Source organism: Passer montanus, unplaced genomic scaffold, assembly GCF_014805655.1.
Source record: "Passer montanus isolate IOZ18808 unplaced genomic scaffold, ASM1480565v1 scaffold24, whole genome shotgun sequence".
Taxonomy (NCBI): Eukaryota; Metazoa; Chordata; class Aves; order Passeriformes; family Passeridae; genus Passer; species Passer montanus.
Genome location: NW_024367037.1, coordinates 10,267,485 through 10,339,573, shown reverse-complemented (window position 1 = coordinate 10,339,573; position 72,089 = coordinate 10,267,485). Strand labels below are relative to the sequence as shown.

General features: G+C 36.6%; 2 protein-coding genes across 2 annotated transcripts in view; both read right to left on the bottom strand.

Annotated features, from left to right (window-relative positions):
- The window catches only part of LOC120502996 (protein-glutamine gamma-glutamyltransferase 5-like), a 12,254-nt gene extending 3,727 nt beyond the window's left edge, over positions 1 to 8,527 (bottom strand). Inside the window, exons 1-11 of the mRNA XM_039711071.1 lie at positions 8,362 to 8,527; positions 7,802 to 8,044; positions 6,785 to 6,903; positions 6,148 to 6,276; positions 5,733 to 5,910; positions 4,653 to 4,785; positions 3,843 to 3,946; positions 3,498 to 3,740; positions 1,847 to 2,173; positions 825 to 982; positions 359 to 492 (exon numbers count right to left, since the gene is read on the bottom strand). Coding sequence (XP_039567005.1) covers positions 359 to 492; positions 825 to 982; positions 1,847 to 2,173; positions 3,498 to 3,740; positions 3,843 to 3,946; positions 4,653 to 4,785; positions 5,733 to 5,910; positions 6,148 to 6,276; positions 6,785 to 6,903; positions 7,802 to 8,000 — 1,724 coding nt within the window. The 5' untranslated portion in view covers positions 8,001 to 8,044; positions 8,362 to 8,527. The remainder of the gene's footprint in view (positions 1 to 358; positions 493 to 824; positions 983 to 1,846; positions 2,174 to 3,497; positions 3,741 to 3,842; positions 3,947 to 4,652; positions 4,786 to 5,732; positions 5,911 to 6,147; positions 6,277 to 6,784; positions 6,904 to 7,801; positions 8,045 to 8,361) is intronic.
- Positions 8,528 to 33,520: 24,993 nt separating this feature from the next.
- TMX3 (thioredoxin related transmembrane protein 3) lies at positions 33,521 to 60,738 on the bottom strand. Its single transcript, XM_039711058.1, has 16 exons — positions 60,291 to 60,738; positions 60,030 to 60,084; positions 55,498 to 55,537; positions 54,263 to 54,386; positions 51,311 to 51,356; positions 50,711 to 50,791; positions 49,750 to 49,849; positions 49,421 to 49,498; positions 47,196 to 47,262; positions 45,113 to 45,211; positions 42,818 to 42,875; positions 42,066 to 42,119; positions 41,696 to 41,752; positions 38,194 to 38,323; positions 35,943 to 36,011; positions 33,521 to 34,596 (listed from the first exon to the last, which is right to left on the bottom strand). Exons 1-16 carry the CDS (start codon positions 60,388 to 60,390, stop codon positions 34,330 to 34,332), a joined length of 1,425 nt encoding a protein of 474 aa, XP_039566992.1. The 5' UTR covers positions 60,391 to 60,738; the 3' UTR covers positions 33,521 to 34,329.
- Positions 60,739 to 72,089: the final 11,351 nt, after the last annotated feature.

Sequence of the window (72,089 nt, the reverse complement as noted above, 5' to 3'; positions counted from 1 at the left end):
GGTTAGTGCCAGTTCATGAATATTAAGAGGAATGTTATTATAAATTCAATAGGATTATAAGGGACAGGGGATCCAGCTAGTACTTCTCATAAAGAGAAGTGTACAGACAGATATTTGATGCACCCACTTAAATCTTGAGAAAAATGAAGCAGCAGCATTCCTTGCCAGCTTTAAATGATCAGTTTCAAGGGGAGTGAGGCTTCTAATGGAGTCTCAAACTAATAAGAGGCAAAATATCCTGTCCATGTGCTAAACACCACAAATATCAGAACTATTTTCTCTCTCAAAACCTGTTCTGAACTTGCACACAGTAGTCAACCTCCAATATTATCCCCACTTCAAGAACTGATGAACTTACTCAATGGTCATCGGCTCCTTGAATAAACCACAGCCTTCTAATGTCATTACACAATTCTTCATATCCTCCTGGAGAGGGTTGCAGAAGGAGATCTCTGCAGTACATGGTACTTTCAGTCTGGGTTGGCTCAGTAACTAGTTAGAAAAGAAACCAACATATTTTATGTTTTTTAATCCTTACAAAATTGACAATGAGGCAAATAAATGGAAAGGAAAAAAATTAAAAGGATTATTAATACTCATTTCTTTCTGACTTGCTTCTATGAACTGTATACATTACTAAGTTGACTGTTTTGCTTTAAAAGTCACACCATTCTCACTAAATCAAAAAAAAAAAAACCCAAACAATAAGATAAAAGAAGAATGTAAAATATTTCAAGTTTATTGGCATTGTACTTAGGAAGTGGCCAATAAGAGATCCCAGGTCTGTTCCTTAGATCCCAAATTCCATAATTAAAACTACTTACCTTTACGATAACAGGTGGTCTGTTGACCACAATATCCCTGCTCACCATCAGAATTTCTCCACACTCTGGGTCTGAGACAGCAACCACTTTCATAATGTTATGATCACAGAGATAAGGTCCATATTGATTATATGATATACACAGCGGAATTTTTTTCACTGTAAAACAAATTTATTTATTTTGTTTTTCTGCTTTTTTTATAATATTTCCCCTTTCCTTCCTCCTAAAGTTTAACTCACACCTACAATGGCTTAATTAAATATTAAATTATCATGACATCTTTGAAAATAGACAGAATTTTTCCTGACTTAGGGTGATGCATTGCTATTTTCAACAATCAGTTTCAGTGTTTTCAATTCATCTATCAGTGAATTTGCAAGATTAGTTGGTGATGATGATAATGATAATTATTAAGAAAAATTTGGAATCTTTCCTCCCAGTGTAATTCCTAAAACAATAATTCAAATATAGACAAATTAAAGACTCATAAAACAGAATTTTAATATCAGCCTGAAATTTTGTCTTATCTGTTATAATGAAAGAGATCTTGTTTCTTCCAGAAAAATACATTACCTATGGAAACAGGCATTTATGTTCTGCTACACATTTGCACTTCCCAGCATATGGTATGCCTAGGTGCTCTAAGCAAGTGTTTTACACTGGGTGATCTGGGTGATATCTTCTGGCCAAAGGAAACATTGCTTTTCTATTACACAATTTCAGCTTTATCCTTGTATTGCGTATAGAGTCCAGAATCAAAATTTTAATGAAACAAGTTTTTAAACTATCATAAGAATCTCTAAACCTTGAGAAATTAAGGAAAGACTACAATTTACTTGTCACCATACATGTAGTATTGACATGGTGTTTATTTTTGAGTGATAACCCTAAAGGGAATTCAGCCGTCGATATTTAACACTGTACACATCTCACTTCCCACCACTATTAGGAAGTCTCCACAAATCCTAAAAACCAACTAGCTCCCAAAAAGAACAGAGTAGTAGACAATTTCACCCTCTTACCTTCCCTTGGACCCAATGTGACATTCACACAGTCTTTCCAAAATTGATCCATTGGACAACCACTGTAGGTTATAATTTGTGCACACAGATTAAACTTCAGGGTTTTGTTCTCATTACGCAAATTTTCAAGCAGCCAGTTCAGTTGGACATCTTCACCATACATTGGGCAGTTGGCCATCTTTAACCTCATGTTAATTCCGGAGTCACTCAGAAATGGGTTTTTCAGAGACGATAACTCTCTGTCGATATGACAGTTGGAAGCATTGCAATACCCTGGGTGAATCCTTCTGTAAGCCCGGTAATAGGCTTCTTTGTTTTTCACAGAACCTGTTGAAGAAGATATATGATAATGAATTTGCTGGAGGCACAAGAACCCTATTATTATTCTACCCAAATAATAAAGATAATTAAATTTATTGCTTCTTTTTCCTGAAACCCAAAGTAGCAGGTTGTTGTAGAACAAATGCACCAGATAATGAAATACGAGAGACAGCAGACTGAATGCACAGAAGAAAATGAACACCTCAGGGAAAAAAAAATTATAAACCTTATTTTACTTTTATGTAGTTAAATATAAAAATGGTCATGTAAATCTCAAAATGTATAGTTAGTGTAAAACTCAAAATGTAACTCTATAACTCTTTAAAAGGCTAAGGGTGAATATGAGATGCTACCATTCTCTCAAAAGACAAAAGAAACTATCAATTGTTTTCTAACCAACCAAAAATAAACCAAAAATCCCCACAGAGCTTGCAAATGTACAATCAGCTGTGATCTACTGCTCATTCCTTTATGCAGTCATGCTGGCTGAATTCCTTCCATCTACTGGAATATGAAAATCAGTAATCCATGGCCCAAAGTAAGAACAGCAGAATATGCTAATAATACATGAATTTAGTAAGTAGGCATATTTTCTGACAGACCTAGTACAAGGAGAAACAAGTAAGGTGTTAATCCTAGGTTTAGAAGAATAAGTGGGTTTTTTTAGATTATCTCAAGTCTGCTAATATTTTAAACTACTTTAAAGGTGAGACCAAAGAACACATGTCCTGTGAGGAGCATCTAAGAACTTTGGCTTTGTCTAGTTTGGAGAAAAGGAGGCTGAGCAGTGACCTCATTGTTCTTTCTAGCTTCCTGAGAAGAGGAAGTGGAAGGGGAGGTGCTGAGCTCTTTTTCCTGGTGTCCAGTGACAGGAAGCATGGGAACAGTTCAAAGCTGTGCCGTGGAAGGTTTAGTCTAGACATTAGGAACAATTTCTTTATTATGAGTCTGGTCAAACAGTAGAACAGACTTCCTAGACAGGTGGTTGATGGGCCATGGTTGTCAGTGCCTTAAAAAGAGGTATTTAATAGTATGTTTCAACTTTCACTAGTCCTGACATGTGAGGCAGTTGGACGAGATGGTCATTGTTGGTCCTTCCAGCTGAAATACACTATCCTAATTAGTATGTACTTTGTTTGAATAATCTAAATATATTTAGAAGTTTTAAAATCAAGGTCTTTGAAGAGAAAAGCATCTGCCTCTTTCTCTAAAATTAAAAGACAATTTCTGATTGTTTTGCATATTTAAACACAGGAGAGATTACTTTGATACTTTTATATGATTAGGCTGTAAAATTTCCTCCAACCCATTAAATATGTTTTCATCTTACCTAGTTCATACTTGTAAGCTCCAGTGATATCTTCAAATTGCTCACTGCCAACACTCTTGGTGATTAGACGTTGTCCACATGGCCATGTGTCACAGAAAAATTTTGTTCTTTTGGCATTGTTTTGGGAAAGCCAGCCAACATAGTTTGAATTTACTCGAGAAAACATATGATGACCATCATAATCCAAGTCCAGTTCCCCTTCCCTGATGCTTCGAACCCATGTAGGACCACTGCAAGCTGAACCTAAACCAGAGAACAAAAATGTTATAACACATCGTAACCTGTGTAGTAGGGAAATTCAGCAATGTAATCTGAGGAAAATTATTCCAACTATAGTAAAATTACCTCTGCCTGTTTCCAGAGGTGTTGGATCCAGACACTGCCAGTCACCACAGCACTGGTTTATATCTCTGCGAGCCATCCAAGATTCATTCCAGCAGTGGTATCGCCTGTAGAATGAAGGAATAATCAATTAAAGATGTCTCTTGGATTACCAAGTTTAACACCTATGACAGAGGAAAACCATGTTAGCAATAATTTTTTGATCAACTGAAGATTTTGTATGTCTAAACACTGTTAATGAAGTTTGTGACACGAGTGCTTTTGTTCGCTTTTTATCGCTCAGGCTCGAAATTTGTTCCAAAACCCCACAGACCTGATTGCAAAACATGTTTCTTTTAGTAGATAACATGACAACACAGTTCTCCTCTTTAAGTTTAACAGGAATTGAAAGGTTTATAAGAATAAAACAATCCATTACAAGGAACTTCAAGAGGACAACACAGGTATCAACCAAGTGATTATGACTGAAGATAAAAGTCCATATTAGTGATAAACTTTCCCTAGCGTTTCATTATCTACTTCACACCTTTACAGCTACTAAGTTTGATGGGCTTATTTTTTTCACTTGAGAAGGATAAGCAGGCAGCATGGATTCTCACAAGAGGTTTTACTCTTTTCTTTTTTGAAAATCTACATTGAGTAGATTGAAAATCTACTATCTCTTTAGTAATGTCATAGTTTTGAAATGCATTATTAAGAAACTGAAGAGCATTACCCCAATAAAAAAAAAGATACACCAAAGAGAAACACTGATCTGATAAATTTATACAGGTTTTCTTATCATGCAATTTTTAAAAGGGCAAAACTATTTACCATAGTTTGTCTTTGCCACACAGGTTTTTACCAGTAGAGTCAAAAATCTCATTGATACCAAGGGGATTCTCAATTGAGCAAGGAAAACAGAAGCTTGTGACAACACGGCTTGGAATTCCCAAACACCTCATCACTGTAAGAAAAAAATATGAATGAATCGTTACAAATCACAATTAGGCAAATCCTTCACTTATTCTATACATAATTATCTTATATTTTAATTTGCAGTTATATAAATACAATGGATAGGAAGAAATATTTGGGATGCAGTATCTTCAAAATTATTTTTGGTTCTTGAAAAGCAGTTTGAAAAAAAGCCTAGCAGAAAAGAATGTTTTTTTACTCTTCTACCTTAAAAAAATAAAAACCAAAAACATCCACAAAAACAGATGGTTTAAGTTCAGAAATCATTAACCTGATTCTGCACTAATAAAACATTTTATTTTAATATATAAATAATGTGATACATACAGATTCACCTACAGGACTTCAATTTAAATTTTTTCATTCAATGTAGATGCAGGTTCAGTAGATAAATGGTATAAAGCTGGAACTCAGATCTTTTGTCTGTAGAGTTTAGTGCACTATTATCTAATCTTTTGCATTAAAAGGAGAATATAGCCTAATGCTCTTGTGTTTTGAGGGAGACATTACTATAGATCTTCCTGTTCATAATTTAATGTTTTTTCTTATCCTTCAAACATCACCCAAAACATAAATTTTAGCTCCACAATGGGGTTGTGGAGGTTGTGTTGGTTCCTTCCAACCCCAACTGCTCTATGATTCAATGATGCTGCACTTGCTCTGTGTTTTAATAAAAGTTTCAGTATTGATAACTGCATAGTATAAAGGTGACAGAGAAGATGGAACTACTTTTCTTGCTCTTCAACCTGTATAGGAGAGCAAAATGTTGATAATAAACACTATATCAGGAACATGAGAAAAATACTCAATTTCTTTTCTAGTAAAATGCTTATGAGTGAAATTATTCAAGTAGTTTTAAGAGTCAGAGGTTTTTGATCCTTGTTTTCTCTCTTCTTTTCTCTATGAACTAGGTAAAGGCAAACTGAAATACCATACCTGTGCACATTACTGAAGCAAGAGATCCACAGTACCCATATCTGACCGGCCTGCATCTGCCACTGTACCACTGCTGTAGAATAGGGACACTTCCATTCCAGCAAAATGGCTTTGTTCCTTTCAGGTAATCATTGCTTTCTGGAATCTTCATGATACTGTTAGTGGTATGGCTACTTATCTAGAAAGATAAAAGAAAACCAATCTTTTCAAATAGCCAACCATATCCTCACATTCCAATCATGTCTCAAAATTATCAGAGATTATCATTAAAAGTTTAATTTTCCAGGGAATCTGAGCACAGGAAGGATTTCCCCTGCTCACCTGCTGTGTTAGATTATCGTGGAGTTTGTCCTTCTACAATACAATGAAGTGTGACCTGATCTATTCACAAGTCTCACACTCCCACAGATCTTACCATGTGATTAACCACCATGCTGACATGCACAGGGTCATTGCGCCAACAGTGGTCACGATCAGAGCCATGGTGATAACTCGCACCCATATCCAAGATCTTCAAGCAGATATCCAGAATCCCATCTTCAAACTGAGGAAAAAGACAATAACATAGGCATCATGGTATGCTGATGTTGCTAAAGTACCTTTCTTATCAATAATCTAATCTTCTTTCTATATGAGTTGTCTTTCACCTCTCCTGCCCTTGTTTTCCTTTTTTTCTTTTTTTTCTTTCTTTTGTTAAATCAAGCACAGCTCCTAGTAGTCCACATGGTATTGCCTATCTGCCTGAAGGAAAACCAAAGGCAAAAACATGTAATTTTTACTTATTTTTAACCAATGGAATAATTTTCCTTCTGAAGCACAGTGTTTACTTCACCTGTTCCCAGAACATTTTGCAATTTCCCTCGTTTTACTTTCTTCCAGTTATTTGGGCTACAGTGCAATTCTCAGACATTTTCATTTGTGTATGCATAGTCTGAACTGATCCTAAAAACCTTTGCACTACAAATAGAGCATACATTTCTGAAAAAAGTACAAACACTTCATTTATCAGTATATGGATGTCATCTATTTCTGAACAAGTGTGAGAAAAATACCTGTCCAAAGTGCCATGGTCGAGAGGTTATGTGTTTGTGGACTCCTTCATACAATATTCCATGTTCATTCAGAACATATTCTTCTCTATGGGCCTGATTGTCCAAATACACAGGGTCATCTAGAAAAGATGAAGACCTTCATTCAGACAAAATGCATCTTTCTAGTACTTCTGTGTTTCTGCATCACTGGATCCCTCTTTCCTTTCCTACCAGTTTTTGATGCATACGTTTATGTTGAAGGTTGTGGGCTCTTTAAGCACTCACAGACAATTCATTCCTACTTACAGCTAGATAATATCTTTATTAAGTCTCTCCCTGCTGTAGAACACATTAATGGAAGAGCTTGCAATTTATCTTCACACTAAGCTGTTCTACAAGTCAAACACTCAGCAAGAGAGTTGTGTATCTGATTTAGATCAAATCAGCACAGACAATGTGAATATTTGTCATGTAATGATTTTGGCGAGGTCCTACAGACTCCAGAATTGCTTGAGCCAGATCTACAGAATTTAATTTGGATTAGTAGTGCATTATTTTATGATGACAACACAGTATTCACAGAATTACTAAATGATTGAAGTTGGAAGGGGCCTCTGGAGGTCCAGCCAGTTTCCCAGGCCACATCCAGATGTCTCTTGAATATCTCGAAGGATGCAGACTCCACAGCCTCTCTGGGCAACCTGTGCTAGTGCTTAGTCACTCTCACAGCAAAAATGTGTTTCCTGATGAACAGAGGAAACTTTCCAATGCTTTCTATCCTGTCAAGACTCTGTAATAGTTGTGGGGAAAAAATTATACTCCACTCCTTCTACCACTAAAAAACAAATCAAAACAATGGCTGAGACAGTCTTGAACTTGGAGGGAAAAGATTAAAAAGAACAGAATTACATCTCTCCTTGATTCTCATTGTTTCTACTACATCCTTTACTCACCAGCTAAATAATAAATAACTTCAGCAGTTTTAGTCCTCATTAGCTATTTTTCTTAAAACAATCTGATTGCCATTAGAGTTCTTACCTGCACACCAAGGGTTAAAAAGGACATAAAAATCTCCAAGACACCGCTGATATGTGTGACCACAAGATGTGATTTGCATATTGAGAATATAACGGCCAATGCAGACATTGGAAGGAGGAAACACGCTGATACTGATGCATTTTGGCTGATGAACTTTGTAGGAGGCACTCCAGCAGGTTTGATCCAGACATCTGCCCATTGGGAAGGTGCATTTTGTCTCATTTGATTCACAGGGTCTGATGCCTTTTCAGGAAAATAAAAACCACTTCCATCAGACTAAACAAAGTACATGTAAAAGGCTAGTAATTTGCTTAGGCATCATTTGCAAGGCGAAGCTCCCAAGGGTGGATTTCTTTTTCACTTGTCACTTCTCTAGCAGAGTGAGAAAACTTTACATATTAGAAGAACTATCTGATTTAGGGGAAGGTAGCCTCTTCACATGGAACATGAGAAGGATATGGGAAAATGAAGACTATGAAAGAAGTCTTCTGAAGTCTATGGGAAATATTATTAATCAACAAAGGACTAGCAAAGTCTACAGAGTGTTTGGGAGTAACTACCTGTTTCCACGGTGAAAGCAGCCTGGTCCACGGAGTCATCCCAGTCTCGATTTTGGAAGCGAGCATATAAGCTAAAGGCTTGCCCTCTCCTTATTATCTGTCTGTCAGTTCCGAAGAAATGGGTATTATGTATTTGACAGTTGGAAGGACAGTTCAAGTCGACTTCTCCCAGCTCAATAACTGCAGCACAGAGAAAGGAGCACAAAGAAAAAGCCCCATGTAATTAAGTTCCCAGCTTCAACTGTGGTGAAGATGAGGTGAAAGAGGAGACAACGATGAAAGACGGAGATAACTCTTTCAAAATTCATTAAAGACTTTGTTCAAAATTCAGCAAGACTGAAATTGAGACATATATCCATAAAAGTTCCTTTACAAGTTCACCGTGTTCCTAGCTTGCAGATGGAAACTTGTCTAACTCTTTGATTTTTGTAGCTGTGCTACAAGTTTCACTTCTTTTATATAGTGCCTGATTGTATTTTAAATACCTGATGCTGAAGGCCGATATTAGTATCTCTACTTGAAAAGCTGACTTTGCATTGTAATATTCTCTCCACTCATTACAGCATGCTATCTAAAGAAGTTACAGTTTTGCACATGCTATCATTTGAGATGTCTGGGTTTGTTTTATAATATAAATAAAAAAATTAAATAGAATAAATAAAAAACTTGATAACATGTATGTATTTGAAAGCTTAAGTGGAACTCCAAATTATTTATGCAAAGAAATAGATATATATAGCTATCCAAAACTTAAAATAATTTTGAATATGCATGCAGATGTCACAGTCTGCACTCCCAAAGTATTAAAAAGTTTGCAGATATCATTGAGGAACTTCATGGAGAAGGAAATACTCACAAATTGTGACATTTTAAAATGCTGACAATCTATCCCAGGTGCTGTGATTAGCTTGACAAAAATCTTGGCTGATTCCCCCTTAGGCATCCTGCCTGCATATCAGTCATTTCATAGGAGTAATTATGACACCGGTGCCAGAAGGATGGGTGGCAACATTCATCTTTACTTATTTGCATACAACTTTTTTATTTTCCAAAGTTCTTCATTCTAATTGAAGATGATGGGAGCCACAGATTCTCAGCAGTTTTGGAAATTTGGTTTACTGATGTACAAAGTCTTGTATATTATCATAATTTTAAAGGGTTAAGTTTGGTTCTGCTAAGCTACAGAAAAATCTAACAATGCAGCTTCTCTAACTACGTGGGTACCTACAGAATTAATATTTAAGGGAAAATAATTTTTCACATCCAAAACCAAGGGTGTATCCACTCAAGGGGAGACTCATAGCTAAGACTTTGGGATCAGGACATTTTTAACACAAACCAGTGGAGCTTCTCAGGATGAAAATTAAATAATAATTTAAATTAATTGGGGGTGGGAGGGGAGGTGGAATAAGTAGGGAAGAGGCAAAAAAAAGCAAGTTTTTCTGATTTGTTTTCCTTGAATAAAAATAATCTTATTTCTCATCTAGCTATTTAAACTTGGTAATGCATTGGTCGTTCAAATCTTCAACAGAGATCAGCAACAAATGCAGAGCTGGGTGCAACTCATGATAAAAATATGCACACAATCAACAATAACCAAAAAATACAGGAGTGCATTACATCATTATTGCTCATGAATACAACATACCTGCTGACAAGAACGAGCAACAAAATTGAACTGAAAATCTCATATCTTAATGAGAGTTGCCAACCATAACACAAAGTATTCTGGTCAAACCGAAAGTGCTTATAGCACACATGGCAAATTCCTGTGGTCAAGAACCCTGAAAGAACCTGATCCTCTCCTGGTCTCTGAAGGTGTTTATAAACCAAGACAACTACACTTCATCCACTCAGTAATCCAGCTGAACTGGAACATCAGGGAGCTGAGGTATTACATTTCCCAGGGAAGTTCTCTAAAGTCAGCCCACAGTTTGCTTATCAGATTTAAGTATTGCAACTGGATCACAAAGGAGCTAATGATTATTTTCTTAAGCAAAGACATCTCAGAAAAAATAAGAAAGGCAATTCAGTTTCACATTTTGTACTGGTTTTCTGCCTCTGGTAGAAACCTGACCATCAATTCCAGTCACAGGGTTTTCTCTATCAATTCATATTTTCCTTCATTCAAGACAGAATACTTCAGGTATTCATTGGAAAATAATTGCTTCTAGCAATTAATTCACTGTGAAACTAAGGATGAGTTTCAGCTGTAATCAGGCACATGGATTTACCTTTCTCAGACCATTTAAGCACAATAATCATAACTAAGCAATATGAATCTCTAAGCATATCCTCTTCTGCTTTTTATGCTAAATTGCTATAGCTATATGAGAATACTGAAAGCTAGCACTCTGTAAGTTATGCTGGAAATATTTTTTTTTCTTTTCCATGCTATTTCCTATTTTCAGAATTGGCTGTATTTTCACTAAATCTTTTCCATAGCTCTTTTTTTTCTTCATAGTAGTTTTTTTTCAAAAGTTGTTTTTTTCCCCTTTCTCACTAGTTCCACAAAGAACATCCAAACATACATGTAATCCCTATACAAAAATTTGTTCAATTTTTTAGGTCTGTACACATGATCATTTAATTATTTCTGTTTTCAGTCCTGGTTTAAGGGATATTAAAGTTTCAAGACACTTACCTTCCATTTTTCTTCTACATGTACTGGTATCTGAAGCACAGTACTGGTGGATATACCAAGCTCCTCAGCGAGACGCACTGCAAGGTCTGGCTGATCTCTGCCAACCAACCTAATTTCCTCTCAGTAACACTTATATTCAGAACTAAGAGGCCGTCACACGTGTTGCATCAACAAAATACCAGTTTTAAAAGAGGCCCCACCCATGTGTCTACTGATGCTCATAAATGATTCATTTTAACTTCCAGCATTATTAGGGAGAGTCCTGCGGCTGAAGGGAGGGAAGAGATCTTGGTAACCTCACCTGTAGAACAGTGCTCTCAGTGTCCCACAGCTTGCCCTGTCTCAAAAATACTTTAAAGTCAGGATGAATATAAACACATTTCAGAGTAAGCCATTATTTGTAGCCATCCAAAGTTGCCAGAAATACCAGCACCTACTGTTCCCTTCTGGCTAGACATCTTCAGACAGCTATGGAAAACAATAAGGAACACTAGACTAAAGCTGAATTTACACTCTCAGAATATGATAAGCAGCGGACATTTTTAGTGTAATGTAAGGAAAAAGCCCAACTTTCAGACAGTCTTCACAGCACTCCCTCCAAGGGGAGGTCAGAACAAAATGATCAGTTACAAACTTTTCCAAATAAATTGTAAAATATGCAGAGAGCATTGAAGTTGACAATAAAATTTAACCTAAAAATTACATAAGTTTTTTATATGATGTATTTCCTAGCCCACAGTTTTGCAGCTTCTTAGTTTACTCCTCCTCCTTTTCCCTGAAATTTTGAAAACATTTCCAACAATATCTGTGAACAAAAACCACGTTAATGCTTTAATACAAAATTTGTGCTATTTTATTTAGGTTCCAGGCATATTCAATAAAATAAAACAAAACAACCACAACAGTGTTCTCTTTGTACTCTCAGTGATGAGTAGTTTAGCCTGCAAATAGGAAACATGGATTGAAATTTCTTCTGGGAAAACCAGAACAAACATGTGCTACTAGTTTCCTCCTATCCTTCTTATGCCTCTATGCCAAGATTTACTCCATAAGCTTTCCTTTAAATCCCTCATAGTTATTCTTTGGATAAGGTTTTAAAAAAACCTAACCCTAAAATAAAACAAAAAATAACCCCAAACCAAGAAAAACTAAACACAAAAATCATTCATTGATATAGAAAGATTCAGAAAAAATGACTGAAGTTTAGTGATTTGCATAAATGCCTGGATTCTAGACAGTGCTTTAAGAAATCATGAAATTAAAAAGCTTAACAAACAGTGAAATAACTTAGTAAGCATAACCTAACAGCTCAGGTATTGTGAAATAACTTCAGAGAAACTAAAGCAAAGAAAAACATCAGCACATCGACAGTGGGTTTGGAAAAGAGCAGTTAAAAAAGTTTGTATGACTGATGCATATGAAAGCAAATGTAATTTTCAATGTGTTCATGTTTTGAAAATTATAAATGTTTGGCTAGTCAGTAGACAGACATGAAAAGTCTGAATCCTAAGTAGTTCATTCACCTCTCATGTGTTGGAAAGCTTTCTTTTTCTTAGTATTTACCATTTGACTATTGAAAAAAGAAAAATTAAAACCACCACTTTTTCATAAAAAATAATTTATCAGTCATACGCTCATAATCAACTTTCAATCAGCCTGCAAAATGGGAATGGTAGTGGTCAAGTTAGCCACCAGAGACCTGCCTACAAACAGATGCACATACTTGCATCCAGAGAATAGAACAGAAAAGTACCAAAGTTGTTCACAGTTCCAAGAATATATTAAAATCTCCTCAAATACATCTAGTTCAGTCTTCCGACTGAAATGTCTTGGTAAATGAAAGCCTGTGACAAATAAAAGAAAACAAATAGCAAGCATCAGTAAGTGGCTGCACCTGTGGGTTCAAAGAGACTTAATTAAGCATTTAAAATAATAAAGACCTGAATCAGGAGAAGAACACTTTCTGTATGGATATGAGTCACTGGCTTTAGTAAGTATGCTTGCTTAGATCCTTGAAGTTGCTTTGGTGCCTATCTGTCTCTGCAGGATCATTATATAGATGCCCAGCCCCAAAGCAAAACCTCCCAGATACCCAAGGTCCTGCCTATCGGTGTCTGCAGAGCCATCCAATTGCTGCTGCCAGCTCACAGCTCTCAGACTGGTTGGTCCTCTCACTCAAGCCCAAGCCTCGTGCACCTAAAGTAAGAATATTTAACAAGGCAGAAAATCATAGCATTCTGGCTCTCTTGATGCACTCAGTCTTACTTCTTTTGCCTACTAAGCCCTGCATCATATTCATTGCATTCAGGTCATCCATGCAGCAGGGCCACCACAGGATAAAAGAGCCATGGGAAACTGAGCACAAACAGGAAACACAGATATGGTTCAAAGAAAGGTTTTGCCTCTCAGTTTATGGCCTCTCTGATGTGTCTGGACTGTTGACTTCCAAGGCTGACATCAGTCCAAAGTGTCCCCTCCTGGACAGAAACAGTTCCCCTCCCTGCTTGACAGTGAGGTTACCAAGCTGAGGCTGATGATCCCTTGGTCCTAGCTGAGGGTGCTTTCCACTCCACCTCCATCTTTTTCCCTCACACTTTACTCAGCATTCACACAAGATGTCCTCAACGTTACTACAGTATCTTACACATGCAGACTTCTCTGACATGTACAAAGCAGATTATATGCCTGATGGAAGCCTGAAAATTCCGCAAGATAGCATAATTATGAAGATTTAGGCACTTCCAGAATTTAAGCCATTTAAGTTGTTAAGTTTCTTTAATGACCTTGACGTTGGCCTTACAACAGTAAGACTACACTTACCTTTTACAGTGGCTTGGTCTTTTTTTTAAAATATTACTTATGTTGCAATAAACTGACACACAATGAGCATTTACAAAGTCATGTGATGGGACTGCTAAGGGTCCAAAACCCCCATAGCTTTCAATTACCCATTAAGCCACCAGGAAAGGGTGAGGACTGAACAACAGGGCATTGCAATCACAGAAAGAATACCTCTGAATGGCACTGATGCAGTTCCACTGCATCACTAATATATTTGTGAACAGCAGAGAGGTTGCAGTAATCAAGCAGCCAAGCAAGAAATCCTTTCAAGAAAAAGGTACACAAAATGACAGATCAACAGGGGAAAAAGGAAGGAATCAGAAATTATGTGAACTGAGATTAAAGTGTTTTGGTGAAAGTGACATCTACTGGAAAGCTGGGGTAATTGCAGTTGTTGAAAAACTTTTTTCCAACTTATACATGTTTCAACAACCAGCCCTAAAGTTCATTTTTTTGTACTTGGTCATATAATTGCATTCCTTTGATCACTGGACCTGGAATTGATCTTATAGCACTGACTGACAGTTTAAAAAGATACCTGTCAAGGTAGTGTGTTTGAAATCATTAAGTGGCATCACATCTGCTCCTGAAAGTTCAGGAATATTCATGTCTAACAAGGAAAGGGGATAAAGAAGAAAAAATCAGATGTCACAGGTAAACTCTAAAATAAGCACATTTGTTAGGAATCCACATCTTACATCTAGAACTTCCATATTACAAGGACTACAGGCTGGCAAATTAATATGAACTCTGTCACAGAACACACCCAGAGTTTCTTAAAATTCATAAATTAATTTGCAATGAAATTGCCTTTCATTAAAGAGCCTGAAAGCACTAGCAGGTACTCTGTTAAGTGTAAGCAAGCATTACAACATCATATTTACAGGTGAATTAGGACAAAGAAATGCTTCAAATGAAATCTTAAACAAGAAGTCTGTGTGTTTTAAGAAGTACATGGCAGCTTTGTCTTTCTAGAAGCTGGAGGAAATTAGTAGCATTAAATAATTATAGGTGGTTTCTGACACCACGAAACCACCAGTCCTCATACAAAGAAACCAAAACTCCTTCAAGGAAGCTCCCATCCCATTCAAGCTGGACCATCACTTGGAGTCCTAGTGGAGTTACTTGCTTTCTTGTCTCAACCTCTTTACTGGCTTTCCCTTAACTGTGTAAGCCACTATTTTGCTCCATGCAGTAGGATGTTTTTTCAAAATCTCCGGTGCAGATGAGGAACACACATGCACACCTATAATGTTGCAGTATATGCAGAATTCAGAAAGGTCAATTACAGGACATGTACCTCATGACAGCAGGCAACATAATTTGTGCTTAAGGCGTATTGTCAACATATTTAGAATAGAACCTAGGTAAAATGCTAATCCATGTACCTTAGTAACAACAGTGACCAGGTTAACTGAATAGAATATAACCATAAACAAACATAAGTTTCAATTAGTAAATTATAATAAAAAGAAAAAAATTATTTGTTTACAAAAAAACCCCAACAAACAACAAACAAATCCAGAAAACCAAGGACCCAGCCCCTTTTCACAAATTAAGCTAGAACTTATAGCTGAGTAATTTGCCAGGTAACCTACTCTAAGTACTGTAAGTTCACTTTCAGAAGAGGTTGTTCCCAACTATATTTCAAAACGGAACTGGAATGAGCTAGCACTACTGTAAATTCAAACCTCAGCTCACTGAACAGTAACTTTCCCACACAGAGAAACCTATAAATCACCCAGCCTGTGATTATAACCCACCAGTCTAACTGCCCCAACAATCCAGTAGATACCATGGATCTGCTACCTGTACAGGCAATGCTAATTGGAAGAGACAGTCTGAGCAGTGGGAGTTGAAAGAATAAAACGAGGTGACATTTACCAAGTTGGCTCATAGAAGATTTGAGGCTCTCTGGAAGAATGCAAATTGGCTCCTATTCTGTTAATTTAAAGCTTTAATTTTTAATTAATCTTGTTTGTTTAAAAATATTGATTTTCTCTTCTAATGTTTTTTTAGTAGATGTTTGTTTAAAATTTAGTTATATAGGAGTAGAGTTCAGCATCTTGGGGCACAGGTCCAAAATACAGATATACATCCCAGTAAAAAAAGTGAGTCCTAATTACTGTTATTTGCAATATAAAGAGCTCTTGATTTCAGCTGGGAACTACTTCATGTTAAAAACACAGATGAGGAAATACTTTTATTCTGACAAACTGAGTTCAACACCTGAATGATGTAACTTTCTCAAGATTTCTAAAATTTTCCACACACTGCTTATTTTAAACTTAAAAATATGTAGTTATCATCTGGTTTTATTTTAAGCAGTTGGGAGTAGAAGATAAAATAGAGTTAAAATTGAAAAGAACTGACTCAAAATTATTGTCCCTTTCAGATCTCTGCAGTAGACATCTTACACATATACACAATAATGTTTATAAATAAGACAGTAATGTGTATGAAGAGAAGGTAGAAGCCTTGTATCAGAAATGCAAACCCTAATTTTTATTGGTTTTTTTTAACATGTACAGGCACACTTTCTACAATGAGAAACAGCATATTAACTCATTTGTAGGCTCTGGTGCCACTTTGGGGTTGCTTGCCCTGCTTGTTCAGGACTAATTAGACAGCAGGTTGGGGCAGACAAACCAACACATTTGCTGGAATACCAATCAATGGCATTGCTCTAATGGTATTTGCCTCAGCTTTCAGAGTCTTCCCAATAGTAGGGGATTAGCAATTGATTTTAGTGAAACATGGGGCTCTGTTTTCAGCAGTATAAACACAGCACAAGACACAGAATAAAAAGTGTCATAGGATAAGGAGCTGGAAGTGCTGGTTCAGATGGAGACAGGCACTAGCACAAAGCAAAGCAAGAGCTATTGTTCCCCCTTGATGGAAGAACTTTTATATATATTTTTAGCTGTGTTATAGGTTCCTCTCCACTTCTGAATCCTCATCCAACTCAAACTCTGTTCCTGCAACAGATTTTCACTTCTAATTCATTACTTTGTCATAAGGGACAGACAGGGCACGTCAACCACTAATAGCAATATCTGAAAGGAGGTCAAAACATAAATCAGGACTGGCATGGACACAGCTGATGTCTCTCAATATAAAGCAGCAAATACTTCCAGCTCCTGTACAAGCATGGCATACAAACATAGTCTTAGAATGATGCAGTAAAGACTTCCAACTCTTTTACAAATCCAGCCATACAGACACAGATATAAACACCAACACCTTTCTTTGAAGGCCCTTTTCTCCCTTTACTAGAAGTTCCTGAGTCAGTAGGCTTTCTTTTACTGCAATAAACATTATTGGCCCGCTTTGAGGTGTCTGCCTTTTGGCAAGAAGATCCTTGATGTCATATGTGGTGACACATAAAGCACCATAACATAGAGTGGCTACAATTAGATTTTTTAACATGACCATTTCCTAGCATTTTACCTTTTCTACAAGAGTTTCTGGTACACACCTAATTTTATATTAAATAAGTTTTACTAAAACACCCATTAATATGTTATATTAGACTATACAGGTGCAAGATACAAGAAGTCTTACACGATTATTTTAAGAAAGGTTTAAGATTAAGAAACTACTTTAGCTTAATTTAGATTCAATATACAGATGTTAATCAGTAAGCTGTCATACACACAGTGCAGGTGTTTTGGCAAAACTTTGTGTAGTTCTTGATTCAGCATTAATTTATACCATCAATAGACATTACAGAATTCACAGGAAGACAGCTGTTTTGGTTGTTTAGTTAGAGATTTTTAGCAAGATGCAGTGTGTAATGTTATTATGCTCACTGGACTGAATTTTAAGTAAGTTAATAAACTGGGTTTAGAGAAGTGTAAGGTGTTAGTTACATCTTGCCATGCTTTGTTTTGTCCTGAAAATTGGCATGGACAATTTGTTTTCACAACTTTTAATGAAATTCCTTCTCACATTGAAAAACATAGCATAGGACTGAATACGTATTCTTTTATACCAAGATGACCAGTAATTCAGAAATTACTGGCTGTGTACTGTTCCCCTCTGTACATAGGCAACTTTTCCTAATGCATCTGAGCAAAATTTCATGATGATGAAAGTAGAGGAATGACAACTTAATTGCATCATAAAAATAAGCAAGGAGACACCTACACACCCAGATATCACATACTTCAAGCAGCACTTTCCAGTTTTTCTAGTCAGCTTTTAAATATGACTGCATTTTAAGGATGTACTAAAATGCTTTGGGCAAGTTTGCTACCTACAAGCATGGATTCTCTGTTTGCTGAAGTTACAGCAGCCACAATCTCAATTTGCTGCATTTTCAACTAATACAGCTGCATTCAGTAATGTCTTGGTCTAATCATGAGCTCAATTATGTTTCAAAGCTTTTTTTTAACATCAAGTTTCTCAGTTTCTGTGCAAAGAAACTGAATACTCACAAGTTCTATGTCAAATAATTTTACTACACTAAGAAATCAATAAGAATATTGGGTCTATTTTTTGCTAGTTTGAAACACCACACATTAGACAGCGCCATCCTACCAGCCCATACAATAATCTGAAATGAGTTCTTTTTCATAAGCATACATCCAGCTGAGCAGTAATTACAGTGAAATGTCCTGTCATCTTTCCAAAGAATAGTAATTAGGGATATGAGCCTGGATGTCTTGTATGGTTATGGAAACATTTTTTCTTCTCAGTTAATGATCAGCCAAATAGTAAATCATTAAAAGGAAAATGACAAAGGGTGTGGATAGTGACTGTCATCAACCTGGTTCACCAGCCCCAAACTTTGTCATCATCCTTCGGAAGAGAAAGCCTGATGATGCCAAAGTTTCAATTCTTTGTGCTTCTTTAGAGAAGAAAACAAGTATAGCTAATTAATCTTGTTACCTTTTTATTGGTAACAAGTCTCTTCCTCTTTACTGATCTGGGAAAACATCTTTATATTAGACAAACTATCCCTGTTATGGGGGGTGAAAGGAGTCAAAACCATCTCACAGAAAATGTAGCAGTGTATCTATTACTGCTACAATAATTTAAAACACCACCTAAGAGCTCAGGCATATTCCTCACTGAAACTAACTTAGAATGACCATCACCTTCCACTTTCAGATCAATTTTTACTGCTCACGTACTGATTGACAGGAGGAATGGAAAAGACCGCCCAGGCTGTCTCACACCTCCATTTTTTTGAGAACAAGAATAATTTCTGTTACATGCACAGGTAACAAAGTACCTAATGGACATGAAATCTGGAGCTGGTTTTGGTTTAATGTCATGGTGTCAAATAAATATTTAACTATTACCGACTCTTGGTACTATAATTTTTTTTTTTTATTATTATTTTAAATTAACATTACCAATTGCAACTAGTACCTTCTTTGCATTTTTTTGAGTGATGCACACCAGTGTGTTATATGACCAACACACCAGTAACCGTAACATTTTCTTGGGACTTAGGAGAAGGAGACTCCAGATAAACAGGAAAAGCTGCTACAAACCTAACAGTGTAGGTGTGACTTTAGCTCTTATCTTTCAAATTATGTGTGACCTAATCCTAAAGCCCTTCCGGCAAAGTTTTATCCTCTCCACAATTTCAGTGAAAAATCATATTGTTAATCAAATAGGCACCTTTGTTTTGTTTTTTTTTCCTTTCTAATCTCAAGTATGGCAAACTTAGGTGAATTTCCCCTCAATGGGTAAGAACATTCCAATTAATTTTATTTTTTTTTAATCTACTACTAATTGTGAACTTGTTCAGAATTGTGAGACCTTCAGGCCAGCTGTTGGCCACCACAATAATGATGTTGCTTTGATTTTGGAGGAAGGAATGCGACAGTTGAGAAAAAATAAATTTTAGAACATAAGACACATCAGCACAGAAAGAAAACAAAAATTGTCACGATGACAGCAAAGCAGAATTGAGAGATTGTTTAATAAAGAACGCTTCCCTCTTTTCTAAATACTCTGATCAATCTTTTATTTTTTCCCCCAAAAAAGTAAATGTCATCAAATCTACTCAAAACTATTCCCCTTGCAATATTTGTTTTTCTTCTGCCAAACAATAATGCGTTTCAGGTTTTGCATTTCTTAAGCCAATATACTGCATACAAACCACAGGCATGTTAAGACATAAAGACACACATTGCATTTCATAACCTCACCGTGATGAAACTGGTTTGTACATATTCCTGGAGTATTTTGTTGCTCACATTGAAGAAATTCCCAAGTGTGATGGCTGCTATTCACACTCGTGATATAAAAAAATATAAAACTGATAACAGACCACAACAATATAAACACAACCCCAGTAAAGTATGATAATAGATAGGACACAGGACAAGTACAATAATGGTTTAGGACATTATGCAAGATTTACAACAATGTAGTTACAATCTGCATTAAGCACCACAAGCAAGCTAATAACACACAGCCCATGGTTTAATCCCAACACAATAACCAGAGATATATATTTTTTCAGATGTTTGATGACACACAGAACTGTAATTACAGGGATGTTCCCATTTAGCTGCATGTAAGGAATGGCAAACACATTATAAAAGCCTCGTGCACAGAAGGAACAGGCTGGCAGCACCTCAAGAGCACGTCTATCTAACATTTGTCATTTACCGCCGTCAACAAATCACTCTTGCAGAACAGGTTACACATTTGTACTGAAATTCCACTGCTTTCATTATGACATCAAAGAGCTTCCAATCTAGGAAAACATTAGGGCTGTTCTCGATCTCAGAGCTTGTTTGCCATTCTGGCAGTATTTTTCTTTAACTGTTTCTTCCAATGGACATATATGCATTATAATGCATATTATATTAGGACACATATACAATTTACCAGTCTTTTCTAATGCATGCTGTTGCCCAATTTTCTCCTTTTTATATTAAAAATTCCAGTAGATTTTCCACATTGAGAAAGAGATTTATTTACTTTTAAATAAGTAAATCCAATACATCCTTTGAAGTCTGCCTATACCCCTGACCAAAATATATTCTTCACATGGTTCTTCCCATACATATTCAATTAGTTTTTATGAGTTGGTGAAAATCATGACAAATTTATGAACCATACTCATTTGTTTATAAGTCATCTATACTTTATTTTTCAAGACATTTATAATCTGCTGAAAATTAGATAATTCTTTCCTGCATTTCAGTGTTTATTGATACAAATTTTTCTTGTTCATATATCAATCCTTGTTTATCTAATGAAAAATCTGTATTTAAATCTGTATCCTGCTACTGAATTGACATTTCAAAAGTATCTGTTCTGACAATCCATCAGTATGATATAAAATTACACAAGTTTCCTATATCTGGCAAGTTAACTTTCTGAGACACTCAATTTACAGTCTTTCAAGTTCATTTAAAGATATATTTAGAGCAAAAAGAGTAGGTAAAAACGACAGAAAAAATAGCATTATTTCTTACTACACATATTGACCTGAATGACTTTTCCTTCAGACAAATTTAAATAGATTAAGAATGTTATAAAAAAAAACCTCGTCCATAAAACAGAAAAAATTTCATTCTTATTTTAAAAAATGAGTGCTTGTTATACTCTAAGTTGGAATATAACTTCTCATTTTTATTAAGAATCGCTATAAAACACAACTTAAGAAGTAACCCAAACACAAGTGGAATAAAATGCTTTTTTTTAAAATGTCATGCTAAAATACAAACTATTTGTTATATCAGAAGTGCAAATATGTAGCCAAGTAAGGCATATATAGACAATTTTAAATAATTTATGACTTATTGACCCACCATTAATTAGTTACTTAACTATTACAAAAGAAATAGGCAAGTGTAATCATATCTCATCTAGTGCACAGCTCAGTCCTCTAGGGATTTTTTTCTTTTTTTTCCTATTAGTGCAACAGGCACAGAAAATAAGCATTAAATTAGAAAATATTGGGGGTCACACAGAGAGTAAAATTTTTTATTGTCTTTCCAGGAGTTCCTGCATAAAAATCATACAGAGCTTATGGTCAGATTGCCAATGTAGCTAACATTTATATATTATGAGTGTGATGCAGACCTAAGACGTGTTTATGAAGAGCATTCAGGCACCTACGTGGATGAGGCTGTTGGCTTCCTTTAAACTGGCATTCCATTCTTTTGGTGAAGAACTTCCTAAATATCTTACACACTGAGCTATTGAGTACTCAAAAAAAGAACTCACACTCTACCATTCTGAAGTACATTTGAAAAAAAACGAAGTTGGTAGATGGCTCTAAAAGTTGCATTTTAGAAGAAAATATAGTGTAAGAGTCCCAGAAATTCAGTTCTGTGACAATTCTGTAGTGCACCACATGAGAGATGTTTCTAGATCAGGACACAGTATCTTCATATTAGAAATGCCTACATTCACGAACTGCAGTTGAGTGGAATTTGTATGAGGAGAAAGATACTAAAATTAACAAACATCTAAATATAATCCACTTTATTTTCTGCCTCTGTCCCAAATGCAGACTACTGAAGAGTATCCCAGCATGGAGAAATATAGCATATTCGTGGATGAGTCACAACAGTAAAACCAAATGCGTGGAGTTATAGTAGTCATGCTTCAGGAAAAAAGAAAAATAGGGTTGAATTCATTCTTTTTTTCTTTGCTTTGGAAATAGCATCATCATTGACATTTTGTAAGCCCACTTGGAACAGCACAGCAAAGTAATTTTCAAATTTTCACCATTTTACGTGCATAACATTTCTACATTTCTTGAAATCCCAATTAAATTCCATGGTCTGTTCTCACAAGCAGTTGTCCAGTACTGTCTAAATTCTTGTTAAAAAAATGTGAAGTGTTAACTACAGAGATATTCCCATGGCATTCTAAAAGTATTTTTGGGGGGAGGGAAATCTATATTTGCCCTATTAATCTCCCTAGTAACAGAATCATTTGCTGTCAGAAAATTGAATTATACAAATGACTGATGGTTATAATATTTTTTTTCTTTTTATTCACTAGTGTGATTTTTTTCCTGAATCTCAGAACACTTTAAGGATAGATAATTAAACAATGTTTTATTATTGCCCTCATATGAATATATTAAACTGGAAAGACATAGATATTAAGTTAAATAGATATAATTTTTACCTGTGTAACAGTAACACATCTGATCCAGGTATAAAATTTTATTTTATAAATTATGAATTTACTTTGAAGTTTTATATTTTGTCTCTCATTGGGATTTTCGGTTTTAAAGGCAGTTCAATTGTTTCTGTGCTTCCACTGTTCACATATAAAGACATTTCATAGCAAATATGTAGCTATATGGAGTCTATATAATTATAAATTTAGATTATTTACCATTATACAGCAACTTACTCTAAAAAAGCATTAAGGTGGTGATTGTTAAATGGAATGCAAAAGCAATGAGAGTAAAGTATATTAGTTTAGAATTCTGTTTCAACCAGTTGTGTTTTTGAAAGTTGAAAGGGAGAGGTTATTTTGCTTTGAAGAATCTGTAGATAAACGTCTGTTGAAGTCACATATTACCTTAGTCTTTTATCTCCCAGGATCATAGTTCAAATATTTCAAGGAACCACAGTTTACCAGACCTCCACTACAGTGCTGCAGAACCAAGTTAATACAAGTTTTTTCTGGGAGAATTGGGGTGTGGCACAGCCCAAACAACACCATAAAAAATTGAACATTTCAGGTCATTGCAGCAGACGCAGATACTAGAAATTACATTAACTAATGTAATGTAACTAACTCCAAGAGTTAATGAATACAGGCAAATTAACTTTTGTGATGTTTGAGGGTTGCATTCTACAAGACAGCGTTTGCTGAATCATCATTTTTCCTGTTGCATTTCTGTAGGCTGCACAGAAATTTAGGCCTTGCACAACTAGAAGTTTGCTAACACAACACCACTGTCAAACAAGCAATTCACCAAAAAAATTACCTTGCAAAAAGGTAATTAACTACAGTGGTAGAAACATTTGAGAAATTCACAGAGATCTTATAATTCTGTTCAAGCATAAACTATTTGGACTAATTGGGAATTATTCCCGTAAATACTACATAAACACTGATCATATCTCAAACAAGGGAAATCAGATCTTTTCATTCTGAGAGCTATCCTTGTGGCTTATCAATTGCATGGGACACAGTAGTTTCTTTCTAAGGTAGTCTGTTTCTATTTATGTTAACAAAGAAGGGGAAGGAGAAAAAGGTCTCCAGGAACACACCTTGGCTATTTGAGAATCAGAGCACCATTACAGCAGCCTGGAAAAACAAAGTGCATTAGTTCTGCTCAGTTAAAATAGTTCTGCCAAGAGAACATCAACTCTTCAACAGTAACTATTGTGTTATCCACAGACACTGTGCCAATGCATTAAAATTATTCCCCTCTAGACCACATAATCTCCTTTCTTTACACTTCACTCAAAACTATAAAAACAGGAGACAAGGAGGAAAGAAAAGGAATCTGAAGAAAAAAACAAAAGCCCACATTGCTTTTTAAATCTGGAAAATATATGCTCTATATATATATTCTAATTAACAGGACATCAATTGTTGATACTAAGATTAACTATATGAACACCAAGAGTAGCAGATAAGTTTGTTTGTACAATAATCGTGGAAATTAATAAATGCCTAGGGACAAAGTAGCTTGCAAGACCATGTTTCTCATCTAAGTTCAAGATAAAACTAATCAGCAAATGCTTATCTGTATGTTTTAAGGGGAGCCTTAAATCCTGCATTAAGTGCAGCAAAAATTCAAAAGGAGCAAATATAAAATTCTAGTTTTCTAAATATAGGAATGAAATCTATAATTCCCACAGCAGCCTGGAAAAACAAAGTGCATTAGTTCTGCTCAGTTAAAATAGTTCTGCCAAGAGAACATCAACTCTTCAATAGTAACCACTGTGTTATCCACAGGCACGTTGCCAATGCATTAAAATTCTAGTTTTCTAAATATAGGAGTGAAATCTATAATTCCTAAGCAAAAAGTTTAAAGACAACATGTTTTCTGTTGCAAATCTCTTCAATCTCAAATCTGCAGGTTACCTGGAACAAGTTTTAATCTTATTTTAACAATAAGATAGCCCATTATTTTCAACTAAGCCAGTCAAAATTAATGAGCAATACTAGAATGCTGAGCATGTTGGACCACTAAGGAAATAAACTCCTTATGAAACAATGTGAGATGTCACACAGTAGCCTGAATGAAGATTTCTAACTATTTATTGTTACAGCATTATCTGGTTTTTTATGTCTATTTACCACTACTATTATGTAGGGAGGAAAATAATGAGGGATTAAAAAAAGCTAAAAAAAAAACATGGGAAAAGGCAGGGGAAACAAGATGGTAAAAGAGTAAGAACACAAAGTACAATAGGAGACAATGAAAATTAGAGCAATGGGGAAAAGAAGTGAAAGAAATCAGAATAAATTGCTAGGTATAACAGGCAAGTGATCACCTGTTGAAGAAAGTGGTCTTTTCAGTCACAAGGAGGGGTCAGCACACATCTCTGGCCACTGCTAGTTAAAGGTGCTTTTTGCTTTTTGGTCAAGTTACTAGCAGTATAAAACAAATTTTGGTACTGTCTCCTCTGCTTCTTCAAGGTTACAAACACATTGTTCTCATCTAACTTGGAAAGTGTTTCCAGAATAAAGCATTTCAAACATTTGAGATTTTCATTTGACCTTCTCTTGCAACAGTCCTTAAATCTATCCAGCTCATAAAGCTCTTACATTCTCATACAGAAAATTATATCAAAAAATTTTGCAATTGCTACATGCCAGATGGATTGGTCTAAAATTCCTTTAGTTGTTTTCTCTATACATGAAACAATTTTTTCTTTTAAAATGCAAGTCTGCAAATCCTGTTCCTTCGTATAATGTAGCTCCTGCTTCTCTTGGTTATTTGCATAAGTTGCACAAATGAAATGGATTGCTGAGTCTGGACTCAGACTTCAGGCCTTTAAAGGTTTGAAATGCACATGCAGAGTTTAAAGCAAAATTTGTCTGCAAATGTATAACCTAGTGAGTCATCTTATCCCTGTGACAGTGACTCCCCACAGCTATACTCTGTACATCCTACTCTTACCCAGTTACATCCCTTGCATGATGCATTTTGTCTAACATGACAAGGCTTCAGATTTTTCTTCTTCCATTTTAACTCTCTCCTAGAAAGGAGATGTTAAGAGACATTACAAACAATTTTACTTCACTACCGAAAGAGGGATCTTGGGATAGCAACCCACAGTTTATTCATTGTAAGGACATGGCCAAACCACCTTTGGTTTCTGGAGAGAGCAAGTAAAGGGCACAATAAAATATCTAAATCAGCACAGCCAGTTTGTCATGAAATACCATTAAAATGTTTCCCACTCTACTGCTTCCTCCAAACTCTTGCTCTCTTGTATGCTGTCACAATGTTCTGTCCAAGGAGTTGTATTCACCTGGATCACTTCATTGCTCCACTCACATCACTACTTTTCCAATAGCTTGCTCGGCCATAATTTGAAGGACAGCCTGCAAAGGTATGAGGATAGAAACTCCTTAAGCCAGCACTGTCATTAAAGTTGCAGTATAATGAAACTATGGCCTCACTTAAAACTGCACTTCACGTCATAGGAAGATGGCCAGAAACTGAACTTAATGCTCCATGGCATGGCTACACTCTAATTGAAACATGACAGGGCAAATTTACTGCCCAAGGACCAACAGCACAGACCAACCTCTGTCTATGATCATGAACTTGCTGTCCCCAAAACAGTGGCCTTGTCCCAGCTTCAAACAAGCATGCATGGGCTTGAGCAGAGGAAACACCCCACAGGCTTTTGTGTGTGCTCACCTCTCCACCTCATGTATTCTTCCTCACCTTATGATACATCATCGCAGCAATGCGATGATGACTTTTTGAAGTGTGAAGAGCGTCCTTTCCCCTGTGCCTTCAGACGGCCATTAAAGCTGTCTGCAGCAGCACACATCCTGGGTATCAAAGCTGGGGCTCCTAAAGGCTCTGCTACCACCACTTTTCTGGCTCCTGTTCACTGTGGCCAACTTCTAATTCTTTCTGAAAACCACCATGGGGTGACCCACGTGTGTGTGGCACAGGCTACCAAAGCTGCAGTTCACCAGGCACGCTGCTTTGTGCAGACAAGCTCCTGCTCCTGGGAAATAGCGTGAGAAAAGCAACTAGCTTGGAGATCAGCAAGTGCTAATTCACACCAAGGGTCAGTATGGAGGTATTCCTTCTTCCAAAAGGAAGAAGCGAAAAGAACTGCCAGTGCTGTGGAAACTTCCCTTTTTCTCACCAACAAGGTGCATCATATCCTGACACAACCGCAGGCTTATTAACACTCTTTAAAGATGACTGGCATGGTAGAGTAGCAGATCATTTGCCCGTGGATATTACAAGCTTCATTATTTTCTTATGCATTTACTTCACAACTCTTTCCTAGCCTCCATTGCAGCTGAGCATGAGGAATAGTCTTACTTCGAGATCACCATACCTTTATCTCTCATTGCAAACTTCCTTCCCTTACGAGCCTTGCTGCTCATTTCTAGCCAAGATCACACCTTTTAGATATAACAGTTAAGAATGTCAGTATGAAAAATTCCTCCCACCTCATAACCACCATTTGCGAAACCAAAAGAAGGCTTGCAACTTCTCTTCTTGAGATTGTTTAAGTCACAAATAATCACTCTCCATTAGCTAACACGCAATGCCTGAGTGTTAGTTAATTTTCCTCACATGGCTTGAGACTTTGCCAAGCTAAGTGAGCAACTCAAAGTATTATTTTTAGTGTATCTTAGCATTTAGATTTCTGACATCTGAAGCTGAGGCAGCTACAACCCACAGAAAGAACACCGTGCTTCTGAATTATGCTTGAATTCCAGGTGCTCTCTGGAAGCTAAAACCAAACACAGATTCACATTAATGCACTGACAGCTTTCCTAAGACAGACCACTTAAACTATAACAACACAAATGCAATGTGTAAAAACAGAAACACACTATGTTCCAGATTGGTATCTTCATTTAAATCCTGCTCTAGAAATCAAGAATTACTTACCCTTCCTCTGCTAGAAATCCTTCTATTTTAAATCATGACAATGTGATTCAAGAAGCTCCCAGCTCCTTAAAGATCCAAAAAGAACTTCTCATATTCTGGTATTTTTGTCTGTCAAAGGAACTGACAACAATACTTCAATCTACCTTTTAAAAAATACTACCTCTTCTTCAACCCACTCCAAAACACTTTTGATCTTACCTCACAGTAGTATCAGATAAATCTTAAGAAGTTAACACCACAATATATTGAACCATCTCTTGTAACCCGCAGCATTTTTGGACGGAATTGAAGCATTTGGGGATTTCATAAATAAGCCTTGAAGACTAAAAATATGTAATACTTCTGCATTTGTTTTTAAAAAACGTATTTTTAAAAGATGGGAAAGCAAAAGAGAAGATATGTACCATGACAATGCCATCTCAATGTTTAGCTCAATTTTCAAGTGTTTATTTGCATAAAGCACAATTTTGCATGAAGGCACAGCATAATTTTTAATTATTTTATCCACCAGGAGCCAGACACAGCTTTTACATGTTAAATCTGCTGACGGCAATTTATCTCTTCCTCAATCTTAGAAGCAACTAATGCATTGTCAAGGGCTTGTCTGGGCCAACAAGTATTTCTCCCATCTTCTGCAGGAAATACCCTTAAATTTCATTTTCATAGTGACTGAAAAGAAGGAAGCCTTACCTTTCTTCCACTTTAGGTAAAGTACTCTTTTCACAGTAGAATTTTATTCCTAGGAACTTTGTGTTTCTATACAGACCATCTACACCCTTTGGGAGGCAGTCTACCACAGAAGCTGAAGTATTTTTTCCTGAAGCATCTCCTGATCTACCAAATATTCTGTTCAGGGACAGGAAAGTTATTGTGATACTTGAAGATTTAACAGTTTGTTGACAAAATAATCTCAAAAAATGTCTTACAAAAACACTCTGATATTTTGATAGTGGTATCTGTACAAGAATATTATTTTATTTCAGCTTTAGTCTGCTTCCAGAAATGCTACTGAGTAGATTATAATATCGACCTGAGGACAACAGGCTATGTTTAGTGAATTGTCTGATCCTGCAAGAAGCACTAAGGAGAAGTGGCTCAACTGGCCCAACATACAAAGTTAAGATCAAAAAAACATATATTTTACAAAATCAAATAATAAATGAACAAAATTACTCAGTAGCCATCCAAATCACCAGTCTGCATTTCAATTTTTCGAGTACAGTATGCTGTCACAATACTCAAATAAATGCTTTCATAAAAGCATGCTAAGAAAAAAAAAAAAAGATTAACAGAAAAGGTATAGTCAGTTCCAAGCAACAATGACTCAATGACAAAAGAAAAAAAGAATTACTTTGGGAGAGGATTAAAAACTTAGGTACTGAAGTCATAAAGTCTTTTTGTTTTCTCTTAGTGTTGTGATGAAGTTTTAACAGTCTATGAATAGCATATTGTGTATTTTAGATTGAGTCAACATTTGCTATTCAAGTAAAGAGAATAAAAATTGCAGCCACTATTGCAATAAATGTATTTTTTTAATTTAGAAAAACACAAGCCACTTCTTCAAGATAAAAATATACATTCTACATTATTGATTAGATCTTTAATTCCTGAAAGCATTAAGACTACAAGTTGCCACCTTAGCACAAATTTAAGTATGCTACAAATTGTCATTCCTTAAAAGTAGAGGTGTAGCAACCTAAGACAAAAGAGAGTTGGGGTTTGGGTCTTGTTTTCAACAAATGATGACCATTAAAGTATGTTATTTTGAGTAACCTCAAAATAAGGTGTACATTTCTGTGGAGAAACAGCAAAAACTTCCACAAATAACCTTGACTTGGTAGTAATGTCACTCGCTGTATGGCAGGCAAATTTAACAACCAAAGGCTCTCTGTACAGTGAGTAGAGAATAGAAGATTTCTTTTGGAAGGACTTACATGCATACCAGTGGGAGTTTATGTTAAACATCGCTCATAGCATAAGACACTGATATGAAAACATATGGCCTTCCTCCATTCCTTTCTCCCACTCCCATTGCTTCTGTCTATGCATTTTTATTTCCTTCATATGTAAGCTGTAGAGCTTAGCAAAGGTTTCATCTCTTAACTCAAGACAGCCTAAAACCACCCACCATTTTGGCCAGGACAGTCATCAGCCCAGATGAAGTCTACGCCAATCTTGCAACTGAAATACAAAGCAATTCTACTCCTCTTGCTAGCAATTTCCTTAGAGGTTTCCTTGCTTCTCTTCAAAGGTTTTATTCCTGAATATTATTATTGCCACAATTCTCCATTCAAAAATGTTTTATGTAAAATACTTGTAGTATATGTGTCCTTGCTATTCCTGCTTTTTTCTCTACTCATTGTATAAGCAGAAGGAAGTTTGCTAGCAACAGGAAAGCTCACATCAGTTGCTAAATGGTGCTTTATGTCAGCAAACTGTATACAGGATAGTCACAATATTCCTTTAAAACGGTTAAAATTTAAGAAACCAGAGAATTGTTTCAGGAACATGTACATTGCCTAGGCAGCTTAGGAAAACCTCCCAGGAACCGAACAAATCTTTCAGCACAATACTGTCAAAATTGTCTTTGCTGGTTCCAGCAATGTGAAGTGCCTCAGCTCAGTGTGATTCATTCTGTTAGAGATGTGCTCAGTTATGGGAACAAACCTGCAGAAAGTGGCTTTGCTCCCTGAGAAGATTTGAGAGCCAGTGCCAGTCTGTCACAGGATAATACAGCCTGAAACATCTGTAGTCTCAGGAGATTTCAACAGCTTAAGGGAAATACATTCTGGTTTTGCACCCTTTTCAGTGATTTGAGCTTTTGGCTGTCAAGAGAACAATTCTCCACCCTCCCACTCCTCCAAATACAATTGCTTCTCCAAACATGCTGACAAAAGAGGAATTGCGTAATTAGTTCTGGACCAAAACAGAGCAAGCTGAACCTTTTACTGAAGTACTTCATGAGAATTAAGCACTTTTGTGCCATCTTCATCACATCAGATGTCTGAGTGCCATCCTCCCATCCTTTAAGCAGTGAGCACCACAGTGTGGACAAGAGCTGTTAAAACAGCCCAGGTAAATAATGAAGCAGCATGAGACTGTGCACGTCCAAGCGGCAAGATTACTCAAGTGCTTCCAGAAGGAAATGTAAGCTAGGACAGGCTGACTCAGGTTCCCTTTGCTACAGAAACTCCTGTAGGTCTGGTATTTTAAAATTGTTTTTTTGGAAATTCATTTGTGTTATACTGCTAGAGTGCTCACTAAATCACAGACAAGCAAATATAAACTCCTACCTCTAGAGACTATTTTCAAAATCCTGCAGAATAACAGCTGAATTTCTGCACTGCATGACTGGGGGCCTAAAGTACACTTACAACAGACATCCCAGGAAACAGCCTCCTACACAACATGTAACATCTAAGCTTGACACTGTAAATTAATCCAAAGCAAACAAGCTCTTTTAAATCCTTTTTATTACAGAAAAACAAAAGGCTTACACTTGACTTAAAAAAGCAGCATTATTTTATGAATCCAAAGTCATTACAGTGAAGTTGCTTTAAGAAACCTCTAGAGACTGAAGAAATAAAATGCCCCTCCTCAGACAGCATTCTAGATTACTTGAGTGACCACAGCAAACACCTTAATGTCACATCACTTCTGACACCCAGTTTTTTTTCTCCCCATGACTTGTTCAATGTTGCTGGGGGAAGGATTGGATGAAAACAGCAATACATTTCAAGTCTAATTTTTAACAGTTCTGATAGACATTAGAGTTCAGAAGTGACTGACATACAAGCTTTCCTCCTAACTCCAGCTATTAAGTGCTACAGTTTGAACAGATCCCAGCGTGATCCGTTTCTTCCACAGTATCTATCATTATTCAGGTCCACATCTCAGAATACTTCCCAGCTAGTCAACTGGCTACTACTGATTATAAACATAAACAAAAATAACCACAAAAAAGAAGGCTCCACGTTGAAACAGTTCTCAGCAGTGCAGCAGAAGTCAGGCTTTTTTTTTTCTTTTCATTACACTCCAGAGAAGGAACAGCACAGTTCCAGTGACCACTTCAGGTTTTTTTATTAAGTCAAAAGCTGCAGGTTTCCAGCCTGAGCCAACATTAAATATGCAACTGATCTGTACTGAAATCTTAAGAAAAGAGACAAAGAAAACATACTACTGCCTTAATAGTCCTACATTTTGACTATAAGCACTGAGTTGTGCAGAAGTCCAAAGAAATTTACAAGTTTTTCATTAAGTGATTTTTAAATTTTTTTTTCAATAAACAGCTCAGGAGCTCAATACCATTAAAAAAATACCCCTTTCTAAACACATTTTTAAGCACCTATTCCTCACGTATATGCTAAACCTACACCTCTCAAAGGTTCTACAAAAAAAATAAAACCTCAACAAAATGCAAGAAAACTCAAGTCACTATATACAACTGGCTATAATGAGAAAAATGAAAAAAAGGCAATTCATAGAAAAAAAACAGAGAAAACATAAAAAGGGGGGAAAAAACCGTATCAGATACCTACTACTCAGTGTTCTATGACCTCACTTATAATCTTTCCTTCAAAAAGAAAAAGGTTTGTATTCATAATCAGACATGGAATTTTTCCAAAAAAAATTCCTGATCTTTTTACATGTTGTTCAAACCACAATCTTTCAAGTCAGAGATCTACTTAAGGTACTCTGCATGGCCAACCTGAAGCCAGCTGTTACCAAGCTACTAAAACAGAAGAACAAGTTTCTTTCCCACAGGGAAAAAGAATGCAATATGTTTTCCCTGGTTGTGATTCTACAGCATCATCAAATTTACTCAAACATAGAACTTGTCTATTTAAGCTTACTCATGGTTACTATTTAAAATTCTTCAATTTAGTGCTATAGCACTAAATAGCAATTTCTTATGTGATCAAGCTGCCTGATAAGGAGGACCTAATGTTTTGTATTATACAGTAATATATCCTTAAAAAAAAAATAGAAATAAAATGAAAAAAACACAGCATGAATAGTTTGAGGGCCCTAATGTTTTGTATTATACAGTAATATATCCTTTTAAAAAAAAAAAAGAGAAATAAAATGAAAAAACACAGCATGAATAGTTTGAAGCAGAGAAATATAAGTTTTGTTTTTGTGGTACTTTCCATGACATAGATGCCAAAGGATGCCTTAGAGCTTATCATTGGAGAGTTTTAGCCCTAGGCACAAATTAGTCCTTTTCACAGTCATGGGGGTGTATTAATAGTGGCTTTTATGATGGAACAGGTAACAAAAATGCTTTATACTGATCAATCTCTATCAATGTCAACATTAATCTTCATTAATTCCCTCCTTCAGAGTAGGTAACAGTCTCAAACAAAACTACCTATTTCAAAGATTTTTCACAGTCATGGGGGTGTATTAATAGTGGCTTTTATGATGGAACAGGTAACAAAATGCTTTATACTGATCAATCTCTATCAATGTCAACATTAAGCTTCATTAACTCCCTCCTTCAGGTAACAGTCTCAAACAGAACTACCTATTTCAAAGACATATAACAATCTCAAGTAAACACTGTAAAATAAATAAACACCATTCAAAAAGCTTGTCATTAGAGAGTTACACAAATAGAAGGTGTTCATATTGACGTCTTCCTTTATCAAACTGTGCTGCAGATTCAGAAATCTTACAGATCTCTTGCACTATAAGTGTGCAACCACTCACAAAAAGTAACTAACAGGCAATGATGTTCTAAAAGGTTTTTAACATAATTTTCCAATATTTTTAGCTGCTAAAGCACTAATAAACACTTAGCATATAATTCCCACATCCTAAATCAAGTAAACATTCTTGACTGTGAATAATTATATTATTACATGGTAGAACAGTCCTCCAATTCCCAAAATTTTACATTTAATTTGAGGAAATAGAGAAGTTTGTTGTTTTGGTTTTGTTTTTCTTTTCCCATAATAATGTACAACAGGTAGAACATGTGACTTCTTAGGAAATTTTTAAGTTGTCTTCAGCTATCAGGCTCTAAAACACTTTACAGCTCTCCTAACCTTTCCTTGTTTTCAACTTTAATTTTATATGAATCAGTGCATATCCGGGCTGTATTAGTAGCAGTTCATCACATATAGTAAGGTCAAGTAACATTATCTCTGTTCTGGAAATGAACAATTCAAAACTCTTATAAAAATGGTACAGGACTGTACCTGAAAATTTCTTCAGTTTAAATTGCTCTTTGTTAATCTACTAAGGACAATTAAGAGAACATCCATTTTTTTTCTGTCAATTTCTGAGAAAATGTGAACACATGCAAGTCAAAACTACCATTATGCAGATAAAACAATCCTCTTTCATGAAGATAACCGATAAATGACAACCGCCAATAAATAAGTCTATTTGGAAATTCTAGAGAATTCTCTTGCTAAACAAGTTAGTCTTTTTTCTTTTCCATAATGTCTTTCTGTTTAAGCTCTCCATCTGAAAGTTCTGTGTATTTTCCATTCTTTTCCTCCTCTTGTTCTTCCTCACTGCCTTCATCTGTGAGCTCTCGATCACCACTTTCTCTTTTGGCTCCCTCATGCTCAAATACCTCTCCCTCTGTATCAGCTGTGCAGATTCCATAACACATGATGCTGATGACCCCCAAGGGCAACCCAAAGAGAAAGCATCCCAGCAGTGGTGAACTCTTGAACACAGACTGTTGAAATAGAAAGTAAAAACCACTTTCAGTGAATATAGAAAGTTACTGCATCACTCTGTGTATTTATTCAAAAAACATCCAAAATGAAAATCAGTTTTTCCGAGGGATCATGGAAAAAAGTAGTTTGGAAAAGACCTTTCAGATCATCAAGTCCAACCTATAACATAACACCACCAACAAGAGCACAGCACTAAGTGCCACATCCAGTCTTTTACTAAACACCTCCAGGAATGGTAAACCCAATCACATCCCTCTGCAGTCCATTCCAATGCCCAAATTGGAATCCTTTCAGCCAACAACCTCTTCTTAATGTCCAACCTAAACATTCCCTGGCACAACTCAAGACTATGTCCTCTTGTCCTAATGGATGTGTTATTTTGATTTTTCTGCTTGTTTGGTTTGGGTTTTGGGTTTTATTTTTACTGTTGTTTTGTGGAGTTTCTTGTTTGCTTTCTTCTGCAAAAATGGCAAGGAGTCCTCAATTTCAAGAATTTCTACTATAAGTTCATAAAAAATGACACAAGTTCGGTATTAGAATATTGCATTGGGATAGTTAATGTTTACATGCCAACTGCATATCCTATGCATTCTTTGAAGTTTTAGAAACAATTGTTCTAAGAGCATTAAAATCCACTTTGAAGAAAAAAGTTTCACCTCTTACTTGTGTCTTGTTGTCAAAAATTAGTCTGCAGACAAATTCTAGAGAGCTTCCTGTTGAGGAGTAGCTTAATGGCACAGGAAGAAGGATTAATGGTTTCAGAAACTGGTGGCTAAACACTTTCACAGAAGTTTGGAAGACACTCATTTAGAAGCAAGTGAGTTTCAACTTAAATTCACAGCCTAGGTTTATTTGCTTGTGTAGGACAAGTGAAGAAATGGATTTGTGTGCATCTTCCCAACAACATTTTCTTAAGCATAATTTACTTATGAGAAAGACAATAAAAATGTTTGCTCTAAAATTACACGAATAGAAGTATTTAATTCCCTTATGCACTAGGTAACTAAACAAAAAATGTAACATTCCTCAGAACAGTGAAGCACCAGTTTCAGGAAATGATGTCAAAAGGGTCAAGGAAAAGATCTTGAATTCTCTCTGTTCTATCCCTTAAAATATATGTCAGGCATACAGAAGAGAACTAAAAAAAATGAAGGAATTAAGATATATATTAATTATACATATTATAAAAAAATTTAATCAAGAAGTTCTTTTAGCTTAAACCTATACATATACCTACAATAGATACACAATATAAAACTCATATAAAAATATTTTAATCCCTCTGAAAGTATTTGTATCCTGATTGACAAGGGCACCATCTAATTCAATGAAAAATAAAACTTACCACTATAGTAGACTTGGCATCATAGATTATTCTCTTGATTCGTTGCAGAAGTCCGTCACCACCCTGTGCCTGAAATTTCAAATGGAACCATGTCAAAACTGCTGACACTTTTCAGTTATGATTCCAAAAGTTCATTCTTCAGACCTTGCAATCTTAAGTCCCTTTAGAAGGAAATGAAAAGTAATTATTCTTACATCTCATGATGCCCAGACACTCCAACTTGCCAAACCTGGATAAAGATTATTCAGTAGTCTCATGAAAAGGTCCCTCAGAATTGTTTTAAACTATTAGTGCCAGCCTGGACAATGGGCTGAAACTCTCTCTCTTACCATAAGGAAACACTAACAAAAACTAGCAACTGTCCCAATTTAAAACTGCAGAGCTCTTCTGAACTTTCCTGCAGCTGTTGAACATCCACTTATGGATTATGACAGCACAGTTAGGGACATCCAAGTACTAAGCAAAGAGAAGATATGAATGTGCAATAAATAAAACCTGTCTCAAGCAATGACAGACTATACCTAAACTGCCCCCTAATTCAGCAGTGTTCAAAATAACTACATGAACCAGAGGGCAGTCTGTCTGCTGAACAGGACTGGTTTTCACCTTCCTTGAGTAGCCAGAGAAACAAACTCATATTTGGAAGTCAACTCATCAGCACATGATCTGACCAAAAATCCCTCAAATAGCAAAAAATGTCCACAAAGATGAGACAGACTCACAAAAAGTTACCTATAGAGTCTTACAGTGTAACAGTATCATCCAGGTGAATAATCAAACACTTCCCAAGGAAGAGAAAGGGGAAAACCAGACTTCTCAGAAGTTTCTCTATGGTTCAGAAAGTCTGCATCCTATTAGTTGTTTACCATCATATTTTGAAGACTCTCATTCCTCAAGTGCTGCACAATTTCTTGGGCAGAGAATGCAGCCAAAGTAGTGCAATTTTATGTCTACAGACACCTTAAATATAGACAGCTTAAATGAAGTCATATCCTCTATTTTTGTATTGTACAGATGAATTTAGACTGACCTTTAATCACTCTAGCTGAGATACTGCAAACAAAAGGTAGAAAGACCTAATTGACACTATGACACTACGGCAACAAACACAAGGCATCACAAATAATTCTTCTCCAAGTAAAGAAAAAAAAAAAACAGACAGAAACCAATTACATTCGCTATTTCAACCGGAAAGAGACATACAATTAAAGCCTAATTGATGTTGATAACTCAATGCACTTAAAAACCATTAAAAAAGCGAGAACTCAAGAACAAAGAAACACCAAGTTATAGCAATACCCCTCACACTGCAATGGAAAGCAGGGCCAGTAAAGTCCTGAGCACCACATAAATTCACCTATATCATGTTCTACATCAACCAGGCACATTAAGTAAACCAAAATAAACCCCATATGACAAATATCTTCTGTGTTATTTTCCATTACCGGCCAATGTCCTAAACTACAGGCACAAAGTGGAATCCAGCTAACACGGGAAGCACTCAATATACAGTCAGCTGGGGCTTAAACCAAAAACAGTCTTCTCCCAGGAGGCAGCCAAATTATTAGCTACTAAGCTCCCCTCTGTGGCAAAGCCTTCCATCCCCAGAAGCACAAATGAAAGTTCTGCTCCATGACCTCTTTCTTTACCCACAGAAGATAGCTTTCTGTTCAACTTACAGTACACTGAGGGAATAAATACTCAAAAAATATCCAAGTCATCAATTCCAATTAACATTGCTGTTTTAACAAAAGACAGCTCTTTTTTAGTTTTAGAGCAGAGAGAAGTAAGCTTGTGTCTGTTTCTAACATTCAAAGCGAGTATAATACTGGTTTCTTTTACTCTAAAGTTGTAATTCCTCCAGCTATTTGATTTATTAATTTTCCACCCAAAAGAAAGGGTGCAGTTCAATTATACACTATCATTCAATATTTTAAACAAATGCATTTAATGTAAACCAGGAGATGAAAAGAAATCTTTCCATTTACAATTGCACCTGTAAAAGGAATATCAAAAGAAGCTGCTACCATTATGCTATAAACAAAAGAAAGCTTGCTTTGTACAACATGCAACAGCATGTTGTATATGTGATTTACAATCACATATTCAGTGACAGCACCCAAGACAGTAAAACAGGACAGGAATATTAAACACACACATAACAATCTGAGTAACCATTTTTTTCTCCTTACTTTAGCATCTAAGAAAATAAACACTAACCAATATATTCCAAGCTACTATGAAGACTTACCTCAGCTGTACCATCCAGGATATTGTTAATAAATTGAACCATGTCTTCTGTGCTCTCAATGTTCCTATCTGGTAGAAAATATTGCTGATTGGAGGTATTCAGTACAACAATAGTAGGGATTGTCAAGTCACTGGAAACATAAACAAACAGTTTATATATTTAAAGAACTACCATATAAAAGATTCCAATTCAAATAATCCCTACATCATTTCAGAAGAGAATCTATTAATCTTCACTTCATGTGTGCTCTTCATAGTAATTCTTTAAAAACAAGAAAGCAAGAAAAAAGGTACGGGCATGGTATGGTATGGACACATTTCTCATTAATATTATTTTCCTTCACATCTATGTCACTGACACTATTGAAGTTTACAGCATTTTACATATCCAAAGCAACTGCAAATCAGGTACCTTATGACTTTCCAAATACTAAGAGATCACAAACAGCAGCCTTGTATACAAAATGCATTAAGTACTTAGATTTACAAAGGCAGAAGTGTAAGTCAAAAATGCAATCCCACACAACCGTTGTCTAACTGATCACCTTTATCAATCAACCTTTGCTGGTCAAGTCAAAAGAATAAACCATGCCAAGCATAGCTTTTCTATAGCTCTTTTAGTTATAGTTTAAGAGGAACAGAATTTTTAAAGAATTATTACTCAGCAGTTAAATCTTCATGTGCATGTGCACATACATCATAATTGGAAAGAAAAAAAAAGTTAGAAATTATCTCTGGACTCAAACCAGTATAATCTTCTATTAGTTGTAGCACTAAATTCAAAATAAGATCAGGTTTAAGAAATTTTAATACTGCAAAAGTAGACTGTTCAAAAAGAAAGATTTAAACATATTAAACAAGTTTAAAATCTCCTGTAGTCTTTATCAAATTTTCAATTTTCTTTATCAATTACAATTCTGTCAGTAATGAATTCAAGTACTTCCTTCACAGCCGAAGCAAAGAAAACCTTGTTTTTCTATGTTTTCACCCTTCTATCCATGTACTTTTGTAATACATGTAAAATTGATGATGATTTCAGGCTTATCTGTGGCTACCAATTAACAGTAAATTATTTAATGAAAGTACTGGTTATTTACTCAAGATGCCCATTTTTCTTTGGAGTCACTGAAATTACCCTACATTTACTCTCACATTTTAGGTGGGGCTTTTGGTTTTGATTTAAATTCAAATGCAACCCTAAAAGTGAAAAAGTTTAATAATATATGACAATTTTCTGAACTTCCAGAAAGCTGAACACTTGAAGATTTAAGGTGCAGACTCTCTTTCCAGTACTGAAGCTGAAAGCATGGTGACACGTCAATAAAAATAAGGGCAATTAGAGGGTTAACAAAATAATGCCATCCTTTAAATGGAACTTTAGAAAAACTAACCAAATAACACAACTTTGTACACCAAGGCAACCTACAACATAAGAGTCAATAAATACAACATTTCCCCTTGAAATTTTTATTCTGTTCTTACTAGGGACAAAGAAGAAATCTAAGTAGAAGGCACTCAAACCAAGTCACTGTTTTTGCAAGCATCTGGTAACAGGTTCCTAATTCCTACCAAAATATGTCCTTCCAGCAAAACAGAACAATTTTTAAAGAATTATTACTCAGCAGTTAATCTTGATGTGCATGTGCATTGTTAATTGTTCTGTTAATAACAGAATTTTGTTAATTAGATGCAGTGTTTCTGTTGCATTTAACAGTCTGGTAACTGATGTTCTTGCAGTTGGTTGTAGAGCAGCTGAAAGGTAACCTCCATATACAGATTCTTTATGCTATACAGAAGTTTACAAAAACACATTTAATGTGTTACTTTCAAGAGCAGAGTTCTACATATACCTAGAGCTGACTGTGATATTATACACGTTAGCTTATAAAAAAACTGTAATTTTGCTTTTAATACAATAGTGAAAAGCATTTTTTAGTAAAATTTAAGGTAAAATTATGTATTTTAATTAAAATACACAATATTCTGATTTCATCTTTTGTGCATGGTTTTAAATGTATAATTTCTAATCCAACAAAAGTATGTTCATATACTGCTGAAAAGACAGAATTATCATGTCTACTGAAGGAGTTACAGTCAAGTTCATAAATGGACTTTTGTCGAGGTTTTATTCTATTCCCAGAAATCATACAACATTTTGTCCTCTGTAAAGAACACAGAGTTTGTTCCTATGTGCATCTAACACACTAAAAAGTGTTTTGTGATAGATTTATCATTATTCATATTTTTTCTATTTCCACTTGCTGCCACCTGGTGACAAACTGAAGCAGTTGCAATACTTTTTTTTTAAACTCAAATTATTCATGTAGTCACATGAAGAGCCACTACAACAAACATAATTTGCTGCATTCTTTTGCAAATTCCTACTCGTGCTTGAAAGGTATACACTGGTATATAAAATAATTAAAAGCTGGTGAGTACTTGAACAAGAACTTTCCACATACTACAAATAATAAAATTAGGTATTTTGCAGATTCAGTGAAACAACTCAGCTGAACAGACCTTGCCACTAGATCACTACCACTCCAAGTGGCAGTTCTGTCTTCTTTCCTTTCATTTCCTTCCTCATGTCCCTCCCCTACTTCTCTGCACATCTGTGCTGGTACTCAGCAGAGGAGTAGGAAATAATATTGTTGAATCAGCAAAGTAACTTCCCTACTTGCCCAGACAGAAAACCAAACAATTTTCTGACAGATAAACAGGATGAAAGAGCTCAGCAGACAGACATGAGAGCCTGCACAGGAGAAGCAATTAAGCAAGTGAGGAAGGTCTCACTTTTGGCAATTATAAAGCACTAGCTCAATCAAATCACATAATTTTAATGGAGAGACAATTGTCTTTAAATCAGGTGTTAATCTACAGACATTCTACAAAAATGTAGACCTTGTGCTTCTGGGTCTAGATGAAGCTCCTAGAATCTTTAGGAGGCATGAACACATGCTTAATTAACGTTTTGATCCCCAAGAAATGGATTTGGAAAACTTACAGAATTATAATACTGACTCCTGGTTTTCCCTTCTTTCAGACTTCCAAAGGCCAGAGGAGAAGTAGTAGTTAACTACAAATGCCAAGCAACTCAACTCTCTAATTACGTATTTTTTAGAAAAGGATCACAGTAAGGGCAACTGTCAAGCATCTTGTTAAACCACTTATGTATTTCAAAATAAGTGCATTTCTATGCATATCATAAAAATATATTGAGAGTGAAAGCCTCACAACTCTAACAGTAATTTAACAAAGTAGATCTAAAAGATAAGCTTTGTCAATCAGTATTATCAGTAGGCCAAACATCTAACATTAAATTATATATTTATACAGTTTAATTTAATGAGTAATTGATACTATGGTACAGGCTGAATTCTGATGACAGTGTTTTTTTTCTTAAGTCATGAAAGCCAAGAACTTTTTGTAAGATTATTTTCAATTAAATACATTTGGTAACAAATACAACCAAAGAAAGAATATTCAAATAAGAATTTACTTACTCCATTAGTAAACTATTAATGTAATCATTTCCATCCATATGGCCAAACTGGAAATCCCTGAAAGAGAAGCAATTAAAAATAAAATTATGAAAAAGAAAACAATAGCGGGTTTCAGCAGAAGTTCTTTATTAAATATTTTTCCTATAACTGAAAATGAGAGCACACAGAAATGTAATTCAGAAAAAGTGATGATCTAGAACACAGCATTATGAAACACAGTCAGTTAATGAAATGGTCCTATTAAATATCAGTATAAAAATATAAAAGCATACACTGTAACATTTTTCACTTAGAAAAAAGAAGTGATTGATGTCTTAGAAAGACTAATGCACAAGACCAATTTAAACATCAGAGTCCCATGTGCATCTACCTGTGAAAGTGATCCCGATAATCTCTGGCAACTTCCTGAATAATAGACTTTAATCTGAAAGGAAAAAAATGGCATGGATATCCAGGATAAATTCCTTCTAAATACAAACAATAAACACTGAGATTTCCCCAGTAAGCAGCAATTCATACCTCATCAGCAACAAGGACTATCAAAAAAACATCTTGTTCATCTTGCTTAGTTCCTAAAGGTTGAAAATAGCATACACAGTACTTGAACAGTATTTTTTTAGCCTGTATATGCAACAGAACGGGACGAGGGAAGCCTCTCAGCCTCTTTGGCAAACTCCAACCCCAGCAAAAACATCCCCTTGTTTAAAGTGCCACAGACAACTAATATATAAGCATCGCTTAATTTTCAACGTGAGTGAACTGAAGTACAGTCATTTGTTTAAACTCACTGAGTTCATCTCAAAGTCATCTGAACTCAAGCACTTTTGTCTTTGTTTAGAAGGTGACACAATAGCTTTTAAAAGCTATGAGATCACCATTTGCTCCTGTGATCCCATTAACGAATGGCAAAAAAGTGATACAGGAACTCCCACCATCTCAGTGAACTCACATGTGCTTTCAACCAAGCCATAAATTAAGTAAAGCTAGTACACTAAGTCAGAACACTTACAAGTTAAACCCATTTATTTAACCTATATTTCTCAATATTTAAGAAACTTCCAAACTTCCCTATGTCATACCAGCACATTTCTCCCATAGTGTCACCAATACTCAATTCTGTACCTGGTATGCTCCACTGAAGAGTTTTTATCATCAATGACTGCAATAGCCACAAGTTTTCCTAAAATAAGGAATAAAAATTCTTGAAACCATTTAAAAAGAAACACACATTCTCTAATGGGAAATATGTCAACTTAGAAGATCAGGTACTCTCCACAGACAGGAATTAGTTTATAAGTATAAACAAGCCTCACAGCCAAAGAGCCTCTTCAAGCTGACCAAGCTGTGGTCTTGTAGCTACTGAAAATAAATTAAGATGGGGCTTAATGGCACATCACTAGCATTGCATGAAAAGCCTATCTATAGAAAGAAGTTAACAGAGAGAAAATGCAGATAAAAATTAATTTTCTTCTCAAGCTGCATATTTACATATACCTAAATATGAGGCTATGGAGACCTGCATTACATAGCAGCAATTACAAACTGATTCTAATTGATTAAATCACTATTGTATGGATTTAATAACAACTATTTTTCATATTGTTATGAGCATTATGAAAAAAAAAAAAGGAAAATTTACTGGCAGAGCCCAGAATTCCTGATATCAGAAACACAATTTAGTTCACAGACCTCTGTCAGAGGAGCTTAAAGGTCAACACTAGAACATACCAATCTCTTCCAAGATTTACTTTGTGAAGTTTTCTGATTAAAAGGAACAAAAAACCTCCAATCCCAAAGAATGCTATCAATCAGATATAAGTATGTTTAAAAAGCTTCTCCAGATCAAGCCCTTGCAGTTAGGAAAGCAGACTGTTAACAGTGCAGTCAGTCATCAACCAGATTAACTCAAGGCTCCAGAGGGCTCATTTTTCAGTTCTCTCCAGATGCCACAATTCACTCAAAACCCTCCCCATCAAGACAACCAATTGTTCAATTCCTACCTATCACCATGCCATGGGAAGCATTCTCCTCAAAAATAAAAAGTCACTCTTGTTCAAGTAATACTGTTGGGTTTTATGGGCAAGACCTATGATTCATTCCCATACTTCCTTTTGAAATAGCAGTAGCTTCTCCCCATTCCACTTCTTCCATACATAATTTCTCATTTTTTCCCTATTTCTTTCCACCCTAAGATGCTACCTAATAAATATGGTAGACAACTAATGACCTTTAAGACTATAAAAGATGATGTAAATAAATTCCAGGTACTATGTATTAATACATAAAGGTCTTTAAAAGTAAATGATGGCTTCTCCCGTGTATTAATAAAGCTTTGTTGTTTTTTTGGGGTTTATGGGCAAGACCTATGATTCATTCCCATACTTCCTTTTGAAATAGCAGTAGCTTCTCCCCATTCCACTTCTTCCATACATAATTTCTCATTTTTTCCCTATTTCTTTCCACCCTAAGATGCTACCTAATAAATATGGTAGACAACTAATGACCTTTAAGACTATAAAAGATTATGTAAATAAATTCCAGGTACTATGTATTAATACATAAAGGTCTTTAAAAGTAAATGATGGCTTCTCCTGTGTATTAATAAAGCTTTGTTGTTTTTTTTGGTTATTTGAGGAATTGTTAAGACAAAAACGTAACAAGAAGAAATACGCTATATTTCAGCATTTCTGTAAATAACCATTTAAAATGTAGGTGTAACAATATTAGCTTCATAAGCATGTAAGAAAACCTAAAAAAAACCTCAGTGTTGATTGAATGCAAGTATTTTGAAATGCAATATAGATGATAAGATGTCCTGGCCTGGAAAAGTCAACACCTACAGTATTTCTGCTGGTACCTCAAGAGTATGTATATACCTTAGGAGCAGTACAAGTCATGTGCCTTTTCCCGAGGTCACCTGGCTACAAAATTTTCATTTGGCCTGCAGAACTTTTGCTAAAGAAAAGCTGAAGTCTTCTGGGACAAGTCCACTTCAATACATGCTCCTCTCCTTTTCTTGCCACATCTATTTCAAAGATATCTAAATCCACTAGATACAAGATATCTGGATAATCCATATTTGATACTTCTAAATCTAGTTTTAAAATTCCCTGCATGTATTCCAAGAGGTAATATGCAACTTATGCAAAATGTAAGATGCTCTTAAAAGTCCTACTAATTTTTGTGATTACCACAGGATTAGACACACTAACTTTTATGTTGTGAGGAATGGACTAGTGTAGACTCTGTATGAAACCTCTAGTCCCAGGTCAGTCCAACATCAAAAAAATACTGCCACTATCAGCTCTAACCTGATATTGATTAACTTCTAAAGTTTAAAAACATATTCTTAGTACTCTTTTGACTTTTCTCACTGTTTAGTACACAGTGTCAAAGGGTTTAGCAGCAGCATCTCACCTGTATCTCCAAGTTCATACAGTGTAAAGCCATCGACATGAAGGTAACCTTGAAATCTTTCTCTGTTTATCCAGGATGACAAATCACCATCTTCATACTCTGACATTAAAAAAAAAAAAGAAGAAAAGATTACATTTTTTTAAGAGGTGGGTCATCAGATTTACTATTTCAGTACTATTGAGGCAACCACTAATTTTTCTCCCTTTTTCCTTTTACTCTTGCTACATCAATTATCATAATTTTATGGGCATTTTAAGTTTTAAAACTTCTAAAGCTATTTTCAGTTGCTGAACAAAAAAACATATTAAAGTGTGAGAAGTTGACTTGATGATTTTATTTTCCAAATCAAGGATAAATGATATATTAGAAGCTAACTGTGACCCAGTGCAGAAAGTAACAGGTTTAAACCCTGCTTTTAAAGGGGTGTGTGTACATAATTTGTCAAGTTTCAAACAAAGCAGATACAAAAATACAGAAAGCAGTATTTTTGAGAGTCCTTAAATGAAACAGAAAGATCAAGAAAAAGCAGATGCATTAAACAGCACTGTGAATGTAAATGAACAAATAATCATGTATGACTGACAATCTACTGAAGGCTAGTTTAAGATCCTAGATGTTTTAATCTATTAAGAATTAAATTATAATACATACCATCAATTAGATCTAAATCACAAGTAAAAAAGCAAAAACATATATACATATATGCTGCATTTTATGTGAACAAATGCACAATAAATAATTTGTTTTAAATTCTATCATAAAGACTCAAGTATCATAATTTCAGCTTAACAATTATCTGCCATAAGGTAGTAGCAAACAATTCCAAGCATAACGCATCCTATGGATCTGCATCCATTTCCTCTACTACGGAGAAGGAAAAAATCCAAACCAAAACAAGACAAAGATCAGAGCACTGAAGTGCATTTTGCTATAACTTTTTCCCTATAGTGAACTCTTCATAGTTCTGCCAGTTGTAACAGCTGCACATAAAAACTTATTCAGTCTCTTAAACTGCCTTTTCATGATTTGTTTGACTTCCAATAACGTTTCTGGTACATTACAAAAAAGTAAAATTTTTACAAAGTAAATTAAAAGCCTGAATTATTACAGTTTTTGCATTTGTTTTAGAAGGTGTGGGAAAAACAAGCAGGCCACACAGCAAAATGAGTGTTTCTTTGACAAGCTTTCCTTCTCCTGAATTGCTAAAAGAGATCAAAAAATTAAATGCAAATCATGGGGCTGTAGGGTGAATTTTTATCTGGAGGCAATAAACTGAAGAGGAAGACAAGTACATCCATTCTACGAGGTCACAAAGAATACTCTTGGTGACCAACCTATTTTGCTGTGCTGTACTATTACTTATCCTCAGAAAATAAACCTGCAGAATAATCGTCTGAGTGATATGTTTTCAACTAAATAGGAAAACTTACATTTGAAACAATCTGAATCAAGAGTAGATGCTTTTGAAAAGAAGTGGTGCGCTCACAAGCCCAGGCTATGCAATGTATCTATGAGTACATCTGTGTGCTTCTAACATACATTATGGTGCAATCTGAGTACAATAAAATACTTCCATATGGATATGCACCCATATAGACAGAAATACACTTTTACAGCAGTGGCAGGTGAACTGCCCTTCTGTACTGCATATATACACATATGTAGAAACAGCAGTGCAATAAAACACTACTAGTTTCAGGTGGCCTTTCTACAGCCTACACTGCCACAGCCTAGCCTGAACAAGCTAGGTAGTCTATGTATATGATGAATTTGTACAGTCAGAGAAGAAGCAACTTTTCTCAATAAGTTAATGCAGTCAAAACTGTAATATTGGAAGCTACATCTTACTGAAAACACAAAGGAAACATCACCACTTCTACTTTAGACTGCTAAACAAAATTCCTTCTATTTTGTTGCGGAAGAACTAGTAATTTTCTTACCTTTTTCTTCACAAAGGAGCTGCTATTTATCCTAAGACTGGGGAATTTCCCAGCATCCCTACATACTCTTCAAAAAATCCCAACTCCTCCAGCTTCTCCATATATGCTTTAAATATTGTAAGGTAATGTCCACTTTTACTTACCATCATAAACAAAGTAAGTTCCATCTTTGAAGACCATAACTGCAGGCAATTCAGGCAACGTCACATACTGAAAGAGTCAGGTTTCAATTAATACAAGGAAAATTAAAAGATTTTTAAACAAAAAAAAACATCTGAAAACATGTAAATGTAGTTCATGGGGAAAATCTCTAAGGACACCTAAATATTTCCTGTCTACATGTACAAAGATAAATTCATCAGCTTTTGTATATTAAAAGTAACTAAACATAAATATATTTTTAAGCAGTAGATTTCACAACACATTAAAAAAAACCCATGATTTTTACTGGTATCTGCAGTAGCACAAAGAATAGTTTATAGATTGGACATGGACTTTAGATAGGAAATTGTAACTTGAGGGTTTTATCAATCATGCTCTCAGTCCCCATTTGTGCTGTTGTCAGAATACCTGTCATACTGCTACTTCTACTAAATGGACACTCAATTTTGCAGAGTAAAATAGTACCACCAGTAACATGTGCCACTACATCTGGGCTATTTCCTGTGCTTCAGACTGATGGGCATATAAAGCAACAGCTTCAGCACACAGGGCTGCAAACAGACCTAATTTAGACAAATAACAAAAGCCTGTATTACCATGCTGAATGTAATATTTGCAACAGTCAGCAACATACTAAAAACAAGCTGTAGAACCTTTCTTCTTAGAACTCAAAACAATTTTATTCAGCTCATGTTTTTAGTGAATTGTCACAGACAAAACAAATACTGCATCTACTTCTTACAGTTTGCTACCATTCAAAGCTAAAATTTTAATAGCATTTGTGTTTAGAAAGAACTGCATCATAAGCTTAATTTTGATCATGTAATCTGAATTGTCTGATTTACTGATGTTTTGGAAAGGTAAAGGACAGCATCAGTTCCAAATGACATGCCTTTTATCATTCTGCATTAACTTTCTTGTAAAAGCAGTAATTTATAATAGACTAGCTGAACAATCAAGAAGGTAGTCCCAGATGATGCTTTGTTCTCTCACTTGCCCAAAACATAATTTAACATAGTTGAAGGACAAATTAATCTGTGTACAGCTTAAAGCTTGCAAGAGATGCCTAAAGCTTGGAATAATATTACCTAAGGTGATGAAACAAAGCCTAACAGTGAACATCATAATGCAAAGGCTCATTACAACTCATGACCACAAATTTCTGAACATTTTTGCTTCTCTCCATAGAATACTGAATACCATCACTACTTCAGCTTAAATGACTGGTGGGAAATGACCTTCTACAAGAAAAAAAAGCTCACTGCTTATATCAGTGTGATCACAGAACCTCAAAGACTTCCAGCCTTTTTTACTCTTTCCACTGCATAACTGAACAGTACTTTTCTTGCTCAGCTGGAGCTGAAGTGCAAACAGCAGTATTTAAATTAAGGTAGCTTTATACCAGGCTTCTGGATAACTAACAATACACTATTTATAATGAGGCCAGTTCTACTTATGGTGTTATAAAATGCAGCTGCCTTAAAAAAAACCAAACCAAACCAACAAATCAAATTGCTAGTTCTTACCCCATTCATCACCAACTAACTTCAAAGTCACATGTTAGTAGGCATGGAGGGGACTTAGGTCCCACTTGGAGATAACAATAAATAAAAAAGTCTTTTGATTTTGCTACAGCAAGTAAGCAACACTGGTTACTTGTACACCACAGTAATATCAAATTTTTTCCACCCTTGTGATGAACTGTAAGTAATTTCCTTATCCCAGAATCCTCAAAAAAAAGCCACAAGAGAATTCTGCAGCCAGTGGACTGGATTGGCTGATCCCCAGGCAGATAAATGTGTTATCAGCTGTACTGTACGAGATGAAAATAACCTACCTCTTCACTTACTTCTGATTACTAAGGTACCAGCAGTAATTCATGCTACAAAGCTCCTAATTAGTAAGTATCTACTTTCTTGAGCAAGTTCTGTGGCCCACATTGAGTTCTGCTCATCCTCTGATTAATTTTATTAATATGACTGAACAAGTATTTTGGCCAAAACAAAGCAATGACAGACTGAAATTTGGGTTGTATTTTTTCCCTATATAGAGTCAAACATTACATGTTTCAGTGTAATTACTCAGATATCTACCAAAGCCAAACATACTGTAAGAAGCCACCTCTGTGCCATCAAAACTGCAAAATTACATAGATGAGGAAAAACATCCCATTTCTGGGGAAGCAGTAGGAATGGAAACAGCTTACCTCAGGCAGCACATCTTCCGAGGCAGAAAAAAAGTATGTATAAACTATTAGTTCTGAAGCAACCTCAATGTATTTTTCCTGAAAAAATACAAATAATGTTTTTTTAATTTCTGAACTTTTAGTATGTGTCAAACAAAAGCTTTGTCACATACCTTATCTTCAAAGAGCAATTTAAAAACATGTTTATGGCATTAGATTGTAAAAGCACTTTAATAAACATAAAAAACCCAAGAATTTGTTACAAGCATGCACTTCAGTCTTTTGAAAGATTTTTAAAATTACTCCCTAAATAGCCAAAAGAAGTAACTTTATTTAATTGAGCTTCAAACCTTTAAAGGAGATTCACCACCAACATACACAAAAAGTACACGATGTCTCTTTTGCACATGCTCAAACATATGCTGGCTAGGAAGTGGCCTGATGAGAGGTCTGGGAAGAGAAACAAAGACATAGAAAAATCTCAGCTTGTGCAACCTGCAAAACCCAAACAAATAAAAATTCACAAGAAAATGTCATACAGTTTTTTGTGCTGTTTTTCAAAAAATAAATTCCAAAATACAAATTAATTTAGTTTTTCAAGTTATTATTGAAAAAGAAAAAACAACATTCTCCCCTCCCCCCACCAAATAACATGTTACGTTCATCACATAGAACATTTAACTATGAAATTCGGATCCTACTACAAAATGCTGCTACAATGTAAACATGCATGCCTTTTACTGGTCACAGAATCAGTCTGGGCTAGACTGGAAGGGACCTTAAAGATCATGTGGTCCAACCCTGCCACCATAAGGAGGAACAGTTTTCACCAGATCAGATTCCTCACAGCTCCACTCAAACTAGCCTTGAACACTTCCAGAGATGGGGCATCCAAAACTTCTCTGGCCAACTGGTTCCAGTATCTTACCACCCTCACAGCAGAGAATTTCTTCCTAATATTTTTTCTAAACCTATCCTCTTTCTGTTGAAAATCATTTCCCCTTATCCTGTCAGTACAGAACTTGATAAAAACTCTGTGTCTTTCTTAGGAGATGTCTTTTTACAGTGGAAGGCCACAATAAAGTCTTCATTGTTTGAGAGAGAATTCTGAATGTAAGCACAACAACCAAGAAATGTGGCCTCAAAAATAAATAATCTTAACTCAGCACCAGTCTCCCATGCAGCCACACACATAGTACATATAGTTTTTTACTTCAGTATCTTGTTCTTTTTAACTAAGTCTTAGCCCACCTCAAAGTCCCACATAAGTCTGAAGTCAGCAGAACCAGTCTCTGAGAAGAGTGTACTTACCCTGCCACTCTATTAGCAAATTCAATTATATCATCTTTGGTTCTTGGTCCTCTGTAGTTGTATGCCAAGTCTCCTTTCAAGCTAGATAAATAGACAAAAAAAGAACAAAAAAGCAATCATCTAAACTACATTTGTATTAAGCTGCAGTGAAGTGCTGGTCAGCTTATGATAGTCTGCTGAGAGAGGATGTAGCATGCTTGCACTGGCAAAGGATTCATGCAAGTTTTACTAATTCTAAAAGGCTTTCTTTGAATCCATAGAGGTTTAGGAATTTCAGAGGAATTTTCAATACCTCTATATGGCATGAAAATTTTCATCCTTAAAGATTATCAAACTGAACATCTCTGCTTCCTTTTTGAGAAAACTAACTCGACAAGATTTATTATCACCTATTAGGAATACTGTTTGCTTAAACAATAACCTGCTAAAATCCGTAGTATTCCACAGTAAAAAGTACTCAGAACCACTGAGTCTTCATTTAAGATGACACTGTACTGGATTACACATTACATGGGTTTGAGAATTCTAAATGGACAGGGCTATTTTTAATTTTTTGTCATGAGACCATTAAAGGAAATTAAATAGGAAGGATCAACTTACAGCTTAATTGTTGGATAGCCTCGCACTCCAAATTCAGATGCAATACCTGAAAGAAATGAGTTCATGCCAAAGTGAACCAAGACTTTTTTTCTCTCCTACCTTAATCTTTAAACATGTTTTACCATTCAAGCCACACAAACAAATGGAAACAAAATACCACTTAGCTCAATATGGATTACTTTACTAGCTTACAAGGAAAAGCTTGCTGTTATTAAGCTACATCATTAAATTTTGGACTTCTTTCAGAGGTGCTGCAGGGTGCCAGGATAGCCTCCCAATTCATGTGCCACAACTCAAACGTCATAAGAATCCCCTGGATAGACATGCTTGGTCTGCTTTAACCAAAAGTAGCATGCATTGAATATGCACATACAATTGACAGAAAACATAGGAGGCAAAAATTAAGCATTGAGGATGAAGAGCTACAAATACTAATGCTTGAAAGAAGCAGAAGACAATTAACTACTTAAGTGCTAGAGTAATGGCTAACGAGAAGTGCAGTATCATACTACAGTTACTACAAAAAATCATATTCCACACAAGTAAATGTCTACTATCATGAACCTTACCAGAAGCAGGCAGTTTCTAAGCAGATACTTACCTGCTGCTTACTGAAGTGGTTAAAAGTAAGACAACTGCAGAACTTTTTCCCTCACCTCAGATCTTTTTAAAAACTTCTATCTTGCTTCCACCAAGCAAGACAGGAGTATAATTTGCAACCACCCTTCCACTTGTGAACATAGCAACAGCCACCTTAAACTATACTTTCCAGCAAATTCAGTTTTTTCCAAAAATTAAACTACACAGTCTCAAAAAAGGATTAAATAAGTCTAAAATTGTGGCAATACTTGTGCAATTCCCTGTTGAGTAACAATGCCTGCACTCAGAAAGCACCTAGAATCAATGCTTTTTGCAAAACCATTCCGGAGCTACCAACAACGTGCCACAGCAAGCAGATGTCAGATGACTTGTGTGCAAAGAGTTTAGAAAATGACCCTAAGGTTGTTCACCTGGATCAGGTGCAAGTACCTTATTGCACAGCACTACAAATAAAACTAGCAGCTCACCTACAGGCATCTAATCAAAGACAGCTGACAACATCATTACCTCTACTTCTTGATATAAAGAATGCAATAGAGGCAAACAGCAGCAATTGTGCCAGCCCTAGGTGTGATGTGTTTCTACTCTGCTCACACACAGTGGACTCCTGAGGCTAAACCCCTGAAAATCCAACTGATACCGTAGCAGGTGACTGCTCTGTTGATGCAAGAGCTGTATCCCCATTCCACAGAGCCATCAGGCAACATTTATTGGATGATTTATATGTTCACCTGTGATCTCAGCTCTCTGACAACAAGCTTCCCAAAGTTCAGCTCTTTCACACTATTTAATATTCTTATTATAAACACAAAACATGCAAAGCAAACCACTCATGTTCCTTCCTAGTGACATGTAGACATTACAGCTGCATCTCCTTCTGATATTTTCAAGACTGAACTACTTTGATTTCAGAGACTATTTAGATTGCAAAGGTACTAAGCAGAGTCTTTTTCATATTCAGATGTAAAATTTCCACTTTCAAATGAAAGCATAAAGCTATTTCAGAAGATTTATCAGAAACTATGAAACCAGTAGCATATCTGAGAAGAAAAACTTTTCCAGGGCACAAAGGAACACTTGCAGATTTTAGTGATTTTTATATAACTAAAAATTAATTATACAAAAAAAACATAGTACCAATTCTGTTCTAGATATAAAGCACAAGATTTCAGTAACCGGCTGACAAATACAAATATTTCGGGGTAAGACTTTATACAATTTATATGATTTAGAATTTTATATACATGACTGGAAAGTTAGAGAACCATGAAATGTGTTCCCAGTTTTGAAGTTACCTGGTTCCATAAACTTGAAATTTCTAATTCTCCAGATTTATTTTTTTATAGAAAATAAATATCTTTAAGATGAAACATGAAGTCATATTTATTTGGTTTTATAGAAAAACATATACAATAAATTGGTCTTTGAGACAAAAATAATTTTAATTTCAAAAGACTGAACTCTCCTATATCTAAGAATAGGAAAAACTGGAACACCAGTGAGAAAAGTATTCTGCATAACATTTTAGGCAAATACAACAAACCTGAATAATCCAATTTAATGGATATTAACAAAAAACACTACATATATTTACAAAGTTTTATTACATGCAGACCTCATTTGGGCCCCACTCCTCCCTACACCTTCTCTTTTAAATATCCTCCTGGTTCAACATAGATTTAAGCACATTGACAATAAAGAAGCACACAAACACAAAGGAAGTAGTGTTAAGTATTCAACAATCCTCTCACGTCCTCCAAACCACTTCTCTGAGTAATGAAGGGGTTTTCTCTGAAAAGGTTGATACATGTGAAAGGCATCAGCAAACGAAACAGCACTGAAAGCACTGAATTTGGTTCTTTGAGAAGACATTTACAGGGAAACATGGAAAGAAATCGGCTGAGCAGTGATCACTGATGCAATGAATTCAGATATTTCAGCAGGCTTTGTGTAAGAGTTGCAGGACCGATTACCTGAAATGAGTAAGAGCAAGAACACGGGCACTCCTCCAGCAGTAATAGAAGGAACCTAAAACTGGATGCTCTCCAGAGACACACCACATAAAAATGCTTATATAACAGTACTCTTAGAGGCATATCAAATGCAGATCTTTGAGAAGCTTTTACCTTCCATTTGCCAGGAAGAATTCCCTACTCAAGCAGAAACAAATGTGATAAAAAGCATATACTACACAAAATTGTCACTTTCAGAAAGAACAATAATCACGACTTTTTTTTACAATTACTGTTTGCATATTTGTGCTATGACACAGAAGAACAACTACGAGAAAAAAAAATAATAGTTTCAAAACAGAAGCTGTGATGAAGTTACCCCTAACCAAACCATACTTACTAGAAAAGGAAGTTGCATCCATCTTCCCAACTTTTACTGGAGAACCCATGTTTCTCATTTCTATGCCCACTTCATTCCACACAGGTTCCAGTTTCTTACAGTGGCCACACCAAGGTGCATAAAACTGAGAAGCAAATACATTTCACAAAAAAAAAAAATTAGTAGAAATTGTTTCTACAATTAACCCTCAGCAAGATTTATTTTCCAGTCATGGTACTCCTTATCTCTTAATAAAATTGCAAGTTAGTTACAAGGTTAGCATGACAAGCAGCATTTATGATTTAGTCCTACTTTTAATATGAAAGCACAAGTTTGAAAAGAATACATTAAATTGCTGCACTATTATATGATTTCTTATTTAGGAATAGACTGCATGGTAACTTTATTTTTGAATGTTAAAAGATCATATAAGCAATCTATCCAGGAACATGAATTCATCAACAGGCAGAAGATATCAATGTTTTGGTATAACAAGATAAGGTCACAATTTAAAAAAAGTTGGATTTTGTTTTGCTATACATTGCTGATAACTCCAAAGTAGCTCGTATATTTTTTCCCACTCAAAAATCACTAATCTGAGTAATAAAATTTTGAGAATTACAGTACATATTTGGGTGAGAAAAGAAATGTTACCTCATTCACAAGCAAACAATCTTTCTAAAAAAACTGTTTGTCACTGAAATAAGGGGCACTGAATCTTTCCAAATAATTTAGAAAAGTAAAAGGGGTCTCATATATTTCATCTTTCAGTACTAACAGACATCTAGAACACAAATCAGCTGATATAATTAATTAAAGGAACTATAAAAAACTGAATCTTTCCAAATAATTTAGAAAAGTAAAAGAGGTCTCATATATTTCGTCTAACTACTAACAGACATCTAGAACACAAATCAGCTGATATAATTAATTAAAGGAACTATAAAAATTCTCAACAGAGAGTATCACTTCCTGAGTGTGTTAGGCAATCTGCTTTCCATTTTAAAGGACTGCAAAACATAGACTGAAGCCTATTCAGCAGGCCATTCAGCAGTCTATTCAGCCTATGCCTGGTTCATCCTGAACAGCAGACAGATTGCTTATCTGTTCTGTCAGAATTTCTGTCATGAAGCTTTTCTGCATCATGTACAAACAATTTTCCAAGCGATGAAGCAGCCTGACTACAGGGTGTAGCATTGTGCATTCTGTCTTTTGATTTCCACTAGCACAGCTTCCTGTTTTTCTTACATACTCACATCTACAAGCCAGATATCATCTTTACGGTTTTCTTTAAACCTGGAAAAGGGAAAAAATGAAAGCAATAAGTTATGTATCTGAAAATAAAGTAGTGAAATGCATGTGTGAAAAACAAAAAGTCTACAACAAGGTTAATATAAAGCTATAGATACAAGATAACTGGTTTGTTTCTTTCTTTGAGGGTGGAGAAACAGAGGAGATGTTATATTAAATGTATTTGTTGTTGTATTTTTATATACCAATTAATACAGACTCTTTGAGCATTGGTTTAAACTGTTAATCTTAGCTTTAATACACGCAAACTAACTAAGTTATCTTTAATATTAACATGTAAAGCAATTTTAGTTCAACGTCCTTTAACATTCTACTGTAGGTGTGTCAGTTTATAGTTTTATTAAAGTGCACACAACCAAGAAACCAACTTAATGGAATAAAAATTATCAAGTTACTCATAAAACCCAGAGATACACAGATACTACTGAATTTTCTTAAATGCTAGACAAATAATATTTATATTTACTGAAGGTTTTATTAATTCTAAATCTGTCACTAAATTCTAAAGTCACTAATATAAAACTAAGCTTGATAAATTAAAGTTCTTTATTATCTCCCGAAATGCTGCTTACATATTTCACTGCTGTCAATACAAGATCATATGAACTACTGCATTAGTTAACTAGCTCTGTGTATAGAATTAGCTAGAACTTTAACCTAAGATTTATATTTGTAAAAGACAAGACTTCCTAAGTGACTAGGACTGGGACTAAAGTGACAAACTGTAACATACATGATACAAAATTTCTACTGCACCACTCCTCCTACAAAATGAGATAGTTACTACAATTATGCAGTAAGCATGGATCTACGCTCTAAGATCCAATTAATACAAGTTATAGCCTAACTTGTCAGTTCCCAATATGCAGCATGCCTATAAATGGCCCATAAGCAGTAGACAGAATTCATTATATTTCATTTAAAGATTAATCTGTAATAGTTCATAATGGTCTTGAAGAAATACTAATGCTGATGTTGGCTTAATGTTTGACAGAAATAATTCAGAAATCATGAATACAATCTAATTACAGTGCTGAGTGTTTGAAACTCAGAATAGTAGCATTTCACTGGTAAACTCCAGCCTATTTTATTGATGGCATACCAAGGCTGCTCTGCCTGTACAGCAGCAGGAAAGGTATTTGCAGAGACTATGCTATGGAACTGCTAAAGAAAAGCAGCATTTTTAAGTCACAGACTTGCTTAGTTGACAACCTCACTGAAAATTTACTCCACCACCGTAAGCACTATGGAGCTAATGAAAGAACCAGTAAGAGGCCAGCATCTCCTGAGAACTCTAACAGAGCTACAGCTAACTTCCAATTACAATGCCAAATAATTGGCTATGATGCAAGAGGCAGAAAGCAGTTACTGAATCATAAGACCTTAGGCTGTGCTTCAATTTAGAATCACTTTTTCTTTGTGTAAGAATTTACAATTAAATGTTCTCCTTTCTCTGCCACAGTACAATTGTTATGGCAAATTGTAAAGAACATTTAAGTACTGAGAAAGGTAGACTGCAACCTTGCCAGCACACAGAAAGAAAAGAGAAAGAATGAAACATCTGGAGACTGAGCTTTCCAACAGAGTTTAATACTGTATAAAAAATACTGTACTTTTTATAGCAATAAATTTCAAACTTCTCATCTACAAGCACGTATTTAATCAACTTCCACAGAAACTAAAATCTGAAGTGTAACAAAACCCTGCCATCAAAACTCACTCTAGTTTTGCTAACATCAATGATTAAATTACTAGACAATATTAAAGAAACTCACTTTCACACTGCTGAAGAAAAACAGAAATCTCTCTACAAATGAGCAGTGAAGTATTTTCTGAAGATGCTGTTTCTAGGCCCTATAAATACATTTTCCAGGCACAAAATTTCAGTGTCTCTTTTTAACTGTTTCTGTGCAAGCCTCTGTCAGCTGACAGAAACACAATCACAATGATGGAAAAATGGCATAAGTGTTGCACAGACATTTTCCAGGCACAAAATTTCAGTGTCTCTTTTTAACTGTTCTCTGCAAGCCTCTGTCATTTGACAGAAACACAATCACACTGGAAAGATGGCGTAAGTGTTGCACACCCTTGAATCAAAATTATTTGTCTCAAACCCATGCATGTTCCCAGCTACATGATCAAATGTAGCTCCCACTTAAACCAAGCACCACACTTAATCATGAACAGTTAAAAGAAACCAGCACGCAGCAGAACTGAACACCAAGGTCACAGTTCCAAGGGCCTTAAAAACACCCAGCTACTGTATCTGTTCTTTGCTTTCCCCTTGCACAATTTCTGATGCTTCTGATCCTGGTTTGAGCCACCCCACAGATAAAAAACCACTTCCTTTTTAAGTCAGGTTACTTATCTGCTTCATTATCACACTAGAGCAAGTCCACACCCATCACAAGAGGAGTACTGAGGTGAGGCAGCAGATCTGCTATCAGAGCAGCACAAGCCAAGAGGAACCACAGCTGGTTTTGTGCATCCCTCCTGCAGCCCAGCTGGGCACTTCTGTCAGCTCTGCTCTGCCACTTGTTTTCATATATCCTGAAAGCTTAGGAAGGGGACCTGCACCTTGTACTAGTCCACATTGTTTACTGCTACTAAAATTCAAAGAGAACACGAATCTTTCAGCAACAGCAGAATGTCCATAACATTTTGGTATCTATAAATGGAAAACTTTAAACTTCACCAGTCACTGCTCCTCAGTTTGGAGCAAAATTAAACTAAAATTTAAATTATTTAAATTAAATTTTAATTTCCATTAAATTTGTTTTCCTGACCTCTCTCACCACCTGCCAATTAGCTACAAAAAATTCAAAAAACCCCCCACAAAACCTGCCCTGAAAAATTCTTCCATTCTTCTTCTCAATTGCAAACACATGCATCTGTATAGTTCCGTAACTGAAAAATTCAAGTGTTCTAAAATAAGATTTCCTTTTATCACTTACTTTAAAAAGTTATGGGACAACAGAATCATAATTCTTCATGCCAAAACAGTGAATATATTTAAATACACACACGTGGAAACACGATATGGGAACATGATGTAGAAGCACAGATAGGCTAAGAGTCCTCAGTCCTTGAAAATATGAGCATGTTTTAAAAACAAGCTTTGAAAATCTAGTCCAAACAGTTCCCATGCTTCAGTTGTTTTTTCACAACACCAGAGACACTGCTGTGTGTCTCCTGAGAACTCCTTCCATATGTTCCTATCCCCTCACCCATAAAATCACTATGCTTCATCTGATCTTATAAATAACAAGCAATATTGTAAAAATGTGAGTGGTTTCCTGACAGTTTAGCTCCTTGATGTAATTTATTGTGGATTGAGCCCTCATGAAAACAGTGGCTGAATTTATCCCAAAGCAGTCATCTAATGCCAACTTCTCCTCCCCTACCAGTCATACCTTCTCTTTCCATTCATGTTGCTTTTTAGCACTTGATATCAACCTGCTAATCTGACCAAAAAAAACCCCAAAAAACATTTGGATAATTTTTTTGGGAAACAGCAAATATGTAGCTACCAAACTGCTACAGCAAACCAGTACACCAACAATGACCATACACAACCAAGTTCATGGCAGGACTAGCCACTTCAACTCCGGCACAGTCTTGGGACTAATTCTGTTATAAAGGCACATTTTTACACAATTATTACTGGAACTTCAAGCAGCCATGAACTAGTCCTGCAGCCTCCTTCTCTTCCGTTTCTGGCCACGCATGAACACACTTAGACTCATTTTCCCAACCCCTGGTGGCAGCCATGCCGCAAACTCTAATGAATAACTTGGTTAAATACAATCAGCTTTTCCTTGGGGCAAGCACCAACACACCAACGTATTTACCCTACCAGAAAGAAAGAACAAGCAAGGAAACCTAAGAGCATTTCTGGCAACACAACCACAGTAACCACTACAGCTTTAAAGGAGCTGAAAAATTAAAATGTTCCTCAGCTTCATTAACTGAACCTCCTGAATAGGTGAGACTGAGGAGAGACCTCATGGGGGTCTACAAACTCCTCATGAGAGGAAGCAGAGGTGCAGTAACTGATCTCTTCTCTCTGGTGGCAGGAAGCTGTGTTGGTAGGTTTCGGTTGGATATCAGGAAAATGTTTTACACACAGCCGGTGCTTAGGCTCTGGAACAGGCTCCCCAGGGAAATGGTCACAGCACCAAGCCCAGCAGAGCTCAAGAAGGGTTTGGACAACACTCTCAAGCACATGGTGTGACTTTTTGGGAGTCCTACTCAGGAACAGGAATTGTACTTCAGTGATCCTTTTGGGGCCCTTCCAACAGAGAATAATCTGTGATATTCCAAGCCACAACCTTTCTGTCCTTCCTGCTACAAAAATCACAATCTTTTCCAGTGTAGCTTTCTCGACAAGAGCACAGAGTATGCACAAAGTCGGGGGTCATGCTCCCCACAAGACAAACAATATCTGGGCAATTAGGCAATACACCCCAATACTTACGACTCATCTAGATCCTCCACAAAACCCGCACCTGACGCCACCACATGTGCAACCACTGCGGGGGAAAGGAAAAGCGCTCCGTGAGTGATGCCCGAACCAACCCGGGCGCTCATCCGCGCCAGCTGACAGCCTCCCTTCCCTCCTGGCCCCTCACACCCCCAAGCGCTTCCCGACACTGCTGCCTGCCCCAGCGCTGCCCGCCTCCCAACCCGCGGTGCCCTGCAGCCCAGCCCGGCGGAGCCGGCACCCCCTGCCCGTCACCTGCCGCCCAGAGGAGGCAGCGCGGCCGCCCGCCCGGCGCCGCTGCCATGTTGACAGAGCCGCGGCACGGCCGGAAGGGGAAGCGCCGACCTCTGCCCATGGCGCAGGCGCGGAGCCGCGGGCGGCGGGGCGGGCTGTGGCGGGTGCGGGGTGCTCGCCGTGCTGAAGGGGGCCGGGGAGGCGAGGGGGGGACAAGCGTGGCACCGCGGCACGGTGACGGAACGCGGGGTGCATAGACTCTGTCATCTCCCCAGCGGGGAGACTCTCGTTCAGTTGAATCAATGCTCTGCTTCTATGGGAGAGCAAGCCTTGCCCTCCCTCCAGCAGGAACACGTGTGCCGCCTGCCATGGTGGCATAAGTGTTCCTGCTCTGGGTTCCATACTCCCTGCCCTGGGTAGAGCTCAGCCCTTGCCCTGCTGCTCTGTCAGCAGCCTTCCTTCAGCACGGGCGCGAAACTTGCTGGCTTCAATGTCGGTGTCATTCCCTCGTTCGTTCAGACCTGTTACAGTCGTTCCTGTCTTCAGCTATGGTTTTGTGTGATTTTGGTTTTTTGTTTTTGTTTGTTTTGGTTTGGTTTTTTTTTTGTTTTGGGTTTTTTTGTTTGTTTGGTTGGTTTTTTTTAAAATATATTTTTTTGTTTTGTTTTTGTGGGGTTTTTTGTTTTTTTTTTTTTTTTTGTTTTGGGGTTTTTTCGTTTGTTTGTTTGTTTGTTTTTTAAATATATTTTTTGTTTTGTTTTTGTGGGGGTTTTTTTGTTTGTTTGTTTGTGTTTTTTTCCTGTCAATGCAGATCTGCAGGTCCTGGTAGGGCAAGTAGTCCTGCTTGTTTAAAAACTTCAATTAAAGCAGGTCTGGGATTCTTCAGCCTGGAAAAGGTAAGGGTCAGGGGAACCTTTTTAATGTGTGTAAATGCCAAAAGTGGCTGCAGATAGACCAGAGCTGGGCTCCTGGCAGTGGTGTGCAGTGACAGGACAAAAGGGAACGGCCATAAAGTGAGACGCAGGAGATTCTCTCAGAATGTGAGAAAACACTTCTTCCCTGCAAGGGTGACTTGAGTGCTGCCCAGCAGTCTCCCACCTCAGAGATACTCATAGGCCACCTGGACATGGTTCTGAGCAACCATCTCTGAATTGTCCTGCCTGAGCAGAAGGTTTGGACCAAATTACTTCCAGAGGTTCCTCCCAACCTCAGCTACTCTGTGATCTATCCCATTTAAATTTTGATCCCTGTAGTGTAAACTCTTATCCTTTCTCCTTATACTAGAATTCCTTTCCTCAGCTGTACATGGAAATGTTTGCGATCTTTGTCAGAAAAGGGTGCATTCTTTCCATGTTCCACCATCCAGTTCCTGTGAATTACATGTTTAAGCCTTTTTGTCTAATGATAGGGTCTATTATCACTTTGAATACTGTCTACAAGCTGCAGACACTGAAGTTGCTTCATTTTTGGGCTGCTCTGTGCATGTGTGCACATGTGCTTGTACTTACATGGATGTAGATACATGTTCTCTTGGCTGCTCATCACTTCCACACTGGGCCATACCTGGTCTGGTAAAGATGTACTGTTCACTTAATTTGTGGATGTAGCCTGTTGGATTCATCAAATAACCCCCAGAGTTGTCCAGCCCTTTGCAAAAGCCATCTTCCATATTGTATAGGCTGAGAAACAGGTCAAGGCCTGAGAGTATATGCCATAGCTCACATTAGAATTCTAAAATATCTGACTCTGGCCTACAGTAGACGCTTTTTTTTCTTCTCACATTTTACTGAAGGATTTTGCAATGCTAAGACTATTTCAGTTTTTCCCCCCTCACTCCTCAGGCTCCAGTGATGGGAGAACTAACAAGTTCCAGACATCTGTAGTGAATAAACGGTGACAATTATTCACTGAATGCAGAAAATTTCTTTTCCACAGCATTTCACCCTCAGTACACCACAGTTAGCTAAGTGGTGTCTGTATGCCTGACAGACATATGACCAAATGAGAGATGGCATCTTTTTGATCCTAATCTAACTGCTGTCTAGACTGAGACAATGAAAACTATTTACTCCATCAGTCCATTAGTAGAAAATCCATATGGAAGAAAATGGGCACAGCCAAATAACTGTTAAATTAGAATAATCCTGTTCTCTTAGACAGTTTGTGGCTCGCTTTAAAATACTTTTAAAGGGACATAAACATTTTATATAGCTTTGTATAGATTTGAATGAAGTTCTTTGTACACCCTCTAGGTCCTATTTGCCAGCTTTTGTTCTTTTTGCAGGTAATGGAATATGATTGTTCTAATTTTTGTATTTAGTGAGCCAACATGTCTCCTGAAAAAAACAGCCTGTACACTATTCTTGAGCTATTTTATCTTGAATGAGTTGCTCTACCTGTATTTCTTTCTAACTAAATTTATGCTCACATAGACAATTCTTTGCTATATTTATTTATACAGTTTTTGCGGAAGCTTTACTGTGTAAAATCCATATAAAAATGGTTCTTGCACTGCAGCCAAGTAAAAGGATCATGGGAAAAACATGTAGCATGTGAGCCAAATAAGCTGAATAATGATAGATGGCATCCAGAGGAATGTCAAGGGGTTTTTGTGGTTTTATTATTTCTACTATGGACACGTTGTTTGAAGAAAATACAGGATTAAGGTATTACTATTAATAGATTATTACATTCAGTGGAGAATTTAGCGTAGAAAAGGGATGATTTGATATATGAACAGGAGATATGAAAAGAAAAAAACACAGTGAAGGTTAAAAAGGAAAAAAGCTCAGAGAATACTGTTAAAATCCTGGGAGCTACTGCAGGGAAAAGTGGAAATTACAGGGAAATTAGCAAACAATGAAACATTGGAAATTGAACATGCAAAGGTTCAAAGAATCCTTCCGATCCATATTGGGTAGGATGATTTAATGGTCCTGCTGTCCCATTTTTTTTTGAACCTCATAGTGGGGAGTTTCAACAAAGACAAGAACCAGGCTTTGTCTTGTGGCCTTGCCTTGAAGGGGGATTTGCAGAGGAATGTTACTATTGCAGGATTTTCAGTCTGTTCATGCAGGTTATGCGCTCTTCTTGCTCTGTATGAAGGGCATGGAAAAAGGGTGTATGTGTAACTCTGTCTAAATTATAAAATGTGGACTTAGTTTTACTGAAATACATTTTGCTTTAAGAGAATTAATATCTTTCAAATAATTCCCTATCTAACTTTCATTAACATTGTAAATGGAATATCAAGGTTGATTTCAATACACAATTGCGTAAATAAAATACTTAGAAAATTAAAATTCTTTGTGCACATCTTTATAATTTACAGGGAATAACATATCCATGACACCATATTCAAGGAGACTTTCCTGGGGGAATGGCCCAGGAAAACCAAAGGCAATGCAATAAAAAGGATAACTTTTAAAATTAAGCATGAAGGAAGCATATCTTGACACTACCCCTGTCCCTGTACTAACAGTGTAAACTTATGGCCTGTGAGCTTGGTATGACTCACCAGAACAGTTACAGAATCACAGAATGGTTTGGGTTGGAAGGGATCTTCAACACCATCTAGTTCCAGGCCCTCTGCTCTGGGCAGGGACAGCTTTCATTAGACTCGGTTGCCCACAAGCCCCATCCAACCTGGCCTTGAACACTGCCAGGGATGGAGCATGCACAACTTCTCTGGGGAGCCTGTTCCATTGTCTCACCACTGCCACAGTAAAGAATTTTATCCCAATATCTAATCTAAACCTGCCCTCTTTCAGTTTAAAGCCACCTCACCTTGTCCTGTCACTACCTGCCCCCGTAAAAAGTCTCTCTCCAGCTCTCTTGTAGGTCCCCTTCAAGTACTGGAAAGGTCTATAAGGTCCCATTGGAGCCTTCTCTATGCTGAACAACTCCAGCTCCCTCAGCCTGTCTCCACAGGAGAACTGCTCCAGGCCTTTAATCATCTTTGTAGTCCAAAAGTTATTTTATAACTTTCTTCTGATGTCTTCCTTCATTCCTGAGAACCATGAAAGCAGCCAGTGGCTAAATCTAGTAAATTATTTGTTAGTGTCACTATGCTCCCAGTCACCATCTTGCCAGGGCAAGCCAGGAGCAACTTCAGGGCAACTTCAGGACATATGTACTTTTTGCCTGTGAATTAAGCCTGTTAGTCCTAGGAGTCTGATCCAAGCTTGTGTGCATGCACCAATTTTTTTTTTTGTCATCTTGGGCACATTTTCCTCCTTTGCCTTGGGAAAACGTGCTGTTTCTATTTGGCCAGAAAATTTGTGCATCCATTTTCTGTGCTGTACCTCAGAATTAAAAGAGCAAAAGCTGAGGTTCTTGGCTGTAGAGAACCTAAAATAGCATAAGTCTAACAATCCCACACATGATTGAGGACTTAGTGTATTATATAAATTAATAATGTCTGCAGTCCTAACTGTGTCAGGCATAACAGCCAGTAGACTGAGCCTATTTACTAGCACTGAAAGAACCAATGAGTCTTAATTCTAACATTTTTTGATGGTAATAGTAGTAAGTCACGCTGATGATAAAGAGATGAAGACAGCAAAGAATGTTAAGGGAACTCACAAAATTACTAAAATTCACATTACAGATTTGGATCTTCCAGTAACTCAACTAGTTTTTTTCATCAGTTCACTGAAGGAGTCAGACTCGATGATCCTTCTGCATCCCTTCCAACTGAGATGATTCTGTGACCTGTACCATGGCACCAACCCTCACGTCCCCCATCATTCCTGCATGGCTGCTGTGTTTGGGACCCCAGCAGTCAGAGATGGCAGCTGTGCCTGTGACTCACCAGGCTCACACCCTGCCTGTCCCATGGCAGCTCTGGAGGCCCTAACCAATCCCTCCCCGCTGCACAGTGTGGCCACAGCTCCCCCAAGGCCAGGGCACTTTGCTGCCCCTTCCTATGTCCTTGTCCTCGAGCCAGGGCCTCAGTGGTTCAGGAAGGGAAGGCATTAGCAAGCCCAACCTCCCTCCTGGCCCAGTGCTGTTTCCCTTGCATTGCCAGGCAGTGTTCAGGAGTTTTTACAGTGCTCAGGAGTTGAGGGCAAAAACAAGCCCTGTGGCAGAGGTGAGTAATGAAGCCTCCACCCTGGGCACACCCGTGCTGACTCTGCATTGTCCCCTGTGGCTGCTCTAGCTCGGGCCTCCAGGAGCCTGGGAAGGAACAGCCTCAGCTCATCTTCTCCAGTCTGCTGGCAAGACAAGGCAAGGCGAGGAAGGTGTTTTCCCCCCGTTCCTGCTGACTGACAGTTTTGCTGAAATGATATCCTGTTGTGATACAGGCAGAGGGGAGGGAGGAGCGTAAGGCACATATGGGCTATAGAACATAGAACTGCTTTATTGTGGATAACCCCAGGAGTGACCCTGACCTTCAGCACTGTCTCTGAGTGTGACGGGACATTCACCATTCACTCAAGAACCTATCAACAGATAGGGGGTGAGAAACAGAGGATAGATAGGAAGGAAGGCATGGGTATAATGACAAGTTGAAGAACACAGTGAATCACTGACAATTTTGCTTTTTCTTCTCATTTTTCTTTGCCATTTTTTTATGCAAGCTGAGAGATCGTGAAAGTAAAGGAGGAGAAACACTGGCTATGATCTCCCAGCCTACAGTATTTTAGGGAGGATGTATTGAAGCCCAGTGCAGGAGAGGAGGATGCACAGATGTTAATCCTGGCTGGTGACATCTAATTAAGGACCAAAAGGGCTGTGGGTGTTCAGATTATGTAGAAGTGTGTGTGTATGTAGGAAGGGGGAATGTAATGTAGGGAAGAATTATCTGCACATAATTTCTTCTCAAAGAAACCGCTTGTCCCTTCACTCAGGAAGGACCTCTCAGCTCCTGCATATCCTTTAATTTACATAGGAACCTAATACACTTCTAGTATTGCTGCTTCTTATGTCCTGAAACACTAAATTTTGTCTTTTGATGCAACTCAAAGCTCAGTCCCATCTGTCACATGTACGGGAGACATGTCAGGGACTTGTAAGAGGATTTTTGAAAATTATTTTCTTATAACCCTTGAAAGCTTGATGCAAAGGACCCTCTCTCATTGCTTACAGTGCTTGGTATGTGTCCCATTGTAATCACTCATGACCCTATGCTTTTGCCAAAAAATTCTTTTAAGAAGAAGGGAGAGGAAAGAAACGTCAGAGTTTTCTCTAGAGAATTCCTGTTACTCTGTCCTTCAGGTAAAGAGACTGCAAAGCAGAAGGTTGGGTTCCTTACTTGCTAACAGCTTGAAGAGCGGAGAGAAGGTTTCAATCTCTGTCTTTTTCACATTCATTTGGGAAGTTGCTAATCAGTTGTGAAATAGTTCGGTGACACAGCATGTCACAGACATTTGATTTCATCTTCTTGATTTTTTTTTTTTTCTTTAAACCTGCACAACTCTTTTCTTTCAATGCCTAGGGAAAAATTCCAATTTAGTATGTTCTGGACCAAGTCCTATCATATCAAGCACTTGTTAATAATGCACTGTTTCTTTATCTGTTTCAGATGCTGACATACAAATGCTATATACTATACAGATTTTGAAAAGAGGTGGCCTCCTTCAGTTTGTGATAAATCCTGTTTGAAAACAATGCATAGATAGCCACAAAGGGAAACTTGAAGAGTGAGTAAAGGCATAGCCTGTACAGCCCAAGAGAGGAAGCTGTGACCACTTGCAGCACCAGAACAAAGAACACCATGCAGACAAGATTGTGGGCCTGAAAGGGATCAGCTGAAGAATGCACAGGCTTCAGAAAAATATGCTTTTGTACTGTTTCATATCAGGAACTACACCCTGCCAGCATGCTGCAGAGCACAGTACAGAGACTGGAATGTATCAGCTGTGTCAGATGTGAGCTCTCTGGATACCAGGTGCCCTGCACAGCACATCCTCCTGTGCCTCTGCTGTCTGGATTTTTCCACCACCCTGAGCACCTGAGCTCCATATTTCAACTACAAGCTGACAGTGTTCCTGTTCTTGTAATTTGTGGCTCTTGCCAGCACGTGGCACAAGAGACTGAAATGGATTGCTTTCCTAAAATGTCTGTGCAGCTTCTGCCAAGTCTGTGCTTCAACATCATCAGGATTGTATTCTATAAAAGAGGGAAGGTTCTCCGGATTTCTTATGGCACAGTAGTGATGTTTCTTTACACACACACACAAAATGATTGCATATGGACCTGACTGTGTATGGGTAATAGGTGCAAGGAAAAGGGTACTGAAATGCCACCTTTGCAAGCAACAGAGTGATGATAGAGGAACTCGTGCTCGTGTCAAAAAGAGTAATTATCAAAAATCAGAATCTCATGCCCAGAAATGGCAGCTTTCCTGTGATTAAACAGGAACAGTTGGTGCCCTATTGAATAAGGACTCAAAAATGCATAAATACATTGATACAGCTGGGCATGCAACTGTGAGAGAATGGAGGAAATTGCTGTCTGGAAATATTTTGGATGCATGTGTGTGAAGGGAAGGGGCAAGTTGGGCCTTGCTCTGGTAAGGCAGTGACCTGCCCCACACACCCGGTGTTCATGCACCTTATCCCAGCCTGCCCCAATCCCTGGCAAACTGCATGCAATGCTCCTCACCTGCCTCTGGAGCCCCCATCCAGGCCTAGAGTGGCCAAGATGAGAGAGAAAGAGTAAAGAAAGCAAAAGGAGAGCTTGAACAGGAAAAAGAGGCATAGAGGAAGATGTAAGAGTGTTCTGATATGGACAAAGTTTTGGAGCTAGATTTGCTGGGTTAGTTGGTGACACAGCCCACACTAAGATCTTATGATAGAGAGGGAGGAACAGAAGTCATGAAAAGCCAGGGAGCTGAGATGCTGTCTAATGAAGAAGGCAAACCAAGGAAGTTATGTGCCTTCTAATATTGCATCCAGTAGTATCTCTCAATGATGCTAGTATTTTTGGTTATATTTTAATATTTGGTTTATATACATCTTGTTGTATATTTTTACTTCATTGTTTATTATTTGCTAAATATATTAGCTTTAAATGAAATGTGTAAACATCAAAATGAAGTTTACAAAATGCTATTTCTGAAAATTTACACAAAGCTTTTATACAATTTTTTTCCAGCTATTCATGAGTTTTTTGCTGTTATATGAAATATTTCATATGTTATATGAAAGTATAGAAAAAATGTTTTAATTTTAATAATAATCAAATAATTAATTTACTAATTTCTAAGTTAAAATATATTCTGAAATTATAGAAAAATATATTTTTTCTCTTTAATTAGGTAGAGGTCTTCTGTACTTTTAGAGTATTCACCTCCTGGGTACTTACCAGGTATCAAATGGTTAAGATTACAATGCTCACGATTGAGAAATGCTGTGAAAGACATGTTAACCATTAAATAAATGTTACTCAAATAGCCTTTCACATGTATCAGACTGAAGCAACAATGGGGAAAGGTGGATATGTACTTTAATTTGAAAGTGGTAAGTGCACATTTGTGAACAAATACTTTTTTTGTGTTGTTACATTTTCATGCAATTTTATAACTACAGGCCACATACAGAAGTGTTGTCTTCATGTTTAGTACCCATACTGTCAAAAAAAATGTTATCAGTAATTGCATCAGTCTGTATTTAATATTTTTATATAAATATGCAAATTTATGCTGCTATAAGTGTTTATATCAGGTTTTTTTTCAGTACAAGAATAAGGTGTCCTGATATGTAGTATCTTCCCATAATGACTTTATCTATGATAACAGTTTTGTACCACTCTTACTTTATCAGTACCTAAGTCTGTGCCATAAAATGAACTAACCAGTGACACATTTGTCATGAATCATAATTAAATTCAAAGCAGTGATAAACTTGTAGTGAGATGAATTTATGTCTAATTAGAAGAACAGATAATTGCACATGATCTGGTACACTTCGGGGATTTTTTTGCGTGCATTGCATAAGTTTCCTTTCAGTTTTTGCAAGGCACATCATAAAGTACAATCGAAATCAAAACCATAATTTTGAAGGCATTAATACTGCTGATACTGGCAGTAGGGTTTGCCTAGTCTTGAATTAACACTTCACCTTTCCATATAACCCTAGTTTTTAAAACTGTTTGAACTGATCACTAGAGGGTTGGGTTTTTTTTGGTTGCGGGGTGTTTTGTTTATTTTTTTGTTTTGGGTTTGTTTTTTTTTTTTTTGCTTGGGTTTGCATGTGTGTATGTGTTGAAGATTGAATTCCTTTTAAAACTTTTTTTTTAAACACTTTTTTTCTTGTATATTTTTTTATATACATTCCTTTTATTACAGAGACACCTGGTGGTCTTTTGGTGTCTTTACAAAAATAGTGTTTTTCTTTTTTAATTTGTTTTAAAGTTTGCTTTAACATTTATAATATATCACTTATTTAGGATCCTCTACATTATGGGACTATGTAATTTGAAAATCAGACTGAGAACACTTATACATTATCCAGCATGCACTAGGTATTGATTGTCATGTCTGATCATGGGTTTTTCTCTAGAATCTTTCCTATCACGGCTATAAGGGAGATTTGAGCATTTTGTTGACCAAGTGGTGTAAAAATATATTTCTTCCAAAATTTATTTTTAGAATAATTGGTGTTTGGGTTTCATGCTTTGAGCATTCCGTTTGTGTTTTGTTTCTGATTTGTCTGTTCTGAGAGATTGAAATTATGACCAAAAATTTATGTCAGAATGAGTCTAATATCCTGATCAGCATATTACTATATTAAGGAAAAGCTTTCTACACTAGAAACACTGTCAAGAACAGGGATATTCTGCTGTAGAAAAGTTTTAATAATACTTCTTGCATACGGCATTTTCTAAGTAATAGGCAATTACAGGTAATTACACAGTATAATAGGTAATTACACGGGTTGCTGATGGTAGATCTCTTCTCACACCAGTCCCAGTCTGTCAGGCAGACAGTGTTGATCAGGTCCCGGAGCAATGCCTCTGGTGTTAGAGCAGCTTCTCCCAGCTTCCAGGAGTGTAGCTACCCTGTCACAGCAGCCCTGATGCCCACCCACAGCAGGGCCCTGCTTGCACAGCTCCATCAGATTCATGACCTCCTTGTAATGCAGCTGGGCACGGCCACAAGCAGCTGCACTTAGGTGGACATGTGCCTGTTGTCCCCTAACCAGCAGCTAGGTTTGCATTTTAGGTAAAAAAACCCCTTCCATCCACTCTTTCCTCATAGGCATGTTCTGTGAAGTTTCAAATACTGGGTATCTACATTTTAGTCATCATGGTGCTGATGGGAGTAAAACTGATTTTTTGCTGCTAAAACAATCACTATTCACTTAAAGAAATACAAATAACAAGGGAACATCCTTATCCAAATGTAGGATGTCCTTTTACAGCTTTTACCTTAGTGAAACAAAATTGCTGTTGTATTTTTTTTTTGTAATTATCCTTGTGGGGTATTTTTTTTGGCTTTCAACAGTTATCAGGCCTGTGCACATGATGTCATTTAATTAATGCAGTTTTATTTTTTTTTTTTTTTTTTTGAGAAAAGTTTACAGACACTTTGAAGTAATTTTTTGCAATGCTTACATTTACACTTCATTTCAGGACTGTTTTTCTCATCTGAATTTCTGTTGTGCTTAGTGCAGTGATTTTCAGTGTGTTGCCACACTGTTTTGTTTTAATTTAAAACTCTGAGAGAATAATTAATGCAAAAGAAATGCATGAAACTCTAGGGAGCTGTCCTCTGCAAGATTTGTATTTAGCTTTATTATACTTTAATTTTCACCCTTCTGCTGGCTGCCAGAATGCTTGCCTATCACTATGAGAACCAGAACATATTCATTGAATTTTTGGGAAATACAGAGGAAATATAAAGATTTATTCAACAGTATTTTCTTCCTAACTCGGTCACATCCTTTTATAGCAAAAAATATTCAGCGTATATAACAAGAAAACAAAAGAAAATATGCTTTATTTTAATAAACATAGTTGCTGGTGTAATTTCAGTCAAAGCACATTAGTAATAGTGTGATCAGATAAAATTAGATGTATCCTTGGTGTGCAGAAGATGTTACCAGAAAATAAAAACCTTGCAGCTTAAGTCAGTACACAGACAAAAACTTTAAATTACACATGGACAAAGTAATTAGTGAATTCTTGAGGACCTGAGTGATTTAAGCAAAGATTACTTGTACATCTTGATGATTTTTAGACCTGGCCTATAAAACTGAATGCATATATTTGGAAGTATTGCTTATATTGACAGATAAAGATGATTGCAGACAAAGAAATAATCCTTTTGGAATTCACATCAAATTGTTTGGCAAGTTCTTCTTTAACTGGTAGAACTGTTCAGAATCCAGGACCTGAGCAAGCTTAGTGTTATTGTCACTCACTTAATAAGGGAATGTCTCCCCATGCTAAGAATTTAATGACTTACATGCCTTATACACTCTGAACCCACACTGAATGTAAAGTTAAATTAGAAAACACTTTCTCATTAAGGTTTTTTTTTTTTTTCAGTTTGAAAAAATGTTTTATTTTTTTTAGCACTAGTAGAGTTATCTTTCCCCTTTCAGACTTTCCAGTTTTATCTGTATTTGACATGATAGTGTTGCTACAGCAAAGGGTCCCTGCTGATAACAATGTTATACAGTTTTTCTCTGATATCCTGATGACTGTCTGGTTGGGTGATGTCATTGATGACACTTGCATGTCAGAATGCTGGGAATCTAAAAGTGGAGCAGGAGCCATCCTCTGAGTGCCAGAAGTAACCAGCTTCCAGCCTCTGTCTTCATGGGAGGCTCCATTTTCACACCTGATTAGCACAGAGTCTACCTGCCCCCT

Coding starts and splice junctions, on each gene's coding strand:
- TMX3 (XM_039711058.1), bottom strand. CDS start 60,390: ATGGGCAGAGGTCGGCGCTTCCCCTTCCGGCCGTGCCGCGGCTCTGTC. Junction 60,085..60,290: donor CTGCCTCCTCTGGGCGGCAG/GTGACGGGCAGG, acceptor TTTCCCCCGCAG/TGGTTGCACATGTGGTGGCG. Junction 47,263..49,420: donor CGGAAGATGTGCTGCCTGAG/GTAAGCTGTTTC, acceptor TGACTCTTTCAG/TATGTGACGTTGCCTGAATT.